Source organism: Pistacia vera, unplaced genomic scaffold (genome assembly GCF_008641045.1).
Source record: "Pistacia vera cultivar Batoury unplaced genomic scaffold, PisVer_v2 Contig552, whole genome shotgun sequence".
Lineage (NCBI taxonomy): Eukaryota > Viridiplantae > Streptophyta > Magnoliopsida > Sapindales > Anacardiaceae > Pistacia > Pistacia vera.
The window spans coordinates 196179-265370 of record NW_022196393.1 but is presented as its reverse complement, the minus strand read 5'-3'; the positions used below and the strand labels follow the sequence as shown (position 1 = coordinate 265370).

The 69192-nt window shown below is 35.7% G+C and overlaps 9 protein-coding genes across 13 annotated transcripts in view; 3 read left to right on the top strand and 6 right to left on the bottom strand.

The window, feature by feature from the left end:
• Nucleotides 1–7383: 7383 nt before the first annotated feature.
• LOC116108068 (formimidoyltransferase-cyclodeaminase-like) lies at nt 7384–8916 on the bottom strand. The gene is made up of 3 exons (XM_031394347.1): nt 8562–8916; nt 8044–8452; nt 7384–7956 (listed from the first exon to the last, which is right to left on the bottom strand). The coding sequence occupies exons 1-3, from the start codon at nt 8862–8864 to the stop codon at nt 7439–7441; spliced, it is 1230 nt and encodes a 409-aa protein (XP_031250207.1). The 5' UTR covers nt 8865–8916; the 3' UTR covers nt 7384–7438.
• A 2140-nt stretch (nt 8917–11056) lies between these two features.
• On the bottom strand, nt 11057–12677 carry LOC116108069 (formimidoyltransferase-cyclodeaminase-like). Its single transcript, XM_031394348.1, has 3 exons — nt 12210–12677; nt 11717–12125; nt 11057–11626 (listed from the first exon to the last, which is right to left on the bottom strand). The coding sequence occupies exons 1-3, from the start codon at nt 12510–12512 to the stop codon at nt 11109–11111; spliced, it is 1230 nt and encodes a 409-aa protein (XP_031250208.1). The 5' UTR covers nt 12513–12677; the 3' UTR covers nt 11057–11108.
• A 190-nt stretch (nt 12678–12867) lies between these two features.
• LOC116108070 (NADH dehydrogenase [ubiquinone] 1 alpha subcomplex subunit 9, mitochondrial) lies at nt 12868–17484 on the bottom strand. The gene is made up of 13 exons (XM_031394349.1): nt 17301–17484; nt 17109–17208; nt 16906–16970; nt 16652–16737; nt 16461–16545; nt 16296–16366; nt 15534–15665; nt 14561–14676; nt 14289–14412; nt 14148–14216; nt 13566–13686; nt 13225–13435; nt 12868–13048 (listed from the first exon to the last, which is right to left on the bottom strand). Exons 1-12 carry the CDS (start codon nt 17392–17394, stop codon nt 13296–13298), a joined length of 1203 nt encoding a protein of 400 aa, XP_031250209.1. The 5' UTR covers nt 17395–17484; the 3' UTR covers nt 12868–13048; nt 13225–13295.
• Nucleotides 17485–18725: 1241 nt separating this feature from the next.
• Nucleotides 18726–26955, bottom strand: LOC116108054 (ABC transporter C family member 5). The gene is made up of 12 exons (XM_031394333.1): nt 26717–26955; nt 24196–26421; nt 23740–24060; nt 23578–23664; nt 22087–22782; nt 21838–22002; nt 21399–21693; nt 20871–21085; nt 20187–20492; nt 19762–19825; nt 19425–19664; nt 18726–19299 (listed from the first exon to the last, which is right to left on the bottom strand). The coding sequence occupies exons 2-12, from the start codon at nt 26299–26301 to the stop codon at nt 19187–19189; spliced, it is 4608 nt and encodes a 1535-aa protein (XP_031250193.1). The 5' UTR covers nt 26302–26421; nt 26717–26955; the 3' UTR covers nt 18726–19186.
• A 9295-nt stretch (nt 26956–36250) lies between these two features.
• On the bottom strand, nt 36251–42285 carry LOC116108066 (tyrosine decarboxylase 1). Of its 2 annotated transcripts, XR_004124586.1 has the most exons (14): nt 41998–42285; nt 41777–41900; nt 41431–41503; nt 40980–41210; nt 40095–40258; nt 39502–39642; nt 39010–39069; nt 38605–38769; nt 38182–38238; nt 37763–37827; nt 37401–37524; nt 37101–37238; nt 36821–37009; nt 36251–36629 (listed from the first exon to the last, which is right to left on the bottom strand). XR_004124586.1 is itself a non-coding variant. In XM_031394344.1 (13 exons), coding segments are annotated over exons 1-13 (1473 nt in total). In that variant the 5' UTR covers nt 42000–42285; the 3' UTR covers nt 36688–36880. The 2 variants fall into 2 exon arrangements, 1 of the variants encoding a protein (XP_031250204.1); XM_031394344.1 differs by lacking the exon at nt 36251–36629 and having other exon boundaries at nt 36688–37009.
• Nucleotides 42286–42567: 282 nt separating this feature from the next.
• Nucleotides 42568–47059, top strand: LOC116108065 (WD repeat-containing protein 70). 2 transcript variants are annotated; one of them, XR_004124585.1, is made up of 10 exons: nt 42568–43092; nt 43223–43435; nt 43536–43736; nt 44325–44432; nt 44642–44779; nt 44890–45141; nt 45335–45655; nt 45760–45937; nt 46276–46365; nt 46762–47059. XR_004124585.1 is itself a non-coding variant. In XM_031394343.1 (9 exons), the coding sequence occupies exons 1-8, from the start codon at nt 42604–42606 to the stop codon at nt 45925–45927; spliced, it is 1890 nt and encodes a 629-aa protein (XP_031250203.1). In that variant the 5' UTR covers nt 42568–42603; the 3' UTR covers nt 45928–45937; nt 46762–47059. The 2 variants fall into 2 exon arrangements, 1 of the variants encoding a protein (XP_031250203.1); XM_031394343.1 differs by lacking the exon at nt 46276–46365.
• Nucleotides 47060–47220: 161 nt separating this feature from the next.
• On the bottom strand, nt 47221–56222 carry LOC116108064. 2 transcript variants are annotated; one of them, XM_031394340.1, is made up of 19 exons: nt 56085–56222; nt 55128–55826; nt 54375–54575; nt 53876–53959; nt 53446–53505; nt 52954–52998; nt 51911–52110; nt 51289–51789; nt 50973–51069; nt 50700–50879; nt 50531–50620; nt 50324–50386; nt 50117–50191; nt 49687–49737; nt 49291–49368; nt 48119–48253; nt 47935–48042; nt 47782–47847; nt 47221–47620 (listed from the first exon to the last, which is right to left on the bottom strand). In XM_031394340.1, the coding sequence occupies exons 2-19, from the start codon at nt 55485–55487 to the stop codon at nt 47546–47548; spliced, it is 2469 nt and encodes an 822-aa protein (XP_031250200.1). In that variant the 5' UTR covers nt 55488–55826; nt 56085–56222; the 3' UTR covers nt 47221–47545. The 2 variants fall into 2 exon arrangements, with proteins under 2 accessions (XP_031250200.1, XP_031250201.1); XM_031394341.1 differs by lacking the exons at nt 47221–47620; nt 47782–47847; nt 47935–48042; nt 48119–48253 and having other exon boundaries at nt 49296–49368; nt 49667–49737.
• An 8454-nt stretch (nt 56223–64676) lies between these two features.
• Nucleotides 64677–67211, top strand: LOC116108063. Its single transcript, XM_031394339.1, has 9 exons — nt 64677–64789; nt 64881–64983; nt 65061–65189; nt 65271–65386; nt 65695–65776; nt 65879–65938; nt 66011–66118; nt 66549–66594; nt 66979–67211. Exons 2-9 carry the CDS (start codon nt 64924–64926, stop codon nt 67209–67211), a joined length of 834 nt encoding a protein of 277 aa, XP_031250199.1. The 5' UTR covers nt 64677–64789; nt 64881–64923.
• Nucleotides 67212–68679: 1468 nt separating this feature from the next.
• LOC116108071 overlaps nt 68680–69192 on the top strand; it is a 3676-nt gene continuing 3163 nt past the window's right edge. For both annotated transcript variants that reach the window (XM_031394351.1, XM_031394352.1), the window contains exon 1: nt 68680–69192. This exon is cut by the window's right edge and continues 212 nt beyond it. In XM_031394351.1, coding sequence (XP_031250211.1) covers nt 69081–69192 — 112 coding nt within the window. In that variant the 5' untranslated portion in view covers nt 68680–69080.

The following is a 69192-nucleotide window of genomic DNA, read 5'->3' as shown; positions in this document are numbered from 1 at the left end:
TCCCAGTCGACTCGTTCATACGACCGCGGCACCCGGATATCAACCGAACCAGGAATGTGATACAAGGTCCGGATGCGCCACACATCACTATCCTTCAGCACAGACGGATAATCTCTGGTCAAGATCCCACTACCCTGTTGGCTCGGCTCTTCCTCAGAGCTACTACTGGATGAAGATGGACTACCTGCCCCTTCGGAGTCTTCCCCACTTCTCCCATGCCTGCCTAAGCCACTCGGGCCAACCTCACTCCAAGGGCAGCTATACTAACTCCAGTTGGTACGCCCATCGGAACGCCCCCCTTAGGCATCATCACTATGGTAGGGGCACGCTCATATTCATCCCCTGCGTCCCCCACAATCCCACTCGAGCTAGCTGATTCGGTGTCTAACATGCTGGCTCGATCGTCCAACCCGACGGAACGACTCTGGCCTTGCTCCAACTCAAAAATTCTAAGTGTCAAACAACTACTCGGCCTGAACTACCGACCGAACAAGGGTATAAAACCCAGCTGTGACTCGCCCCTACTACCGACCCAGCCAATCCCTGATCCAAGTCTCCCTTCGCTCTCCCCGGGTGACCGACTCATCTTCAAGCTTAACCTATAGTCTACTCGACCTGGCTCACCGACCTAGCAACTCAAAATCACCCATTCGGTCCGGACGACCGATCACCCTATTTAATCCACTCCGCACGCCCCTCTAGACCGGACGTCCCACCTAAGTTTCACCTCAGAATCAACCACTCGATTCGGTCGGACAGACCGATCGAGCCGAATCAAGATAATGCTTAACTTCGTTTTTGTCTTCTCGGTTCCATCCAAAACACTCGAAAAAACACCAAAAAACCAGCCAACTTGCCAAAAACTTACCAAAAATCCAAAAATTCACACCTATTCTAGAAACCAAAACTCCAACACTTATAAACTCCTCAAAGCTTCAGCAAACCAAACAAACGCAAAGAAATAGAAAGGCGTCACGAAATTAAAAGTTTACCGTAAAAAAAGCTGCTGTCCGTCGGAAGATCCCACCGTCGTTGAAGAAAAACTAGAATGAAGATGAAGAAAACAAGAGAAAATAGTTCTGTAGAAAATGCGAATGGGATACGAATAGTCCGCCCATTCGTTTTTTAAAAGGAAAATCTGTCAGACTGAGACACGTGACGGCCTGCGATTGGACGAAAGTCAGAGCGTCCTTTCACTTTCCCGCCTCAAAAACAAGGAGGCGATCCCCACCGAACACGTGGCAGCCATCCAGGACACTTAGGAATCTTCACGATCAGTTCCCAATCGCCCTACCTCCTTGACCGAGCCGACACGCAACCGCCAGATTAGGACCCAATAGGAGCCCATGATTCACGAGCCCTGGCAATCCTCCCGACCGATCGAATAGCCTAGGAACGGCCCAACCTGACCTTTCTGTAGGTAAAAAAGGTAGGGGGCCCAACCCATTCGTCCTTCCAGAGCGGACGAACTGACAACCAACGGTGAAAGCTTGCATATTTCTTTCATTCGATCGCCTGAACACCCTAACAGAGCAAGCATCCAGTTTAACACTCGTGTTCATTCGACCCAGCCCGCCGAACGGACACTGCGGCAATAGAAACACCTCACCTCTCCAGTCGGCAGGACGTACCAAACGAGCACATGAGCCCCCAAAGCCTCGTCGACCGTTCCTTCGGCCCTTCATATCGATCGGGCACACCACTCCAATGATGGCATACTCCGGATCGGCAATGGATACCGAACGACCCCGGGACAAAGATCACATGCAGGATCAGCTACACCAACAACCAGTCATCCCGAAAGGATGACCGAGCGCCCATCGATCGCTTCCTACTCTTTGACTTAAAAAACTATTAACTCTGAGAGTGGGGGGCAAACTACTAGAGCCAAAAATCATCGTTGGCCCAAATAGGAAAACAGGCTTGACAGTGAAGAAGCCAAGCCCAATCCCGATCCGGATTAGGTTTATTTGGGACAAAATACAGCTGGCCCAAACCACCTGGGTACGAGTCTCCCAATCCCGGCCCATTTCCTAGGTCCATGGGCAAATCCAAAGCCCACGGCCCTCAGAATATTTTCCTATTCCTGAGCAATCTCCTATTCTAGGTCACCTTCCTGTTCAGAACACTTTCCTACTCGAAGTTACTCTCCTAATCAGAATCACCTTCTTATCCAGACACTAGTAAGACAACTTACTGTAGCCCTAATTCTTCTAGGGTTTACATCAGAGTCACACTAGGACTCCTACTTCTACCAGGATGGGGAGACCAGACAACCATTATATAAGCAGAGGTCAGCCCTCTCACAAAGGACACATTACATTACACCTTCACACTGAAAGCTCTGACTTGAGAGCTCCACATCACCGCCGTAGTCATAGTCCCCGATTAGACTTTCGGTAACCTCTTTACTCCCTAACCCTCACTATACTAGCCTCTTTCAGCCTTGCTGACTTGAGCGTCGGAGTGCCTACGGCAAACACCACCCCGGTGTTTCTTGTTCGCTTCACGCGTTTGTTTCTCTATGTGTGTAGGTGCAGCGGATCGCTAGTGGCCTCAACCTCATGGGATCAAACCCCCCTTCCGTACAGGTAGATTTTTACGTCTACACTACACTCAAAGAAATTAAAAGCATACGCATTCCTTGATCAAAGCTGAAGTGGTATTTCTTACCAAGATACGAATAAATATTATCCAACGATAGCCAAATAAAGAATGAAAACCGCAAGTGTACATTGGTCATAGATCATACAGTTTATGTACCTTAATATAAGAATTGAGCATTTAAGTTATAAACAATGTCAGTATCTGTTTTCCGGCAAAGATTCTATGATTGTTTTGAGTCTGTGTACATTGTTTAAATATGACGGCAAACATCCTCTGGGAGGTGTTGTGTTTGGTTAAATTGGCAACCCATATTCTGTCAGACAAGTATCACAAAATCTGTTGTGAAATACTCGCATCATATTTAATAGGTTTCAGAGGCACATTGTTGGAATCTATATATTTATATAATGCTGAGGCAGACTGCTTCTTCTGACGCCACGTAGGATTGATATATGATCACCATGTAGGATGTTGTTAATTGGTCCACGTGTTTGCTGTTTATTGGGCTTGCTATAATAGGGATTATTCACATGTATTCGTATTCAATACAAATCTTTCACATTCCTCTTTTAATTTGAGTATTTCACATTCCTCTTTTAATTTGATAAATTACTAATGATTCGCTTGTGTGTTATTGATTTCCATGAATATTAAGAGATTGCTATAATAGAAATTATTCACATGCATTCAATTAATGTATTCAATACAAATCTTTCACATTACTCTTTTAATTTGAGATCTTTCACATTCCTCTTTTAATTTGATAGAGATACAACATATCTTTTCACATTCATGAAATTCAATAATACACTTTATTAATCCATTAATATTCAACGTTCATTAATGCATATTAATTATTATTATTAATTAATATTAATATTTTTGTACCCCTTCACATTCAATTAATTATTATTAATATTAATATATATTTACCCCTTCACATTGAATTAAACAAAAATATCAAACATAATAACGAAAAATGTTTTTTATAAAACGTATTATCATGTAACATTTAATATAAATCTGAAAATTTTAAACTCATCAAATAACAATAAAACATTTAAATCAAAATAACCATAACCAATAACATGCAAACACTTACTAAAAAATATCAAAAGTCATATTAATTAGCAATAATCCAATTACATTGAACATAACACGAACAGTTGTAATCATTAATTATCATATAATATTACTTAATGACATCTAAAGCTATATAAGAGTAGAGAATTCAACAATCCATACACCTTCAAATATTTCTTTCATTTCACATATATACCATTAACAAATGGAAGACAAAAGACCAACTATTGTCAATCCAAAATCCAAACAAACAGAAGCGTGCGGTAAATAACATCAACTGATTACTCTTATATTCTTTCTACATATCTACTTTTATATGTCCATTTTTTTAATTTTTAGCAGGTCAAGCAACAACGTCAGATGGTTCGCCTAAACTGGAAGGTATTCTACAAAACCTTAAAGTCACGCTAGACAAACTAAACACTGCCAAAGTGATGAACAGAGATATAATGAATGCTTTGTTAGAAATAACAGGCTCAACCATACATGTAATATTCGATTTACGGAAACGTGAATCCTTGATTATTGCCAAAGAAAAGGAACTTGGTATTCCTTAAGGAAAAAAATAGAACTATTTATATAAACAATTCTATTATAAATAAAATCGATAAAAGATTCACAATATATTGTTCCCACTGAATGATGATACCAGAAGCTAATATAAATACTATTTATTTTAAAGTTAACGCATAATTCTACATTACTATTTTACACATTTTAATCCATTTCTTAAAGATTTCATTTCATTGTATAACTTAATGGGTTGGATTTAAATTTTAAAAGTTTTTTAATTAAGTAGTGAATAAGTTTTTCAACAATTGAACTTAAACTTATTTTATATGTATTGAATGATTCATTTCTTTGTATAATTCAATGAAAATCTAAATATTGATTTTTTTTATATGTTCCTTAAAATGACATGAGAACTAAACATCTACAATTGTTTTCATTCTCAGAATGATCCAAAATTGTCTTTTTGTAGATTGGCTATATGGCGATATGTGGGATTGGTTCCACTCCGGGTTTGGAGGTGTTGCGAGATGGAGTTTAAGTGGGAATTTGTCAACAAGGCTGATTAGTAGGCAGTTTGTGGGAAGTCAAAGTCATGTGTGATGTTTCAGAGGAGAAGTTTTGGAGTTCAGTGTTCATCTTCGAGGAAGGTTGTTTTTCGAGTTGAATCTGAGGTTGTTTCTGTGGAGGAATAAGAGTCAGGGCATGTTATGAGGTTCAAGATGTCCGATTTCAAGATTCTTGATTGTGTTAGCCTTGTCTTTGCTAGGCGGGCATGTTTGTGTGAAGAATTCAAATGTTTATTGGAAATTTGATGGCGGTGTTTGATTGATTTTGTGATTTAATCGAATTGGGATTTCCTGTAGGTTGATGAGGTTGTTTTTTAAGCCATTGTGAATGATTGTAGCAGGTTTCATTTCTTTTTTGTTTCCTTCTCATTATTTTCTTATGATATGTTAGACTAAGACGTGAACTTATGATGTTTGTATTGTGAGATTGCAGCCCTTTGTATAACACAAGAGTTGTGCTAGAAAACTAAATGAAACGTAAGATCAATTGAGGAGTAACTTCTATTACTACTGGTAGTGCTTTTGGGAACCAACATGGTTATTGGTGATGGCATCTAACTCCGTCAATGTCTGATATTTTTCTTTCATACATTACACATATTTCCCCACTGAAATTATAGATTGATTATGGTACACAGCATAATGGTATGGTTTTGTCCATAGATCTCTATCAAATTGGAAATGATATGTTTTAGCTACTGCACAATGTATTAGCTTCCAAGAATTACACAACTTTCTCTTACTCTGTCACATTTAATGTATATACAGTATGTGTTCATGTGTGTGCATGTGCATGTGTGTGTGATGGGATAATGAGTAACATCCTGGTTAATTTTTTTTTTTTTTTTTTATCATAAATGAACTTGATTAGTTCTCAAACCCAGCAGCTAACATGATGGAAAGCAGAGACCATATTCGACAGGTAATTTTTTCTTTTATAGAGTAAAAATTTGATGATTTATGTGCCAACTTAGTGTAATCTTAAAAGCACTTATTCTTTAAGTTTTCTTAATATCTAAATGCAGTTGAAATTTTTTTTTTCTTGGTGCTTTTATGCAACCAGACTAAATTTAGTAACCCATTATTTTCTTTGAGTATAAACTCAAACTTCTTGCAGAAACAGTTTTTCAAATAGAAATTTTTAAGTTTTTAGTGAACTTTTGCATAGAACTTAAGTTTGGATTAAAACATATGCCGATGTTTGACAAATTCTTGGATATTCATATTCATATTTGGCTAATATGACCAACCTCTTGACTTGAGGGCGAACTAAGCTCAGCATCAAGCTCTTTGGAGAATCAATGATACCTGTTTCATTATCAGTTTTTGATATATTCATAGAGCTTGGAACTACAGTTCCCATCTTTCTCTCTATGCTTGACTAAGAGTTGTTCCACCTACAACAACAACCTATACACCACCTGTTGAGCAACCGGAATTGGTCATTCCAAGTGTAGCCAGCCATTGCCCCACTCACAGGTGCTTACTTTAAACTATTGTTTGTTTATGAAATTTCATATTATTACTGATTTATTTCTGAACGTTAATTGATTTAGTTTTGATTCTTTTATTATGCAGCCAACCTTTGGTAGTGATGGTCACAATGAGCATTGATAGGGGTGACATTCGGAATAATTTAATAAACACTTCTTTTTTGGCGCAGACACAGTATGTGCGCCACAGTATGAACCATTTATATATATATATATTGTCCATTTATTTTGTTTTTTTGTGTCTTATAAACAATGTTATATTACAAAGTGTTTATCAATGAAGCATATTTTATTATCAAAAAGTTGCAAACTTAAATTCTTAGATAGATTATACATGTTTTTGTTGTGGACTCTATAGCCAGTAATAGTTTGTGTTTTGTGGCGAATAGAATTTGTGTTGGATGATGAAGGATGACAAGTTTTATTTTATTTTATTTTTGCTCATTTCATAATGCTTGACAGCCTTTTAAAATGGTGAAAGATTAACTCTTGGACCTCAAAGCAATGGTTATATTCCATGCAGGAACTACTAATTTTAAGAAGGGCAAAATTGTCATTTCAATTATATTATTATGTACCAAATTATTGTAAGAAAAGTGTTGCAACTCTTCTTTTGCTTTGAAAAGGGAATATATTCCTATCACTAAAATGTTACAGTATTATTTCGTTCTTCAATTAATTAATTTATTTGTGTCAAAACCACTTTCATAAGTTGCGAGACTTTCAACTTCTATGTATAGAATTCAATTAATTCAATTCCTGCTGAATTCCAAACTGACCATTTCAATATTCCATCACTTGCATTTTATCAAATTAAAAAAGGAATGTGAAAGATCTGTACCGCATACATTAATTGAATGCATGTGAATCATCCCTATTTTATCAACACCAATAAGCAGCAAACATATGGACAAATTAACGACATCCTAAATGGCAATCATATAAGGATTCTCAACAATCTTTAAACATAAAAACCCGATTAAAAAAAAAAAAAAACAATAACAAAATATAATATTATAATCAATATTTGACATATTTTTTTGTGAAATAATAATCGTTTACAATTTCTTAAAATATAAAAATTCGATAATAAAATAAAAATAATATAATAAATAAACCCGTGCAACGTGCGGGCGTGCCATCTAGTTATGATCAAATTTTCAAACACTTGTTTGATTAGTCTCTGTTAGCAGATATCAAATTCAGGTATTTTTCAACAATCATTTCTGGTGAAAAATCAGTAAAATAGCCCTTCTTTACATCCAACCCTTCTTTAGCTGCGAGCATCTCAACCCGGCTTTGGACCCTATCAGCTCCAACCTGATTGGGCTCCAAGAGCATGCAAGCTATCTCGGTGGAATCCTCACCATGAGCCAAGCCCAGCGCTTGCACCGTTGGCAGCCCACCTCCGCGGGCACTCACCATTCGGGCTATCCGACGAGCAAGGGAGATGTCCGTGGACATAATGGGTACATTGTAAAATGCAACCCATGGACGAGCGCCAATCATCGCTATACCTCTGGCCCGAGACACCTGGTTGGGACCCTCATTGGGCCTTACAGGGAGAGTTTCAGCCGTTGTCCAACCTGCCCATTGGTTGCCCATGAAGTTGGGCCTGTAGTAATTAAGCTCCCGCCTGATGGTGTCTAGGGCCTTGCCTGTTGGGTGTGCTGCACCATACAAGAACACAGGCACTGCAACATCACATGGTGAAAGAAAATGTTAATGATTTTTATACGTATATTTATTAACATTTAATTAGTGTTGCTAGAAATGACTACCTTGAAATCTACTGCCAACATCTGCTGCAACTGCTTTGGCAAGCCAAGCAGCTTCATCCAAAGATGCCCGAGCGAGTGGATGGAAAACAATGTCATCAACAACACCAAGTCGAGGGTGGGCACCAGAGTGCAACTCCAGGTTTATGGCTGCATAAGCAGCCTCAACCATGGCTAACACACACTGATGCAATGGGCTGTAAATGGCAGTACCTGTGCTATCATGAACAACGTAAGATACAAGGGTGTAACGGACCCTGTTGTATGCTCGATCCTCAAATTTGTTCACAATCATTGTTTCTGTATCACGTCTGACGGATTTTTCTATCAAGTCAAGAGCTGAGAGGTTGCGTGATTCAGAAATAAACAACTTACAACACAATAGACTAGATTGATTTGTAATCTTTTTGTTCTGAAATAAATGAGATGATATATAGCGTAAGGAATTTATTGAGTTGGATTAAAAAAAAAAAAAAAAAAAAAGTGGCTTTGACTTTCTAATAATAAAAAAGTAGAATTACCATAGAACTATAGAAGCAATTGTGTTTTGGATTCCTACCAAACTTAATATCTCCAAAATACAAGCAAACTCCAGGATCTCTCATTTTTACCTCACTTCCAAGCAATACCGAATTGTTCACTCCCTGAACATTGTTGTTTACATAAATTTTGATGCGGCAACAATCTTGGGAATCAGCAGTAGTGCCACGGCGGGCGAACATTGCAGCCCCAATATTTTTTCCTTCCAAATTAACTCGGCTGAATGAGCCATAGCATCTCTCCGGAGGCATGAGATAGATGAACTGATGTTTGATAATAGACATGGAGATCTGTTTTTGTTTTTCTCGACTTGAGTCAATGAACTATCAATTTTAAAGATGTATCAATCTCCCAGTCAATTGAGAAGTGAGTAACTTCTATTGCTATTAGTAGTGCTTTTGGGAACCAGCATGGTTATTGGTGATGGCATTCTAACTCCGTCAATGTCTAGTATTATTTTTTTCATACATTTTCCATGTGAAGTTATAGATTGATTATAGTGCACAGCATAATGGTATGGTTTTGTCCATAGATCTCCATCAAATTGGATATGATATGTTTTAGTTATTGCACAATGTATTAGATTCCAAGAATTGCACAACTTTCTCTTACTTTGTCATATTTAATGCATATACAGTATGTGTTTATGTGTGCACATGTGCATGTGTGTGTGTGTGTGATTGGATAAATGAACATCCTGTTAATAGTTTTTTTTTTTTTTTTTTTTTTATATATTATAAATGAACTTGATTAGTTTTCAAACCCAGCAGCTAACATGATGGAAAGCAGAGACCATATTCGAAAGGTAATCTTTTCTTTTATAGAGTAAAAATTTGATGATTTATGTGCCAACTTAGTGTAATCTTAAAAGCACTTACTCTTTAAGTTTTCTTAATGTCTAAATGCAGTTGAATTTTTTTTTTTCTTGGTGCTTTTATGCAACCAGACTAAATTTAGTAACCCATTATTTTCTTTGAGTATAAACTCAAACTTCTTGCAGAAAGAGTTTTTCAAATAGAATTTTTTAAGTTTTTTAGTGAACTTTTGCATAGAACTTAAGTTTGGATTAAAACATATGTCGATGTTTGGCAAATTCTTGGATATTCATATTCATAGTTGGCTAATTTGACTAACCTCTTGACCTGAGGACGAACTAAGCTCCAGCATCAAGCTCTTTGGAGAATCAATGATGCATGTTTCATTATTAGTTTTTGATATATTCATGGAGCTTGGAACTACAGTTCTCATCTTTCTCTCTGTGCTTGACTAAGAGTTGTTCCACCTACAACAACAACCTATACACCACCTGTTGAGCAACCGGAAGCGGTCATTCCAAGTGTAGCCAGCCATAGCCCCACTCACAAGTGCTTACTTTAAACCATTGTTTGTTTATGAAATTTCATATTATTACTGATTTATTTCTGAACATAAATTGACTTAGTTTTGATTCATTTATTATGCAGCGAACCTTTGGCAGTGATGGTCACAGTAAGCATTGATGGGGGTAACATTCGGAATAATTTAATGAACACTTCTTTTTTGGCGTAGACACAGTATGAACCATTTAAAATATATATATATATTGTCCATTTATTTTGTTTTTCTGTGTCTTATAAACAATGTTATATTGCAAAGTGTTTATCAATGAGGCATATTTTATTATCAAAAAGTTGCAAACTTACATTCTTAGATAGGTTATACATGTTTTTGTTGTAGACTCTGTAGCCAGTAATAGTTTGTGTTTTGTGGCGAATAGAGTTTGTGTTGGATGACAAGTTTTATTTTATTTTATTTGTGCTCATTTCATGGTGCTTGGCAGCCTTTTAAAATGGTGAAAGATTAACTGTTGGACCTCAAAGCAATGTTTATATTCAATGCAGGAACTACTAATTTTAAGAAGGGCAAAATTGTCATTTCAATTATATTATTATGTACCAAATTATTGTAAGAAAAGTGTTGCAACTCTTCTTTCGCTTTGAAAGGGGAATATATTCCTATCACTAAAATGTTCCGGTATTATTTCGTTCTTCAATTAATTAATTTATTTGTGTCAAAACCACTTTCATAAGTTGCAGGACTTTCAACTTCTATGAATTGGATTCAATTAATTCAATTCCTGCTGAATTACAAACTGACCATTTCAATCTTCCATCACTTACATTTTATCAAATTAAAAGAGGAATGTGAAAGATCTGTACTGCATACATTAATTGAATACATGTGAATTATCCCTATGTTATCAACACCAATAAGTAGCAAACACGGGGACCAATTAACGACATCCTAAATGGCAATCATATAACGATTCTCAACAATCTTTAAACATAAAAACCCGATTAAAAAAAAAATAATAACAAATTATTCTATTATAATCAATATTTGACATATTTTTTTGTGAAACAGTAATCGTTTACAATTTCTTAAAATATAAAAATTCGATAATAAAATAAAAATAATATAATAAATAAACCCGCACAACGAGCGGACGTGCCATCTAGTTATGATCAAATTTTCAAACACTTGTTTGATTAGTCTCTGTTAGCAGATATCAAATTCAGGTATTTTTCAACAATCGTTTCTGGGGAAAAATCAGTAAAATAGCCCTTCTTTACATCCAAACCTTCTTCAGCTGCGAGCATCTCAACCCGGCTTTGGACCCTATCAGCTCCAACCTGATTGGGCTCCAAGAGTATGCAAGCTATCTCGGTGGAATCCTCACCATGAGCCAAGCCCAGCGCTTGGACCGTTGGCAGCCCACCTCCGCGGGCACTCACCATTCGGGCTATCCGACGAGCAGAGGAGATGTCCGTGGACATAATGGGTACATTGTAAGTTGCAGCCCATGGACGAGCTCCAATCAGCACTATACCTCTGGCCCGAGACACCTGGTTGGGACCCTCATCGGGCCTTACAGGGAGAGTTTCAGCCGTTGTCCAACCTGCCCATTGGTTGCCCATGAAGTTGGGCCTATAGTAATTAAGCTGTCGCCTGATGGTGTCTGGGGCCTTGCCTGTTGGGTGTGCTGCACCATACAAGAACACAGGCACTGCAACATCACATGGTGAAAGACAATGTTAATGATTTTTATACGTACATTTGTTAACATTTATAAATTAGTGTTGCTAGAAATGACTACCTTGAAATCTAATGCCAATATCTGCTGCAACTGCTTTGGCAAGCCAAGCAGCTTCATCCAAAGATGCCCGAGCGAGTGGATGGAAAACAATGTCATCAACAACACCAAGTCGAGGGTGGGCACCAGAGTGCAACTCCAGGTTTATGGCTGCATAAGCAGCCTCAACCATGGCTAACACACACTGATGTAATGGGCTGTAAATGGCAGTACCTATGCTATCATGAACAACGTAAGATACAAGAGTGTAAAAGACCCTGTTGTATGCTCGATCCTCAAATTTGTTCACAATCACTGTTTCTGTATCACGCCTGGCGGATTTTTCTATCGAGTCAAGAGCTGAGAGGTTACGCGATTCAGAAATAAACAGCTTACAACACAATAGACTAGATTGGTTTGTAATCTTTTTGTTCTGAAAACGCCAGGAATTTATCGAGTTGGATTAAAAAAAAAAAAAAGTGGCTTTGACTTTCTATTAATAAAAAAGAAGAATTACCATAGAACTATAGAAGCAATTGTGTTTTGGATTCCTACCAAACTTGATATCTCCAAAATACAAGCAAACTCCAGGATCTCTCATTTTTACCTCACTTCCAAGCAATACCGAATTGTTCACTCCCTGAACATTGTTGTTTACATAAATTTTGATGCGGCAACAATCTTGGGACTCAGCAGTAGTGCCACGGCGGGCGAACATTGCAGCCCCAGTATTTGTTCCTTCCAAATTAACTCGGCTGAATGAGCCATAGCATCTCTCCGGAGGCATGAGATAGATGAACTGATGTTTGATAATAGACATGGAGATCTGTTTTTGTTTTTCTCGACTTGAGTCAATGAACTATCAATTTTAAAGATGTATCAATCTCCATTATCAAGTAATGTGGCAACCTCAAATTCCTTATTTATGTTTGTGCTCTACTCAAAGAAATTATGCACAGTTAAAAGCATACGCATTCCTTGATCAAAGCTGAAGTGGTCTTTCTTACCAAGATACGAATAAATATTATCCAACGATAGCCAAATAAAGAATGCAAAGAGGAATTGTGAATCAACAACTAAAATGTTTTAGACCTGAAACAACAATATTGAAGGTACCCAAAGCAAAACTGATATTGAAAAATGATATGGGAACATATGCAAAAACAATTCCCTAACATGAACAAAAGCCCTCCAAAGCCAGCCAAAATAAATCATTCGTAAATTTTCTAAAGAATTACGAATGGCCAGAATTTATCGGTAATTATACATCCCAATTAGTGAAGAACCCTTCACAACGTTATTATTTCCTAGTTAGTCTCAAAGGAAATATGCTCCTCTCCAGAAACTTATTGGTAACTACATAAAATCCAAAAAAATAAAGTTGCAAAAGTTATTTTGTGATCAACAAGTATCAAACTTTATTAAATATAGTCGCTGAAATGATTATGAATTCTTTTTCATCAGTAAAATAAACAGAAGTTATGCACTTATACGTCTTTTTGTGGTAGTAAGGAAATGAAAGTACCACATACCATGTCCAGGTTCCAACTGGATCGCATTTTTTTACAGAAAAACATTTTTGAAACAAATGCTCTGAAGAACATCATGGATAAGAATCAGGCGATACTCTTTCACTGATTGTAGAACCGAATTGTGGGCCACCCTTTCTATATGAAATAAGATATTCAATCGGGTACCCCTTCAACTGATGTGGCACAATCCCAAGATCCTCAAAAGTTAAAGCTGCAAAGCCCACCATAAAAGTAAGAAAACTTATAGACTCTAACTCGGCAACAAGGGAACTTACTTTGAAACGAGAAAAAACATAAAAAGAAAGGCAAAAATATCATATTGCAAAAACTAATGAACTTGCCATTTTCTGAGACAATTGTATCTGAAGTAAGGGCATTGATTTGGTCAAGATTGAAGATATCAGGATTTGGTAACGGAAAAGGAACTTTCTTAAGTAATATCTCTCGGGGCATTCCAATTGCCTGAAACCATATACACCCCCAAATGCATAAAATAAAACATCAGAACAAAGTTACTGGGAACTATCTGAAAGAACACCAGCAACAAATACATGACAATAACACGAACACTGTGGCAGGTAAACACAATCCAAAAAGACAAATTCGTCTATTTACTGAATAATTAACAAGAAATAAGGGAATTTGCAGTCCGCTGGATATTACATAAAACATAATTTTGTGTTCTATTATAAGCATTTAATACTACATGTATATCATTTGTCAAGCTCTTCAACCTCTTACTCTAAATGCCAGGAATAAATTTAAAGACTATACTATAATAGCTTGTCTTGAGAACTTTTGAGAGTATTTTTCTCACACTTCAAAAAATTGCAATTGCTTAAACCACTGTATCAAATATTTTTCTCACCCTTCAAGAAAAGACAATTCCTCAAATCATTCAAATACAAAAGTTACATAAGTACCTTTGCAACACGGAAAGGAACTTTCACATAGCGAGGCCATTCACGGATCACATCATACATGATTTCTGCCTGCAAGGCAATGTGATTCAGTAATATCAACCAATCTATACTGCAAGAAATTTAGAAACAAGGATAGATTACCAATTCATGTTGAGTCAAGATCTCTGGTCCACCCAGCTCGTAAACTTTTCCCATGCTGGCGCCATCATCTTTTAAGGCCGCAACAATTGCAGCAGCAACATCTACAACATATACAGGTTGGATTCTGCAAAGAAGGTAATGTGGGGACAGTATCAACAAAAGGTTCAAAACAAATATTCTATGTCAGGCCTGCAACTTACTATTCAAGAAATAAAAACTCCCTAAAGTAAATTTTCTATCACCAGAATAACAGTTGATGTGTCAATACATACCTGGTAGATCCATCCCCAAGAAGTGGAAGAAAGCCATATTTTTTAGCAAACTGTGCCCACCTATTCAATAACCTATCCTCCGTTCCAACCATTGCAGCAGGTCTCAAAATTGTGGCCTACAGAAATAACATTCTATTTTAGAAACCTGCATTTGAAAGCAGCAAGGTAACATCTGAATTATAGACATATGAGGTGATCCACATTTTAGGTGGTGTATCCATCTGCCAAAACCTAAATTCAATTTATTAGCACTTTGCATGGAAATTGTCTGACACGATTTCTCAATCTTCTTTCCGGATTCTCTATATTGCTCTCCATTTCTAGTGTATTTAAATTGTGCCTCCCAGAAAATTTTAACAACTTCATATTCTCAAAGCAAAAGATCGTTTTGGCAACATTCAGAGAGTTTTCCCCAAGTGACATGCTAAAAAAAATCCAGGACCATTTACTACAAATTAATTACAATGACCTAACCTGTATTTGGTTGGGCCATGATCAATGTAAATATGCTATTACAGCAGTTCTCACCAGTATTATCAGTGGCGGATCCAGAAAATTTTTTTAGGGTGGGCCAAAATAAAAACTAATTACATATTAATATTTTTGTCCATTAATATTTTTGTTAGGGTGGGCCAAAATCCAAAAATTATATATATTAATATTTAAAAAAAAATTGAGGGTGGGCCAAAAGTGGGCTGGATCCGCCCCTGAGTATTATCTACTTGCATTTTTCTTTGATAATTTTTTCTTAATGTGTTAACCCTACCCGACTTTGAGACTGACTAGTGAGCAGGGAGATCTTACAAAATATCAGCATAATAAGAAAACAAGTTTTAGACTATGAACACAGGCTAAAGAATGATAAGTTGCTTTGCACTTAAGAGTGACCATGTTCTCCATACTGCTACTTAACAGAACTCATGAGCAACCGGCAGCATCGGCTCAGCTCTTAAGAAGAAAAGTTATAGTTTACCTCAGGTAATTCTCTCAGAACAGATTCCTCTGCAGCGGCTTTAGCAGTAAGCAATCTTGATGGAGATGATGGAGATGCCCCCAAGCAAGAAATTTGAATAAATCTCATGATACCACCATGTTCTTTTGCAATCTGGAGAAATTTGGCAGAACACAGGAAGATCCATCAAATTATATAACCAAAAGAAAGGAATAGCAAAATCAAGTACTAAACTTGGCCAACTGCAGCAGATGATAATGGGCACAGATTTCTCATAATATGACACACAAACCATGATTCAGCTAAGATTAGAACGAACTCAATGAAGGTTGCACACTGGATAATTTAGTCCACAAAGAAGATCACTGATTGACAGATCACAACTGCAGCCAACCACACTCGTAATTTGTAACAAACACACCAGAGATGAGCATCAAACTAACGCAATGTAGCAATACAATATAAATCTGCATGTTACCATTATTTTTCCCAGAAAGTTAAATTATTAAGTTAATATAACATTGTGTTAATAAACTAATAAATATAATAAAAAAAATCACCTTTTTATCATGTTAAATGGAGAAGGATAAAAAAGAACAACATAATCAATCACCCATGAGGATCCGTGAGAAGTCTAACGCAAATTAGTCTCCAATAAATACATGCATTTTTATTGTTCAATAATAGTTCTAGCTCAAACTCCTAAATTGAAGAGAAGTAGGCAAATTTACTAAAGTTGGAACATAAATTATACATTCTAAGAATGAATGTGCAGAAGCCTACCATGGCAAATCGTTCAGCCAAAGAATGGTTCACTTCCTCAAAGCTATAGTTTCTTGTCTCGTACTCTCTTCCTGCCAGTAAGCAAAGTTACTAAGCTTTAGTTAATTCACTGACTCTGAGATTATAAGGCTTTAATAGGTAAGATTACATAAGATGAATGTGTACCGATAAGATTGATAACAACATTAGCCTTTGCCATTACGGCCTTGATAGTGTTTTCATCCCTTGGGTCGAATTTCATTGGTACTATCTGGGTAAGATAAACATAAAAAAAATAAAAAAATCACATTTCACATATTTGATTGAATGAATATATATATAAGGGATAACATGACAAAGATATTATACTACTCCACCTGTCCCAAATCTCCCATCAACTTAAGATGACGATGACTATCCTCAGAACCCCGAAAAGGTACCAACACTTGAGATCCCATTTTGGCTGGAACAAAAAGTAGTGTATACATTCAAAAGAAAAAATAACTAACAAACTTGACGGTTAAAATAACAAATGTGCCAGCAAGAAATCAACACGATTGAACTTAATTTGTGCAAGCGTAAACCTACATTACAGCAAATAAAAGCAATAGCCAGTTCACATATAACTCACCAAGTTGTTGCACAACATAACGACCAAGGAACCCAGTAGCTCCAAACACTGTAGCTACAATGCCGCTGCAAAACAAAATATCTCATAAACCTAGAATAAAATTCTTCAACAAATTAATTAACCGATCACATTAAACTAACAATACCAAAAATTGATTTTCCAAATCTTGCAAGGAATGAGAAGATAAAAGAGAAAAAGAATACCTAACAGAGGATCTTCCACCAGTGCCCTTGCGAATAAGGTGGCCCACACCCTTGCCGGAGACCAAAGTGGATCCATACCTCGGATGATCAGCTCCATAATCTGAAATTTAAACAATAATTAAATTTGATTTAAGTTTTAGGATCTAACCTAACCCTAAATGGAAAAACAAGAAGAGGAAATGATGGAGTTACAGTAATCAGAGAGAGGGTAAATGGATTGGAAAGATGAAATCGATGGTGAGGGCTTTAGAGATTGTTGCCCTAATCGCCTAGCAACGGCCTGCATGTTTCCTTCCCAGCTGCCGGAGACTCACAGATACACAGAGTCTGCTTCGAGTACATGTACAATGGTTGGAGCTGGAGATGGGGTGCGCACTAATTTGGATTTGGGTCGGGTTTCACTTGGGCCCAGTTTTTGATATCCAACTAAGGAACTAAAAAATCTCATTTTTTAAGACAATTTATTTTAAAATTTTTAAACTAAATTTTTTTCTTATAGTATCCGATAACTTTCATAAATGCCCTCTATTTCTTTTTTCTTTCAATTTTAAAAGATTAATATTTCATTCCCTTCACTTATACTACGTTACNGAGTACATGTACAATGGTTGGAGCTGGAGATGGGGTGCGCACTAATTTGGATTTGGGTCGGGTTTCACTTGGGCCCAGTTTTTGATATCCAACTAAGGAACTAAAAAATCTCATTTTTTAAGACAATTTATTTTAAAATTTTTAAACTAAATTTTTTTCTTATAGTATCCTATAACTTTCATAAATGCCCTCTATTTCTTTTTTCTTTCAATTTTAAAAGATTAATATTTCATTCCCTTCACTTATACTACGTTATTTCTAAAATAAAATTTTAAACAATTAAATTTATAGTTCAGAAAAATTTATCTCAAAAACATTCAGTTAAACAACACAAAATGTATATAGAATAAAATAATTATTGATATTTAAAAAAAAAAAAAAATTTTATATGTGAAGGAATTTTAAACTTACAATTTTGTATTACTTATAACCTTATATATCCCATTTTAAATAAATTTGTTACTATAAAATTTATTAAAAAGTGAAGTTTCTTTAGTTCATACTTTATACGGTGAAATGGCTAACAGATTCACTCTTTTTTTTAAATACAAAATATTGTTTAGATATTTTTGTATAATGGATTATGGACTTTTTGAAATTATAATCTTTTTTTTTTTTTTGATAAGGTATAAAAAAATTCTTATAAAAACATGGTTTTTTATAAATCTTTAACTCTGAAAATAATTTTAAATATTGTAAAACAAGTGTTTAAATATTAAAAGTATTAAAGTAGATGGTAATTTTTGGATTGTCTCTTTATATTTTAGTATCATTTGAAACTAAATAGACAAAAATATTTCCATTTTAAAATTAAAATTTAATGTTACTCTTCATAATTCTTTATAAAAGAATCAATACATACTGTGAGGAAGTAGAATGAGCAGTGCTTGAAGTTGAAAAACCTAAAGAATTATGTGAAGTTGAAGCAGGTTTTACATTAATATTTTGAACACCATTTTAGAAGCACAGGAATTGCTTGTATGATATTTTGCATTCATCAAAGGAAAAGCAATGAAAGCTTAACATTAACAAAATTTATGGCCTCGTAGGCTTAAACTGAATTTTGCCACTAGAAACAGTGGAATTGACATTCACTAGTTCATCTCTGCAAATTTGCTAACAACATAGGAACCCTTCTTCATTCTAAAACCTACTTTACTTATTCAAGATTGATCTGATCAACAAGTATCACCAGCCGTTCTTCTTCCATGTCATTATTCTCAATCTCTACCCCACCAGACTTATTTTCTTCGTGTATGAATTCCTCAATTATGCTTTGAGGGAATGAATTAACGCATAATCAACTTGAACTACAAGAGACGATTTTCCTCCGATGGTACTCTGGTTCAATAGCATCACATCCGCCATTGTCCTCCGGTTTTGTTTTCGAGTGAGTCTAAAGCAAATAGTAGTAGCAGTTCATTCTAGGTACTCCCTCTTGCTCTTGCTGCCACTGACTTCAAGGTTTCTGAGGCATGCCCTCGAATTTAAAAATCTGGAATGCCACTTGACCTTGAGGAGTATTCCGTTACCAACTTTAGAAACATGGATGATTTATCCTCTAAAAGTCGTACTGGAGTATCAAACTCTGCAACTCGACCTGAACAAATTAGCAAAAACCATGATTACCGGGAACTGCATACATGCATGGGTCTGTCAGCACTAAACTAGTGTCAAACTGATAGAAAATTTTGACTTAATGAGATACAAATATAATGTACGTACCATCACTTAGTACCAAAACCAGATCACTGTCAATAACAGTTGGGATACGATGAGCAATGGTGCATACTGTGCAGTCCTTAAACTCTGTCCGGATAATCTTCTGGATGAGATTATCTGTTGCTGTATCAACTGATGCTGTTGCTTCATCAAGCACTAGTATTCTTGCTTGCTTAAGTAAAGCCCTACCAAGAGAAACAAGTTGACGCTGTCCCACACTCCAGTTATCTCCATTTTCCAGCACTGCAAATTTTAATTTGAAATGCAACCGATGAATTATCAGTCTCTAAACAAAAATGATGTATCAATAATGAGCAATATTGGATGGCTGTAAACCTACCCGGCGTATCAAGCTTTTGGTCTTTTGCACGAACTATCTCTCCAAGCTGAGACTTATCAAGAGCCTGTCCCATCAAAGACCAAAACTTAATTGGGGCAGAACATTATGCTTTGGAAATAAACTTATTTGAAAGCCAATGACTACTTTGATAGAATAAAAATCTGTCATTTGAGAATAAATAGGCAAAGAAGATGAAAAGGAACCTAATAAAAAAATTGAGGACAAGATTTCATATACAATATACATAATTTAGGGTATCAAAGTAAAACAAATTAGTTATTTTAGAGATTGAAGAAACATTAAGAACTTAATTATAATTCAAGAACTTTTATTCAAAACACCTACCTCTGATTTTATACAAACACAGCATTTATGCCTCATCAACCATAAGAATACAAAATACACATAGGATGTGTGATATATACCTCCCAAACTTCACAGTCTGAATGCTCTCCAAGGGGATCAAGATTGCATCTGATGGTCCCTTCAAATAAAGTAGGATCCTGCGGTATGATACCAAGACGGCTTCGGAGATCATGAAGGCCAATTGTTGAGATATCGATGTTGTCTATAATGATCTTCCCACCGGCTGGTTCAATCAATCTAAATAATGCCTGAATCAAAGTAGATTTTCCACTCCCAGTACGGCCAACAATGCCAATCTTCTTTCCACCAGGAAATGCACAGGTTACTCCATGAAGCACCACAGGAAGATTCTCAGCATAACGAACCTTCAAAATAGAAATGGGAATGTCAGCAATTTGTGAACCAACACAATCATTAAGAATACAAAAAAAAAAAAAAAAACACAATCATTAAGAATACAAAAAAAAAAAAAAAAACTTCTTTTCATCTCTTTTTTTTGTACCCCTTTCATATTCCTTTCTACCAATTGTCAGAGTTTACATATCACTGTTAGATCCTTAGCTATCCACTTCCCTTTCAGATTAATCAAGAAAACCAAAGCAGTCATACATTGCAATCAAAATTATCAAAATTTATCTAACAAATTGATTGGATCATGTAAGAACAAATTTCCAATGCCAAAAGATTACACTTTATCATCAAAACAGAAAGAAAAGTGCCTTTAGTGAGGTAGATCTGCAAACCTTTAAATCGATCAGTTGAATTGTTCCATTTTCTGGCCATGAGGATGGAGGTCGAGAGTCCTCAACAAATGATGGAGCTTCACCTGGGATTTGGCTGTATTGATAAATCCTCTCTATGGAAATAATTTTGTTTTCAAGCTTGCAAAAGCTAAGTATCCACCGTGATAGACGTGCATTTAAATTAAGGCCATATGTCACTGCAAGGCCTGCCATGCCTGTATAAAAGAAGTAGTGGGCTTAGCTGCATACTATCACAATTGACAAACTTACATCTCCATTATTATGGTTATTTAAAATCCATTAAAAAGAAAACCTGGAGGGCAACCGGAGCAATACAGTATATAAACAGCCATGCCAGAAGAAACCAAATGGCAGAATACAAAACCATGAGCTATCTAACTTAGCGTTTTTTCATCCACATGCACACATTATCTTTCAAATAGTCATTCCAAGATTACAAGTTACCCATACCAAACGACATATGATGACTAAGCAGATGATTCAATAATCAAGGATATGATTACTTACTTGGATCAATAGCTCCATGTGGAAAACTCACAAGTAAAACCATGCAAAAGGCAAACACAAAGGTTGAAAGCAATTCCATACGTAAGCAAAGCCATTCGATAGCTGCTATACTGCAGAAGAATGGACGAGCAAAACAATCAAGAAGATAAAGGTTTCTCTTCATGAACCTTTTTTCTTGCCCAAAACCTCTTATTGTAGCAGCTCCAGCAATGGATTCACCAAAAAGGTGGATAATTGGAGATTTCTGGATGCTAACGATACGGACCAGCTCCCTTGATGAAGCCATGTAGTATTTCTGCATTCAAATACAATGATATTTAATGTCTTTTTCTTCTATTTCTGATGAGTAAATAAGTAAAATAAAAAGGCAAAAACAGAAGTCCACAGAAGGAGAACCAAGAATGACACCACAAACTCAGAGAGAAATATAATCAGTCACCTGCATCCACAAGCATGCAACAGCCATTGGAATGACAAGCAACAATACTTGCCAAGTAACCTTTGTCATTACACCAACAATGCCAAGAAGCTGTATAGTTGTTGAAGCAAACCCACCAAGTCTAAAAGGAATATCAAGATCCACGACACTTTGATCAATAGACACCTATAAGGTTACAAATGATTACGACATCATATGGTGAGAGAGAATAAAATAGTCATACCATAAAGCAAAAAGAAAAAAACTTACACGATTCAATATCCTTCCTGCTGGAGTAGAGTCAAAGAATGACATAGGAGCTCGGAACACACTTCTAAGCATCTTTGAAAACAATTTCTGTGCAGCTTCTAAACCAAATGTAGCTACCAGAACAGCCCTGACAAATATAAACCAGGAGCTTCCAAAAGCAAGGGCAATATAAACAACCAGAAGGACCATAGGATTAACTTTAGTTTGATCTCCTTCGGTTTGGGGATTTGCCCAAGCCATCCACCAGCTACTAGCTATTTGAAGGAATTGGAACAATCCTTGTGCAAGGATTATCGGTGGGATCAATAAGCCTCTATAAGCTGCAACCATATATGACAAGTAAACCTTCATGCTAACCCTTCCTCTTACCCTTTCCTCTTCCTGAACAAGCTGCTTTTTCCTTGAGCGTTTGGCTTTCTTTTTTTCTTTTATTGCTTTCTGCTCTGACGCTGATGCACCATCTTGCACTTCCTTTGCCAAACTGTCAATATCATTCTCAGCTGTATCACATTTTTTACTAGGTATAGAACACCCATCCAGATTCCCATTTTCATCTGAATCTTCTGATGAGTGATTTGGAATATCCATGGCTTCAATTGCTTCTTGGTGAGCTGAGACCAAAGTATTAAAATCTGTCCCTGCTTGTAAAAGATCGTCATATTTTCCTGCCTGTATGATCTGGCCTTCCTTAAGAACCTGCAGAGATGAGAGATGAAAATTGTAGTTTTAATTTACCAAAATCAAAAAATCAAATTCTCAGTGCAATCAGCAATGCACTTATTTAAGACAAAGATGTAGGATTTCATAAGAGCCCACCAAAATCATGAGGACAGGTCTTAGATTGCATGAAGCACCTAGAAGAAATGACCAGATGCGAATAGTTCCACAAATTACTTATACAACCATAATGCACCTGATGAAAATTTTAAAGGAAAAAAAATGATAATGATAATAGTAAATTAATTAAAATTTTAAAAACAAAAATCCTGTCAACATAATATTCAGCCACTTCACTAGCAACCTTGTAAAAATAAAATCTCTCTCAATACTTTTTTTCCTTTTTCCTTTTTGTTTAAGGATATTTCACTTACCAATTTCAGATGCTGAAGATAAGGTAAGATTATCGCAGAACTAAACTGGTAATTATGTGTCTTTTTTTTTACTGTTGATTTTCGCGGTTAATTAGTTTAGGAGCTACAGTAATTTTCTTTCGGCATGGTTTAATAAAGCCCACATTTATTAGAAACTGTTTTGTTTATAATACCATCCTGGTCTAGAATTTGCTCCACCTTATAACCTCTGAAAACATGGCCTGCTAACATTACAAAGAAAAATATGACAAAGAACATTGAAGAATGGTAACACAAGCAATAAATACTTCCCATTAAAAGTAAAAAATATAAGCTGATACTAACAAGAAGCCTTTTACAAATTCTAACAACTTTACTATTCTAAAGCATGAAATAAAGCCTGAATTCCACATTTTCATACCAGTATCAAATCAGCAGTAGGCAGAAATTCAACTTGATGGGTCACAAATATCACAGTCTTACTTGCTAATGCTGTCAATATATATTCCTGCATTTCCACAACAAATGTTAGCCAAATTCCCTTCACTAAATTGCATCATTTAATACATTGAGGAAGTCTAACCTTGAACAATTCTGACCCAGTGTGAGCATCAACAGCACTGAAGGGATCATCAAGTAAATAAACATCTGCATCTTGATAAAGTGCCCGTGCAAGCTGCACTCGTTGCTTCTGGCCACCACTCAGATTTATACCTCTATCCCCAATAATAGTCTGATCTCCATGTGAGAAAAGTTCAAAATCCTTTTTCAGTGAACAAGCATGGATAACTTTTTTGTACTTTACTTTATCCATTGGACTGCCAAAAAGAATATTTTCTTCGATATTTCCAGACTGTATCCATGCTGATTGAGAAACATAAGCAGCAGTACCACATACTTTTACCTGAAAAGTATTGAACAGAGACAAATAACTTGCCAGCTCTTAACAATAACAGAAAAATATATATAGCAAACAAGGGTAAAATTAAAGAAGAAAATTTAATATCGACAATAGGATGGAAGTTCCAGAATGACTTACTTCACCAGAGATCTTTGGTATCTCCCCAAGTATGCAAGAGAGCAAGCTCGATTTACCAGAACCAACCATGCCACAAACAGCCACACGCATCCCTCTCTCCACTTTCATTGATATTCCAGACAATGTTGACCTTGAAGAACATTGGTCCCAACAAAACTCGCCATTTTCAATCTCTATGGCAATGTTCGTCATTCCTCGTGGCAGAACAATGGTTGCATCTTCCTGCAAGTCCTCTTCCTGCAGGAATCCAGAAATTCGGTCAAGAGAAACCTTTGTCTGGGCCATCATTGATACCAAGTCAGGAAAATTCCTGAGTGGTTCTTGGAGGATTCTGAAAGTTGCCAGAGCAGAAAGAACACTTCCTGCTGTGAGTTGAGCTCCCAACAATATAGAAGTACCAAAAGTTACAGCAGCAACAAATATGGGGGAGCTCCAGAAAATGAATGTAATAAAAGCTTGAGAATAAAGAGCTTTCCGGAGCCACTTGAACTCTACATCCCGCATCTCCTCCAATGTCTTTCGATACCTCTCCTCCCAAGCCTGCAACTTGAGAATTCTCATATTCCTAAGGCACTCCGAAGTTTTCCTCATCCTTTCATCCTTGGCAGCCATTAAATTGTCTTGAAATTCTTCTTGGACCTTTGCTAGAGGGACAGTAACAACAATGGAGATGATGGTGGCAATCAATGTTGCAACAGAAGCAATTCCAACATTTTTATACAAGATTGCTAGAGCAAGAATTATTTGCAGAGGAAGCATCCATATGTCATGGAGATACCAAGAATAATCCCCTATTCTCTGGACATCAACGGCCATGTAATTAACAATCTCTCCACTGGTGTGACTTTGCTTAGCCAAGCTTGAGAGCTTGAGTCCCTTTCGGTACACCATTGCTGTAAGAGCTGATCTCACATGCATACCCAAAATGTCTACTCCAAGATACCACTGCCGGGTTGTTAAGGTCTCAACCAGCTTGGCAGCAAAGAATATCCCAGCAAGAACATAACCCTCATGAGGGAAAGTTTCCTTTCCCCCTAAATAATCAACAAAGTAGCTAAGCATGAATGGACCAACATAGGAGACAACGGTGTTCAACCCAGCAAAGATAGCATTCCAAGCTGCTTCCTTCCAGAATGACTTCAGAATTGCCCAAGCTAAAGAGGGCTGCTTGGAAGGATTCTCAGCCTTCACTTTCTCCCAATTTGAATTCAAAATCTTATAATTAGTCTTGGCTCGATTTTTTGGTGCAAGAAGGGGAATATCCTTAAGCTCAAGTGGTCTCTTTGCACCAATCGAGAGAAGTGGATTCAACCAAGAAAGTGTGGCCAAGCTAAAGAGGCCAGCATCCCCATAAGGAGTGACCTTAAGACATCCTGTTTCTTCTTCAAGAAGCAGTGGTTCCTGAAGTTCAGAGTTTCTACACACTTGTATACCAGTAACACCCCTAATGGCAACAAAACATAGGAATGTAAGAGCGGGGGTTGCTGCAAAGTTTGCCACAGCATGAGAACATAAGTATCTCGCACCTTCTACTAACAGTCCTCTGCCGTCAACATACAGAGTACACAAGCAGAGGAGAAATGACACAACCCACCATACCCTCAACAAAAATGGGAATTTCTCAGCCACCTTAAATTTACAATGAAGAGCTGAAAAACTCAACACGAACCAAGCTAAGCCTTGAGCAGCAGGCAAGCAAAGAGCAGACCAGTTCACTACCTTGCCATCAACAGCCTTTCTTATCAAACCAAACCCATCAAACCCCAAAACTAAGACTTGCAGAAACAACACATAGAAACAACAAAACAACGCCATTTTGAACCAGGTACTAATCTTGACATCTCTAATTTCTCCATCAACACTGCTTCGCCTAAGTGGGCTTGAACTGGCAACAGAATCATCTTTAAGAATCCTAATTCTACCCACGCATACAAAAATTTGCCTAGCGGATATTATGAAGAGAAACACGAGAAAAAGTATCAAGTTGATGCAAATTGAGGATATTTCCAAAATTTGCAAGCCTTCAATAGCCTTCAAAAGGGCATAATGCGATTGCCTTGTTGAATAAGAAGCTGAGATTATATTCAACAAAATAGTGATACCCATTATTGAATAAGCTGAGTTGTTGAAGAAAAAGATTTTTGAGATTGAAAAGATAATTCAGTCGGTGTCGAGTTAAGCTAAAGAAGAGATCAAATCGTCTACATATGAAGGGCATCTCACCATCTGTTCAATGAGAGGCAAAACAAAACCAACAACATGTAAGTTCTATTGACACATTGCATATAACAACAAAAAAGTAAACAGATTATTATCAACAACACAAAAAACGAAGACAAACAAATCCAGCGGAAATTCTAAAAATGAAAGAAAGAAAAAAGAGAATCATTTTATTTTCTTTCCGTATTGCACTTCTCTCTCTCACACTCTCCATCGCTTGGGGACAAATAGAGAGAGAAGGCAAGTGCTAAATATCAACAAAAACTAAACCAAACCCATTGTAGAAAATACAAAAACTGACCTGGGTTTTTTCTTGAAAATTGTTTTGGTGTCGATTGTCGAGGCACAAACAAACCCACCCTGTGATTGATAAAAACTATATAGCTCTCTGTTTCTTCAATTCAACATATATAACAGAGCATAACCATAACCATAAGCCCCCCCGAATCTAGCTTTCTCGTCTCCCAAACAACTATTATAACACGTAGAAATGAAACGAGAGAGAGAGAGAGAGAGAGAGAAAAGCTAAGAGGGAACAAAAACACACAACACCACACTGTCTCTCTCTCTTCTACTCTTTGTATTGTAATTTTTTTTTTTTTCTTTTTTCTTTTTTAATTTTCGCTACTTCGTTGTAGCACTTGCCGTGTTAGAGTACGAGACTCAAAGCAAAACAATAGGATGTGTTTTATGGCTTGACTGGTCGGTTACTCGGTTTGCCAAAATACATCTACCGCTCTAGCAAATGTTTAGTTTCTATTTATTTTATATGTTATCTCTATTGTTTATATAGAGATATTTGAGAGAATTTGCGAGTTGTGAATAAAGAGGATGGAATATTATTCTCATGATTTAATCGATGAGATCATGATTGGGATCTCAGAATGTGTTTCAGAGAGGATTTTTTGTCTTTGGGTTAAAAAGTAAAATATTATGTACCCAAAACTTGATGGTTATCATATAATAAAGTTTGAACGGATGTTGGTAATGGAGATGGAGAGTGATGCGATTGGCAATAGCATGAGCCATGATGGCAAGCTTTTAAGGTGATGACATAAGGGAGAGTTTGGTGGTAAGGGGTTAAGCATGCCAAGGCCAAGGGCAATCCAAGTCATTTAGCATTTTGTTTTTACTTTGAATATCATATCAGCTACCCCACTTATCACACTTTCTTTGGATGTTTATGTGAAAAGATGAAAATTATGACCTGAAACTGCGGTGGCGGGCTGGGTGGTTTGAGGTGGGGATGATTGTTTCTCCATCTCTCTAACATGTACTATGTTGGGGACCTTTATATTTTTCTTTTTTAACATCATTATAGTTAGTGTTGCCATTCAGTAAGTGTTGGCTGCATAAATGGCAACACTAACTTTGAGCACAATCCCAATCATCATTTTTATTTTTTTTTATTTTTTTATTTTTTTAGAGATTTGGAGTTTCAAGTTGTGTTTTAAAACCCGACCGATTTAACTGGGAATTGGTAGTTAAGCCGAGTAGGTCAAGGTAAAAAACCAGAAATAAGAGTTAACTCGGTTTCACCTGCGATTGGATCGACATTACTACAGAGAACCACCGATCCAATTGATTTTCTGCCAAAACCAGGTTAACTCAAGATGTGGCTCTCGACCGATGTTTGGTGGGCAAACAAGAATCTAGATTAGGAGGGGTTTCAAAGGTGGATCACTGTGAATCAGGAGGTGGTGTCGGAATCGTCGGAATTTGGCCAAGAAATGGCAAAACCCTAGCTTATGATTGTTGGTGATTGGTGAGTGAAATGACTTCGAAACTTTGGGGGTTTTGTAAGGAGTAGCCGGTAAGTCTAAGGGTGGTGGTGATTGGGGTTGTCGTCACTCAAAACGGCCAAAAACCACCAAAGGACAGTCATTTGATACGGTTGTCATGACCGACGATCAACAAGTGATGAGAGGGGATAAAATGTATGGTTTTGAATAGGAGATGGCGGAGTTTCCAGTCGTGGTGACGAGGGTGATTTTAGGTGAGAAAACAGCCAGAATTTTTTTTTTTTTTGGGGGGGGGGGGGGGGGGGGGGGGGAGGCCAGAGGCAATACGTGCTAATGTGCGCCTAAAACAGTAACCATGCTAACATGCGTTGCAATAGTAATTTAAAAAAAATTCATGTTGATGTCGGTATGATGATATCATGTTGACGTTAGCATGATGACATCACCAGTCTGACCTGCTGGTCAGACTGGTTAAACCGATCAACCTAAGACCCGATCACCTAATCGGACTAGTTATTAAAACATTTGTTTCAAGTAAGTTGGATTATATTCATTGTTATTATTGTTTATCATTTCTTGTACAAATTTGAGATGACATTAGAATAATTTGTTTAGGTTGTAATTGTCTTGTAGTTGATTGATGATCAACTTGTTCGATATGGAAATAAAATATATTTAATTAGTGATCATTGGATCGCAATTAAATTTGGTACAGCCAGGATTGTGTTGGAAGCCATTATTGATTTGGCCTTCATCAAAAGCAATAATTCCTAATAGAGAAGATTACTTCCCAAAGAGTTAATTAAACAATACCAACGTGTCTTCCTTTAATTCGCTGAACTATTTGCTTTAAAAAACACTATCTAATAACTCTGTCAAGGTCATTGCCATTGCTAGAATACTCGTTCAATCTTTGTGGAAAAATCTTTATAACAGAATCATAATAAATAAGAGCTTTTAATTAATAATAATATAAATACACGTTTAGAAATTGAATGCCTAAACGAGCATGAGATTAAGATAATAATTTCCAAGATGAACAAGTATTTATTCATCTTAGTACATAGTTTTATCTTCGGGTGTTAATCAATTTATTGTTGTCGTATAAATTAAAATAAGACGAATCGTTTACATAATTAAACTTATAAGTTATAACAACTAATTAAAAATAATAATAATATATTAATTTTTTTTTTTACAAAATTCTATCTTAAAAATTTGTAATTGATCAATTTATAATTAATTAATAAAATTTATATTTATAATTAATTAATGAAATTTATATGAACCCATATAAAATCTGTCAAGAGCCGATAGAAAATAATTAAAGTAATACGAAAATCTGCTGATGACGTATCGCAAATTTTGTTACCTTGCGTTAAAGGACAGCAGTCACACTCAGTCGGTCAGTGAGGCTGGACCAACGTGCCCCACCGTTTGGACCGCCCAATCTTGCCCGCTCAGTCTCAGCCTCAGCCTCAGCCTCAGCCTAACGTCACATGTCGGCTCGGCGTTACTAGAAACTTCCTCCATTTTTCAAAATGTGGAATAAGGGAATTTCGGGGGTTAAATTTGTAATTAGATTTGACCCTGCCAATTTTAGATAAAACGTGACTCGCGACCAGCATTAGTCAATAGTTACCAGTAACACGATGTTTGTTCAAACTTTTGACTAAGATTTTAATTTAAGCCACGGTTTAGTATACGTTATGACTTTTTTTAACAAAAAAAAATTCTGGATTGGCGGCTGCTTCATCATAATCATATAATAAGGTTTTAATCAAAATCTTTACCAAATTACTATATACATTACTACCTTAAAGTCCAAATTCTATCATTTTTTTTTTTTGTTTTATAATAAAAAAGTATTCAGATCACGATCTATTAAATACCTTACAAATCCAATAAGTCAAACAAGTCACAAATGTGATAACTGACCACTTTATAAGATTCGAATACAAAATCTTTACGTAACATACCCAGATGGTTAAAGTTTTGTCATCCAACCATAAACCAAGAGGTTAATCCTACAAAAATTAGTTCACTATTTATAGCTTAGAACAATAATTGAAGTATGGCACATAATGATTTTTCTGATTATCTGTATAGACATAGCAATCCTATATGAATATTATCAAGGGAAAAGAGAAATAAAGAGATGTCCATATCCTGTAAGATATACCCGTATGATATGATCTTCATAAAAATTGTTACAAAGGAAAAATATATCGGATTAAGATGCCTATCTCAAACGAATTTCGAATCAAACTCTTAGATATTATTTACAAGGAATCAGAATCATTATGTAATACATCACAAATATTTACAAGAAAACAATCTACATAACAATTATTCTAATTGTATTAATCAAATGGAACCAGAAGGGATGAAATTGAAAACAGTATTATGAAGTTTGGTGAGTTATGAAATCTTGTTGATGAAGCAAAACCCATAGCATATAATATGAATATAACCTTTTTTTTGCTTTTAAACTTTCGTGACCTAACAAAACACAAACATTATGATCATAAAAGTCGTATTTAAGTGCATCCAGTTAATTTCTTGAACCAAAAAGAACCCACAACTTTTGCTTTTTGGACTTTTAATTAATCATATTATAAAATTAAGATGGATGTGGGATATTCCTGGATGAATTGAAGCACCAATCCATGTGTTTAGAATTTTATTAAAGTGCCTTTGGTTCATGGTTTCTTACTATTAGTTCACTAAAATATTAAACCCCTTTTCGTCGGCAGCTGTCTCCTGCCTTTCACTGAAAGCAAAGCAGGATTTGAATTCTAAAATCAGCTCATTTTAAAAACCAAAAGGCACTTGGACCATAGCTGATGAGGTAGCTAGGATTGAATTAATTCAATTTATTTTAAAGGACGATCGAGTTGACTTACTTACGACAACCTGATTTAGCATTGTCTAATTTAACGGTCGGCAAATTTTATGAAATAGAATTGCCGACATTTACGACATGCATATATACAAATAGTCAAAGGAGCTGACTTATGATGCACGTTTTTAAGGAAAGATAAGAGACTTCAGGCTTAAGGTTAAGGGACCTCTTGCCTTAAATAGCCTCACCAGCCAATGACAGGCCTTCATAATTTTCCTTAAACATATATGTTGGATTGTCGAAGCTCACTAATTATCTTCAATATTTAACTCTCAAACAAAAGTTGATAGAATTTGGAGTGGGTTTGACTCCTCATTTAATAAGATCTTATTAAATTGAAGGATTATCTCTTCTTATAAACCAGTTGGTTTAAACGTGTTTAGTCTATGTGAAACTCTACCATATTCAGAACAATGTTGATAGATTATATTTAAAAGTTTGATAGGCAAAACCTGATAGTTTATTAAACAGCCAGCGCATGGAACGACCATTCTTCACCTGATACCTGCTCCGAAATTCAACATATTTGGAGGTATGTGTCACAGTGTAACGTGTCAGGAAATGAACCCCGCAAAAACGAACGTGTTTTAATTTGCATGCAAACGTCTTTATTAATGTTATGATCATCTTCCAGCCATGCATGCACCTAAAGTACTATTCACAGAATTAATTAGCATCTTGTCATCAGAAAATTCAGTCTGATCGATCAGACCAGTGAGAATTGTGGATGAGATGGACGCAGCACACAGACAACTCCATCAGAACCGTATGAGCTCTAGGGTCCAATTTGAATTTTGAACGTTAGATGCATATAACGCAAACATCCGAGAACTAATCATATATAGACTGGTGGCAAGGAAAATGAATTTAGAGAATTGATTTTTTGGTATTTAACATCCAACTAAATATCAAACCAATAAAGATTGAAGAGAAAGTTTGGCATATGGTATAAAATAGGGGCCCTGGAGACTGATTCTTGCTGGGCCTGTACAAGGACTTATTTGTCCTGCACGTACAATTGTGTTAAATCAAATGAAGATGAAAATACAGGCACCGCCATGTGAAGAAACTGACATTGATGGACAAATACCATGAGAATGATAATGACCAAGTTGACTGCTAGAAAGCTGATAATTAAGTTNTCATTAAGCAAAGAGATAAACACTCAATCATGAAATTAAAACTCAAAGTAAATCAATTCATATAAATTTGAATCATTGTATCAAGGTTACATCAAACATCAACTAAACAACTCAGTTCATACTCAAAAACAAAATAAAATAACAAAAACAAACTGAATCAAGATTCATCATTGAAAAACAAGCAAAAGATGGAGAAATCTTCTCTAATTTGAAGCCCAAATCTTCAATAATCTTCTCCTTCTAAAAGTTGCCTTCCAAATGAAGAACCAAGGCCCTTTTTCTTTCGTTTTCGTGCTAATTTATACCTCTTTTACTTAAGGATCAAGTCCTAGCAAGCTAAAACGCGTCGTTTTATTTTTCACATCTGACGCAGTTTTGCCGTAGCGAAGCTTTTTCCCTGCCGTGGAGAGAATCTTTTGAGCCACATTTGAGCATGAAAGAGTCTTAATATGGAAAAGTGTTAAACATATGAATTGTAGCCCTTTAAATTATGTTTATACTCGTTCAAGAATCAGAACAATCCAAGGTCTACAGCTCAAGTTATGGAAGAAATACTGAAGCACATTCAAAGACGTTTTACTTCGGTTTCCAACGTACTGTTCACGACTTCAAGCCAAGTTTTCACCCTTGTCCAGTCAGAATTAGGAAACACCCACAACATGAAAGTTGTAGCTCTGCTTCTTAGCTTTCCAAAGCTTCTAAAATCAGGTCATTCTGAATTTCCAAGCTCAAGTTACATAATTTAAGCTCAAAACTGTCATCTATACTCAAAATCATCGTTTAGGCCTACAAAAACAAATTAATAGAATTAGGTAGCAATTATGGCCGAATTTGTATGAGAAGTATCATAAATCCTATCGAAATTCAATACAAAATCATAGGAAAAAATATGATTATCATTTACAATAACCACAAATTCACCAAAAATATTCTACATAAATTTATAATTCAATCACAACTCTAATAAAAGTAAAATACACAAAGGTTTACAAAAATATGGATTACAATCACTCCAAATCCAGATACGCATGTAAAAGGGAAGGGAAGTTGGGAATTAGGAAAGAAAAACTTGAATATAAAAAAGGCAAAACGTAACTTTTTTCTTTTTTTTTACCTTTTAAAAAAACTTCTCAAATTTTTTTTAAAAGTTGAGGGCAGGCCTGGGCCTACCCTCAAAGGGCCTGGGTCCGCCCCTGAATGACAAGCCTTCATAATTATCCTTAAACATATATGTTGGATTGTAAAACCTCGCTAGTTATCTTCTAACTCTTAAGAAAAAACTAATAGAATTTGAGGTGGTTTTGACTCCTTACTCAATAAGATCTTATTAAATAAGAGGATTATCTCCTCTTATAAACCAGTTGATTTAAATGTGTTTAGTCTGTGTGAAACTCTAACACACCCAGTGTTCTGATCAATATATGTTTTTAACCTAATAAATTAATTTTCTGCTGGGGAAGATAGATTATATTTAAAAGTTTTATAGGCAAAACTTGATAGTTTATTAAACAGCTAGCTTCACCTGATGCCTGCTCCGAAATTCAACATATTTGGAGGTATGTGTCACAGTGTAACGTGTCCGGAAATGAACCCTGCAAAAACGAACGTGTTTTAATTTGCATGCAAACTTCTTTATTCTTATCATCATCTTCCAGCCATGCATGCACCTAAAATACTATTCACAGAATTAATTAGCATCTTGTCATCAGAAAACTCAGTCTGATCGATCAGACTAGTGAGAATTGTGGATGAGATGGACGCAGCACACAGACAACTCCATCAGAACCGTATGAGCTCTAGGGTCCAATTTGAATTTTTAACGTTAGATGCATATAACGCAAACATCCGAGAACTAATCATATATAGACTGGTGGCAAGGAAAATTAATTTAGAGAATTGATTTTTTGGTATTTAACATCCAACTAAATATCAAACCAATAAAGATTGAAGAGAAAGTTTGGCATATGGTATAAAATAGGGGCCCTGGAGACTGATTCTTGCTGGGCCTGTACAAGGACTTATTTGTCCTGCACGTACAATTGTGTTAAATCAAATGAAGATGAAAATACAGGCACCGCCATGTGAAGAAACTGACATTGATGGACAAATACCATGAGAATGATAATGACCAAGTTGACTGCTAGAAAGCTGATAATTAAGTTGCAACTCTCCAGTCCTGTCCACTCAACATCGGTGGACGAGCTTTGTGTTATTCGTAAGGGTGATGTGCTTCTGATACAGGAACCAAAATCGAAAATAAAATCAAAATTAGTTAATTCTTAAGATTTAGAACTAGAATTAGAATCGATCGGTTCCTAAAATTCTGGAATCAGAACTTAAAACATAGGTTTTAGTTCCTAGTACCTAGGTAAACTTTAATTACCCCTTATTTTTTGACAACTGACAATACGCTGCCAAAAAATTATAATACACCCCCAATAGTTTAAAAAAATTACAATTTAGTCTTGAGTACTTGGACCTCGGTTTCGATTCCACGTTCCAGCACTATAGGAACCAAAACTGGACCCGAGAATTTCCAATTCCAATTTTCTATAACTGGATCAGCCAGTTTCAGTTCTATCCTTATAAATGTTCACACTTATTCTTACTTTAAAAAAAAAAGAAAAAAAAAGAAAAAGAAAGGAAACGTTTATTTTGTCGTAGTTGGGGTTTGAAAATATCTTATCAGAGAATCCAACATTCAAATTGTCACTCATGGGCAACATGACAGAAAAACCTTATCAAGATAATTTAGTAATCACTGTAAATTTGAAATTAATTGGGTAATTAATCGATGTGATTTTTCTTTTTTTAAAATTGCAAGTAGTTGGAATAAAGCCATTGTGAAATTTGAGTAATATATCCTCCTTGGACCAATTTATATTAGTGCTTAAGTTTTTTCTCAAACACTCGAAAAGGAGAATTAGATTCGTGTAAAATTGTACATGTTGCACTCGAAAAACCATGTTTCCAAGGGGCAAAGGGCTTGCTATATTAACCACCCTCCTTCCCCTGTTCATGCTTTACGAAAACGACATGAAGATTTAGTGGATTTTACCAGTCTCGATGAAGAATTTGAATCCAATTCTCCCCTTTTCTGAAACATTCAAGAAAAGGTTCCAATCCAACCCATTAGTTAGAAGTTAAAAATAAGAGCTGACTAAAATTTTTGATCACTCAGGAGTCAAGAAAAAATGATTCCCATTTCCCACATTTACTGCTCATTTTGATTAAGTGGACAAATATTAACCATCAACTTTTGATGGATGACTTCCTCTGTTCAATTTTTTTTAAGTAACATTGCTTGTGATCAATCAAGGACAAAAGATTTGACTTGTTTCAGTACCTTGTTCTGATTCCTGGGCTCGAAACTTTTTCCTTTTTTTCTTGACAAAAAACAGAGCAAAAGAGAACTTTTAGGCCTAGAAAGAATAGATGCAATCACAAATCTTATGATACAGCCAGAATTTCTTGGTGGATCGAATAGTTTACACTTGGCTTCTTTTCAGCCCACGAAACTTCTGCAATACGAATGATAGCAAAAACATATCAGGTTTTTGGCATATGCTTCCATGTACATATAGATTCTATCATCATGGCAATGAAAGCATCCAAAAGTATCTATTCCTATGAAATAATAGAAGTAGATACTTCGTTTGGTCCATTGTAGATAGAGTGAAGCCTTTCTTAAAGATAAATGGATGTGGATATGCTATTAAGAAAGCTCTGGTTTATGAATATGCCAAAAACAATCCTGAATGCTCGCAGGCAGGACCTGTATTTTCAGTGGCAAGTACAGATCAGAAGGATTTGAAAAGAATTATCTGGATGCATCATTTATTTTCAGATATGTTGGACCATTATGATTGCATATCAGCATATATCACCACTTTCACATATTTTGATTTGTGCCTTCCCTTGTTCCAACCAAAAGTTTGGAAAAGCATAAAAAATCAGGCAACAAAAAGGAATCAGAGTATTATTACCAGAATAGAATAGTACATCCCAAATTATGTGACATTGTTTAGATGCGAAATTTTATATAAAAATCTGAGATGTATAGTATTATTCTTATTTTAGTGTCTCTTTCTTGCAATTTGCATCACGATTCGCAAATTGAGAGGATGGAATAAAACCCAGTAACAAGAATGATGCTTATTTGTATACACAGCCTGCTTAGCTCATCAGGTGAAGCCATTTTTAAATGCAGCACCCAGACCCAACACCTCCAACTAATCCCTCCAGTGTTAAAAGGCCCAAACTTAGTTCAGCCCAACATATGGTTATGGTTATAGATTCCACTTTGGCCCGCTCTAGATCAACTGGGCTGTATCCATATCACTTATCTATCTGAGCCCAAAACAAAATTTTATTTTCCTTTCTATTATCTAAAAAAATAAAATCTTGGTATTTATATATGGAAATGAGCAATGTTAGTTTTACAAAGACACATACAAAAAAGATATACAAAGATAATCCTCACCCTTGATTTTCATGATTTCTCTCTCTCTCTCTTTCTCTTTTTCCGTTTTTTCTTTGTTTTTTCTTCTGGATGATGTCACTTTGTAACCCTCTTTGTATAGGTCTTTGTAAGGATAGCATTTTTCTATGGAAATAATGTTACGAGGAGGTAATGACATAAATCAAGGGGATCAAAGAAAGCCGCTGAACATTGGTTATCCTGAGACTTTCTCTAGCAAGGCAGAGGCTTCATCTTGCAAAACTTTCCAGGCTGCATTCACGTGCCTCTCTTCAGTCAATGGCGCCCCTACCGCAAATCGTAATATGTATGTACCTGATAGAACCTGTATAAAATGGTTGTAAGCAACGAGCTTGTTTCATTTTGCAGAAAAATAGAACAAACCAAAGAGAGGACAAAAAGAGTAATAAGCATACTGTGTGAGATATGAAGATTTTCCCGGTTGAGTTTACAATATCTAGTAGGTCGTGGTTCAGTTTATAGCCACCATCTTCATCATTGTGGGGTGGCAGAAGGCGGAAACAAACTAATGCAAAAATTCTTGGGGTAACAACCTGCCCATATCAATTATTAACCATGAACCATAATAATATATGATTCAAAAGTTTAAGAGTGATAAATGTTGAACTTAAAAATATGAACATGAAAAAAAAGATGATGCAAAAAATAGGAAGTGAAACCAAATATGAAAAAAAAAAAAAAAAGGCACCAACTACCTCAAATCTCGGGTCTTGAGCAACAAGCCCTTCGAAATGTCTAGCCAGCTGGATATGATTTCTTATATAGCACTGTAGATTTTCCAAACCATAAAGTCGTAACACCATCCACAGTTTCAATGATCTGAGAGCCAGCACTGGATTAGTGAAGGTAATAATGTTCTATAAATGATTTTAAAGCACGTGGAGTTTATTTCTTCAGTTGGAAAAGACAAAAATACATGTGCACTTCAAAGAGAGAGTTTATATTTGAAGTGACTGTAGACAACAGATACATGTGCACACATTAATAGTATTTATCTATGTAGAACAACATCAAGGAAATCATAAGCTTCTTTCAGAAAAAATGTTCAAAGGCATACCTAAATCGACGTCCAAGAGGAATTTGCCAATCTTTGTAATCCACAACCAGGTTTGCTTGAGAGGCCTAAAATATCAGCCACATTACAAGAACTTTAGCAGTTAAATATACAACAAAAAGAAAAAAGGAAGGTCACTTTTTTATCAACAAATATGCCACCTTTAGGCATGGCAACACCAGCATGTGGTGTTGTTTGCATCTTAAACCTTCAACCAAAACATTGCACAAGTATAAATGAAGAAGAATAATACTACACATACATCATTCTCATACAACATTTCTCATACAACATTATGTGGTAAGATATGATTGACTAATTTAAAGTTAAAATTAGTCAATCATATCTTGCCATATAATGTTGTATGAAAATGATGTATGTATAGTATTACTCAATGAAGAACATGTTGGAAGAAACTTTACTTTGTTTTTCAGAAACTCTGGATTTGTAGAGAGGGACTGAATCAAAGCATTTCTATCCTGTTGCCATGAAAACAATGTCAACATTAAAGATATATTAATGTTTTACATTTTAGAAGTAGAATTCTACTAAAAGGAAGCAGCAGCAAAAAAAAAAAAAAAAAAACTAGATTAGCTATGAATTTTTAAAGCTTTTAAGGAACTACATCGCATGCCTGAGTTTATATATTATATGCATGTCTATTATTTGTGTGATAGGTGACAAAACAAGATAAAGGATATTTTCCCACTGAACTATGATAACAATTATTCAAAATCAAACATACAGATCCTCTGAAAATATACAGAGAGCATGGAGGACACATAAAAGCATGAAGTATATGTTTCATTTTGTGATGGCAACATGCAAAACAAGTAAACAAATACCTTTATCCAAAGTGCTGAACAATCAAAGTTTGTTAGAAGCCACTTGTGTGCATTCATGTTGAAAGAGTCAGCTTCTTCAACACCATCAATATATTGTCGATATTCTGGACATATACATGCACTTCCAGCATATGCAGCATCCACATGAAACCACATTCCATTACTCTGCAATGAAACCGTGTATACAGAAATTGTTAATTGTCTCAGTCTTCAATGATGCATTAATTGAATAAATATAATAAAATATGAAAATTTTCAATCTTTCACATGACAAGTTTTCTCCATATGCTAGTTGTACAAAAAGTATCCAGTTATAATCATCCTTGGCACTTAGCTTGTATTTTGGTTCAGACCTTGGCAAAAACTCATTATAATAATACCCTAAGCAATTCAACTAAATGTCACCTTGGCAATCTTTCCCAGTTCAAGCAAAGGATCAACAGCTGTAGACGATGTAGTGCCGACCTGCAAGTATAAATGTTAATCGAAATTCTTATCATGAATCCATGTTACACAAGCATGTAAAAGACTAAGTCACAAAATGACTAATCAACATGGCAACATTCTTTTTATCATTTACAAAAATAGGACAAAATATATTATAGTCCAAAATCCACACTCGATTTCAAAGAAAAAATGTTGCATGATTCAGAACACCCAGATCCTGTTTCCATTGTGGTAGGCATCCTTCTTACTAAACATTGTCTCCTCTCACATAAATTAACCCCATTGTGTTGAGCATGAACAGTGAATCTACTCACAACTTGTGGAACAAAACTGGGACATTAATATTTCTGAGTATCTTATAGTATTCCTACCAATTAGTAGTTCAGGTGAAATATCCAATGAAAAGATAAGACTAAAAAAACAAAGAGGTGAAAACAAACTATCACCTACTGTAGCACATAAAAAGAAAGGTATCAATCCGATAGCAAGGTCACGAGAAATAGCTTCAGCAAGTAAACCCGGAGAAAGGGAATAATTAGTTGAAGAGTCTGTTTTAAGCACCCTGCAATTCTCTGGATGAATTCCTCCAATCTGCATTAAAACATCAACATCACAATGCAATATACAGGCATTAGATATCAGTAAGCAATATACATGGTCAAGCAGTGCATATTTCTTTGGGACTTGATTGTTTAGTCGTAATATAAATTCATTGTTTTATTGTTATAAAATATGATACGGAGGGCAAAAACAAATGTCATCAGAGGCTCTAGCCTACTGCCAGAAAAAAAAAAAAAAAAAAAAAAACAAATACTGTCGGCACCATATATAATATGTTCAAATTCTACTTTGACTTAAATAAAAAAAAAGGGCAAAGCCAAATCACTAAAGAATAAAACTTGCCTTCTGAACCCACACTTAGTAATTGGTTTAACACATTCTAGATTCTATCAACTGAATTTTGTTAATCGCCCAGTTCAGAAAACATCATTTCAGGATAACATTTGATTGGTTTTGAAAAGAATAATTCTTTTATAAGATACCTGGCAAGCTTTTTGTAAAGCAGAATGTGTTTGATCAGAGGCATATACCACAAGCTTTTCAAGAGCATTTTTACCAACCCTCCTCAAAGCCTTATCACGAGCAGCCAGTAGTACAACTAAAACAGCTTCACTTGCGGTACCTTGTATAACTCCACCACCTTGTCCTGTAACATAAATCATTAGCTTCAAAGACTTGCTTCACTGACTAACATTTATTAAGTTTCAAAACAAGCTGAGTTTTGAGGTTTAAATTTTCAAAACCAGTCAACTTTTTCAGAATCAATGACTTGGAACATCCTAAATTAACCTTATCAATCTTAAGATAAAGTTCAGAACCTTCTCCCCATAGGAGCAGGCAGGGGTGGTTAGATATTCTGAGTATCATTTGCCAAAGCAAAAAAAGTAAAAGGAAAATTAACTCATTATGGATTTCCTTTATTGCATTTAGATTTAGTAGACACGAAAAAAAAAAAAAAACATTCATCACTCCTAATAAAACCTCACATTTTGCAGTGTCCGCCCTCTTTGACTTAGGTCAATAAATATTCTTATCAATGAGAATTTATTTAAAAATTGACCTAAGATACATCAAGACGTTCCAGCATTTAACAAAAACATCCTGAACAACTTAGCCACTAAATGGCGTAAGACTTTAACTCGTTTAACTTGGTAAAAACCATAGACCCCTCAAATGCACAGACTATTTGCAGATCCCGAGAATCACATTGGCAGAATTAGTGGATTTCTTCTCAATATAAACTGTTAGTTTGAAACAAAAATATTAATAGATCTTCAAACTGTCAAACTGATAAATCAAGAGAAAAAGAAAAGGAGAAAAAAGATAAAAAAGAAAAAGAAAGCCCAATACAATCAACACATGGTTACCTGTTGAAAGAAAGTCCTCAGGTAGCTTAAGCATTTTACCAAGCCAGTCTAGAACAATCATCTCAAGCTCTGTTGCAGCAGGAGACGTTATCCAACTGAAACCCACAATGTTTAGAGCACCGCTAAGCATTTCTCCCAAAAATCCAGCAACACTGCTATTAGAAGGATAATATGCAAAGTAATTTGGGCTTTGCCAATGAGTTACCCCTGGCAATATCTTTGCCTGAATATCTGCACTCATGCACATATTTTGTCCGTAAGACTTCAGAAAAAATAAAAGAATAACTGAATTTTAAACCATAAAATTTAACCAAGTAAGACAGTAATTTGATGAAGATAATAAAAGAATCATAAGAAGTTGTCATAATTGAGCTAGAAACTATCTTCCTCAAATAATTAACATTCACCGAGCAATTAAAAAATGTTTGAGAATCCAAATGAGTAACTTCACCATCAAGAACGTTTTGCAGTGACTCTGGATGATTTGGAGCAGAATCCGGCACAAGTTCACGTAGATACCCAGGCTGCAAAGAATAACCACAGAAATGCAACTAATGAAGAAAACTATATTTATCACCTAACGGAGTTACCCAAAAAAATGAAAAAAGAATTCAAATTGATGCATTTCAATCAAATACAGAAAACACATTCAAGAGCTTATTGATTTTATTTACACATGTGCACACACATACAATATAATACATAAACACGAGTAGATGTAATGATCAATGGAGCTCTTCAAAAACTTAAAAGAAACTAGACCATATAAATATAAGGATGAGAGAGAAATTCGTAACCTGAACTTGGCTGAGAACTGGGAAATTCTCGATAGTTTTGTAGTAATCTGCAATGAAATCCACCATTCTGTGAGCATTCTCCCTCAGTTGCTCTGCATCCATTGGCTTCAAGCCACCATTTTCCCTATAAAGAACAACCACAACGACAGAAAACCATGTTAGCCTCAACTGATATCCATGATAAAAGTAAAAAGTTATCATAAAAGTTTGTAGTGACTTACATTTTGGTGAAAAGGAGTTAAGACTGTTGAGAGTTTAACGGAGAAAACAATGTTTAATGATATGTTTTGCTATCTCTCTTTCGCAGTCTCTTCACTGTTTATAAAAAAAGCAGGAGCTTAGCAGGAAGGTGTTTTGAACTTAACGTTGGTGGACAAAATCTAAAGGACAAACATCAGGCACACATGCTCTCCAACAGAGACTTAAACACATGCACATTATGGTTTGCGGCTTCTCCTGAAATTTTGGATATTTTGGGGTTAGGCTTTTGCATTTGCCAAATGTGTGGTTGATACTTACATTCATCCTACCATCAAATTATGATCCTATTATCTGAGAATTTTGATTAAAATTATATAAATATACCTTTGATTGAAAATAATTTCCTCGTTTAAAATTAATCTGTTACTTAGACCATTTAATCTTATGGGCCTTTACGACTAAAAGCCCAAACTTGTAAACGGGTCATTCGGGTACCAACCCAACCCATGGGTCATTTCACCATCGCTCCTTCCAGTGAAGTAACTCCAACGGTGGCCAAGCATGGCGTATAAATTGTCCACAAATTGAAAAATAACCCACTCATAAATATCACAACATAGCCAAGAATGGAAGACGAGGCAGAGATATACGACGGAATCAGAGCTCAGTTCCCGCTCGCGTTTGGCAAACAATCAAAACCCCAAACCTCTCTCGAAAAAGTCCACGACGCCACTCGCCGATCGGAACAACCGCCTTCCACCACCACCACCAGCACAGCTGCCTCCAAGACTAATGACCTACCGTCTCTCTCATCCTCCCCCAGAGCTTGGCTTGACTCTCTCCGAAAACCTAAAGCTTCGGAGGCGCCAAAAGTTGGGCCCCCACCGCCTCCTGAGCCGCCGAAAGCGGAGGAAGATGACGATGACGTGATGATTGGGCCCCCACGGCCTCCTCAGCCTGTGGAAACGGAGGATGATGATGGAGTTGTGATGATTGGGCCACCGCGGCCTCCCGTGGCATCGGAGACGGACGATGAAGAGGAGGAGGAAGAGGAAGGGGAGAATCGGTATCGGATTCCGATGAGTAACGAGATTGTACTGAAGGGTCATACTAAGGTACTATTTTTGTATCCTAATCCGTGTTTAAATTGTTTGTTGTGTTTTAATTTTGTAAGTTCATTTCTCTTGAAGTGTAATTAGGGTTTAGATTTTAAAGGGATTAATTTAATGTTCGGTGTTTTGTCAGGTTGTTTCAGCTCTTGCAGTTGATCACTCTGGGTCTAGAGTTCTCTCCGGTAGTTATGACTATACGGTGCGAATGTATGACTTTCAAGGAATGAATTCCCGTTTACAATCCTTTAGGCAACTTGAGCCATTTGAAGGTCATCAAGTTCGTAACTTAAGCTGGAGTCCTACGTCGGACCGTTTCCTCTGTGTAACTGGCTCTGCTCAAGCTAAGGTACTTGTGCATAACTGTGCTCTTTTTTCTTTTGTTATTATTTGATTGTTATTTGTGGGTGTATGTGGTCATCATTCACTGGTCTTTCTTTTTATTTCAGATTTATGACCGAGATGGGCTCACCCTAGGTGAGTTTGTGAAGGGTGATATGTATATTCGTGATCTGAAAAACACCAAGGGACACATTTGCGGATTAACGTCTGGAGAGTGGCATCCTAAAAATAAAGAGACGATTTTGACGTCATCCGAGGATGGATCTCTTCGTCTATGGGATGTGAATGATTTCAAAAGTCAGAAGCAGGTAGGTCGTGTTCTGTAGTTATTTAATTGCTGCATTTGGTCAAGATATGCTAAGTGGAATTTCGCCAAGCATTCCTTTATTCTGATGATGCAAAACTCAAAGAATTTGCTTGCTATGCTTGATCAATTAGTCTATATTTTTCTTTTTTCAATTTTTATTCTTCAAATGCTTTAAATTAGTTTTGAGTTTATGAATTTCAAACATATTTGGTAGAGCATGCCACATGCTTCCAATGATGTTTTAGTGGAACTAACTGGGTTTTGCTTGGTCCAGTTCTAAGCTTTCTTAAAAAGGTTTCATTGAGAATGATTTGGAATATAAGGCCTTGAAAATATATATATTATATTATGTTTGTGTGTGAATGTTGATGGAGGTTTTTGGAATTTTTTATTTTTATTTTAAGCTGGAGTATGTGGTGATGCTGTATGTTAAAAATGTCTTTAAATGCTCTTGAATTTCATTTCATTTTTATTGTTTTGCATGCTCAGTCTTATGAAAGTGCCTATACTGTTGACAAGATTCTCGTTAATTTTAGTAACCAAAGAAATGGCTGCAAACTAACGTGGAAATTTTATCATGATTGGATAGGTTATCAAACCAAAGCTTTCAAGGCCTGGAAGAGTTCCGGTTACCACATGTGCTTGGAACCGTGAAGGAAAATGCATTGCAGGTGGTGTTGGAGATGGTTCTATACAGGTAATTGCTTGTTATATCGGATATCATTTTGTTGTTGATAGACAGTAGTCTAAGCTAGATAAGCTCTAGGCTTTCTTTGATATTTTTGGTGTTAGAATTTCTGATTATTTTTTACTGCTTTCAACTTCTTGCACTTTGCATTGTTATCTTCTCATTTTCTTTGCATCAATTTTCTTCTTACGTATGCTTTGGCTGTTTTACTCTTGCAGCTATGGAACCTTAAGCCTGGATGGGGAAGCAGGCCAGATATATATGTTGAGAAAGCCCATTCTGATGATATAACTGGGCTTAAGTTTTCTAGTGATGGGCGAATTCTGCTGTCCAGAAGCTTTGATGGTTCATTGAAGGTAGTGATAGATATGCGTTCAGAACATTAGTGTTCATTTTCCTCATACATCTGTTCATGCTGTGCTGTGTGTCAAACTTTTTGTAATAAAATTTATGAAATCTGAGTTAGGTTTGGGATTTGCGCCAAATGAAAAAGCCTTTGAAGGTGTTTGAGGATCTTCCGAATCACTATGCCCAAACAAATATTGCATTTAGTCCTGACGAACAACTTATATTGACTGGTACATCTGTTGAAAGGGAGAGCACAACTGGAGGATTGCTATGTTTCTTTGATCGAGCAAAACTTGAACTTGTTTCAAGAGTTGGAATATCACCGACTTGTAGTGTAGTGCAATGTATTTGGCACCCAAAGCTGAATCAGGTAATATTATACAATATTTTGCTTTCATATCTTTTCTGTTTTTCCATTTTCTTTTTATTTTACCCTTGAATTCAAGCTTCTTTGTGTGAAGAATCCCTCTATGAATCGTCTTTGAAACACACACTCATAGAATTGTGCAGTGTGCAAAATGAGAATTTATACTTATAATGCAACTGCCTTTCTTTGCTTAAAGGTCTTTGCAACAGCTGGAGATAAGAGCCAAGGAGGAACTCACATATTATATGACCCCACCCTCAGTGAGCGAGGAGCTCTTGTCTGTGTTGCACGAGCACCAAGGAAAAAATCTGTTGATGATTTTGAGATACAACCTGTGATTCACAATCCACATGCATTGCCCTTATTCAGAGATCAGCCAAGTCGTAAGCGTCAGCGAGAGAAAACATTGAAGGACCCTATTAAGTCCCATAAGCCTGAGCTTCCCATTACAGGACCTGGTTATGGTGGAAGAGTTGGTGCAAGTAAGGGAAGCTTATTGACCCAGTACCTTATGAAGGTATGATGTTTTCCTCATTGGTGCTCTTGTATCTTTTTCTTTGATCTTTTATGTTATGAAAGTGAAGCAAGTGGGAGTTGCTAACGTATGGAGTTCCCTTGCAGCAAGGGGGAATGATCAAGGAGACATGGATGGAGGAGGATCCTAGAGAAGCTATACTAAAGTATGCTGATGCTGCAGCGAAAGAACCTAAATTCATTGCTCCAGCATATGCAGCAACCCAGCCTGAAACAGTTTTTGCAAAGTCTGATTCTGAGGACGAAGAGAAATGATCCCATTGTGGTAGTGTACTTGTGCTACTTTTTCTCCCTGTCTTTTGGTTTCCTGGGTTCATTTGCTATTCAGTGATGGGATATTAGTTAGGATCTTCATTTTACATATATATATATGTGGGATATTAGTTAGGATCTTCATTTTATATATATATATTTTCTAAGCATTTTTTCATTTTTTCTTTCATTTTATTTAATGCCTTGTATTTATGTTATTACACTTATATGCAGCTGGTTTTAAGTATATATATATATATATATATATTTTTTTTTTTTCCTAAGCATTTTGTCATTTTTTCTTTCATTTTATTTAATGCCTTGTATTTATGTTATTACACTTATATGCAGCTGGTTTTAAGTATATGCTACCTTAAAATCACCTCGAGTTTAATTTGAGCACCCAAGGAATACATTGAACTAAGCGTGGTTATGCTGAAGGTATCATTACGCTGTCAATATGATTTGTTGTTGTGGATATAAGTGAACTTTGTACTCCAAATCTGATATACATGTTTAGTTCCCTTGGCCCACTTAATTTAGGGTTTTCAATGGTAATATATTCTGAAAGAAATTTCGTTTATCTGTAAATTTGATGGTAATACTTGAACTAAGATGGGCGAAAATTCACCAGAGCTGCATGCACTCTTGTTTGTTATGATCTGCCATACCAATCAGATATTTTAATCATAAGAGAAATTGAGTGGTGATGAGATGAATCAATTCAATTCTTCAAGTAGATTGTACGTTTGCCTTTTTTTTTTTTTTTTTTCTCCTCTTCACAATTAAATGAATTGATGCATTTTGAATTTACTACTGAAGTGGTTTCTTTGACAGTAATGAGGAAGCTTGCATAGGATTGCTCTTAGTGGGTGCCATTTGCAGTCGGAATATCTGTGCATCTAAAGCCATAAACAATTTCAACTTCTCCTTGTCCAAGATTTTATTGTTCTATTTAGTAGTGAATTGATGTTCGATAATATATTGTATAATGTCTGAGATTAGATATTGTAAGAAATTGCGTTCAGGTTTGAAACCCCAATTAATGGGATCATAGGTTGTCTGAAAACTAAACAGTGGGTTTCAATGCATTTTCATTTACAACACTTGATGTTAAATTCAAGCTAAAACGGTTTGTTCAAAGAATCTTTTGCCTTTTTTCCTTTCAAATAATAAGCCTCCTTATGGCACTGAGTTGACTCTTTACACTTAAAACAACGTGAAGAAAAGAGAAACTACTTAAAACAAAAATAAGAGCCTACAAAAGCTCAAATGCATATATAAACAAAAGCAACAATTAGATTAAAAAGGAAGTCAATCTACAAATAAAATATAACTTTCACATTTACAAGAATTTGATGTGAGACAGATTTGAGTAACCCCATCATCATATCCTGAAAAAAAAGGGATGATTTGTGGTAGGTTGTACAACAGACATAATTGGTATTGGTGAATTGGTGGGAGGCATTTTCGATTATTACTACAATAACATTATGTTACAAAAATCACTAACACAAAATCTTCAGGCTGCAAATCAATTCACAATTGATGGCTTCAAATTTGCTGTTAGTTAATTATCTGATATCCTTACCCAACACATGAACTTGTTAAAGAGATACCGTTAGCAGTAGCCATTTTCAAATCTTGATAAACGCGAGTCAGATAGAACACTAAACAGTTGCGTCTCTAGGAATAGCTGCATCAACCAGAATAAGCAAGCAATGCATAAGTAATATAAAACTGGGGATTACACGCTGAAGCTGTAATGGTGATCAGAGAAAACCTATTAATTCTAATGCTTATAAGTTGAATGAGTAAAAAAAACTGAACAAATTAACAGTTAAAATGCAAAATTACCTTGATAAATGGCCGGTCCCTACCAGGAAAGGAATCGATAAAACTATCTTTAAGAAGTAAAGAAACCTGGAAAGTTAAAACCCCAAAAGTTCATGAGTTAAAAAGAAGAACATGATAGAATTTAGGCCAAGTTAGATAGTAGATTTTTCTAACCCTGTCATTGTTTGATTGTACACTAGTTATTGTATGAGATCTAAAATCGGAACAAAGAGACTCCATATAGCGCCCCATGACATTCAAAAATTGGGTTGCAGCTTCAGCCTGAAAAAACACTTTCAAATATTATTATTCATATCAACAAACAAGCTGAATCTGAGTGGCAGAAATCTGTAAACACCTGCACTTCGCTGCATTTATATACGGGATGCCTTCTCGCAATTGAACTTTCAAAGGACAATCTAGCATGGATTGGTCTGAGTTCAGAGACAAGCTCTCTTTGTCGAGGAAGTGACGGTAAGTGACACATCTTCACCTGAAAACACAAAAAGTTAACAAGAATTGGGACACATCAAATCCTCTTAACCATTTCATACACAATTATAAACTTTTGCATAAAAAAATTTATAATCAATCAAACAGCTTCAGGAATTTATGACACTTCCCCACTAGGCTTTCATAAGATATAATTCTATTATTAAGGGGTAGTGGATTTAGAACTATTTCAAAAATGAATAAAGAAAAGGGTTTATTGCAGTTTCCTTAATTACCAATTCCCCTCAAATTTCTGAAATAACAAGTATTTTCAATGTCAGTTTGCCGTTCCATTTAAGGCGGCGGGGAAGAAAGAAGGGGATTTTGTTAATTTGGTTTCAAAAAATGAGGGCAAGGATAGATTAGTCATTTTGCTAGTCTGATAGGAAATTTTATCAAACCTTAAAAAGAAAAAATTAAAACAGTAGTCTGTAATTGTTGAATGAAGAAAAATAAGTACTATACTAGAATGCTTCCAATCCATATATAATCTGTAATTCCAGAAAAGATTAAAAATGAAAAATAAAAAACATTACATACCTGGTCCCTGAGAACATTAACAAGCACAAGGTTTGATGTTTTAATCTTCAAATCAGCAGGTTTTTTTTGTATCCCAATCTGTGAAATAATATCAAAATAAAAATATCAGTATTTTCTAATAAAGCTTCAAACAAAGTCTTGAAGAATCTAAATGATCAATCTTTTTCAGTGGCACAGGTTTCAACAATTCGACCTATCTAGTCTGGGAGGATGCTTAAGATTTTGAATCTAAAGATTTGAAACAAACATTCAACTAGCAGGCGAATCAACGGAAATCATTTGGTCGGGAAATTCATACACTGTACATAATAAGGTTCACTCTTTNCATTTTGCTAGTCTGATAGGAAATTTTATCAAACCTTAAAAAGAAAAAATTAAAACAGTAGTCTGTAATTGTTGAAAGAAGAAAAATAAGTACTATACTAGAATGCTTCCAATCCATATATAATCTGTAATTCCAGAAAAGATTAAAAATAAAAAATAAAAAACATTACATACCTGGTCCCTGAGAACATTAACAAGCACAAGGTTTGATGTTTTAATCTTCAAATCAGCAGGTTTTTTTTGTATCCCAATCTGTGAAATAATATCAAAATAAAAATATCAGTATTTTCTAATAAAACTTCATACAAAGTCTTGAAGAATCTAAATGATCAATCTTTTTCAGTGACACAGGTTTCAACAATTCGACCTATCTAGTCTGGGAGGATGCTTAAGATTTTGAATCTAAAGATTTGAAACAAACATTCAACTAGCAGGCGAATCAACGGAAATCATTTGGTCGGGAAATTCATACACTGTACATAATAAGGTTCACTCTTTAAGATGTACCAATTTTTAAATTGTATGATATTCATGTTATAAGCATGCAAACCTTAGGGATATGGAACTCACAATGAAGGGAACAGGTGCATCAAGAAACTCAAGCATCTTCCCTGGTAAAACCTGTAAAAGATCAATGATGCAAAAAGAAAATCAGTTATTACTGATTTACATGTATCAACACCAGCATCAAAGGCATCAAAACTACACTCAATATAATAACGTATATGAATGAGATTTTGCCTCCAATCATATATGGAAGTTACAATAAAAATTTCCAACTCGATTATGAAGTGGCCATTGGAAAACCACCTGGCCCGGTGTTTTGTGATTGCTTTATTCCAGGATTTATTTTGGGCAGACAGGTTTAAGGAAGTGAAGTTTATTGAAATTTTCATAGTTTTGGCTTCCAAAGGCATCAATTGAGCCAATTATTTCTGTTTTTTTCTTTTTTAATAAAATTAAATAAAGCTGAGTGCTGGCTGAATTCTATCTAACTTACTGGAAGAAGCAAACTCTGCCATTGAAACGGACGAATCATTGGACCAAGAGATAACACTACAGCTGATAAAATACCCTGCAATTTTTGAAACTGATATTAACTCAAAATAATTGCTTACTCATTCTGGGTTCCTATAAAATATAAACTATATTCACAAGAAAACTAGTGATGACACATAATTATTTTAAAAAATAAAGACCAACTCACCAGATTAGGACACACTACTACCACTTGTTTCTCCAGTAATACTCCTGCAACCAGTGCCAAAACCTGGAAGTTGTATAATAGCAAATTCAAATCTCAGTATGAAAATGTTTCCCATTGCTTCTGAATAGGGATGCAACACATCAGTCTCAAAATATAAAGAAAAAGGGCAACTAAAGCCAAAATGATTGTGATTAGATATGTCTTTACACTTTCAATTGAGAGAACTCGACAAATGGTTGCGGTTGTCCATAATGAGAGTGCAACAGCTTCTTCTGCAACAGTCAACTTTCCATTGACCTTTTTATGAATAAAAATAATATCAGGTACATATGCATATAGACCATAGATTAAGAAAAATCATACACCAAAGGAATACCTCAGCAGCTTCAACTGTATCTAAATCTTTTTCCGAAATGCCAAGGGCAGAAACTGGATGTCGGCTGTATTCAATAGACTGCAAATGCTTGAGCGGCTGGAAAACTATTCCACTTCCTCTAGGTGGAATTGGGAGAGCATGATAACCACAAACTATTTGTAGCAAATCATTCTTATGATCCTATAAAACGAAAAATCTATGATAGTCAAAGGGTAGTCAAAATATCACCTCAACTCAATAACTCTGTAAAATGGGCAATAACAATAAACTTACCCTAGCCCATTCCATCATCAAATCATCCACAAATTCTTTTTCATGATTTGGGAAAAGATCATCATCTTCATCCTCTGATGCCATGCTTCTAGCTGGACTGCCAAAAATAAGAATATATTACTGATATTGTCACAGAGGAAATGAAGCAGGTTAAAGAATAAAGAAACATTCAGAATAAAGGAGAGCAGGAAATTAAAAAAGAAGATGATTAAATTACTGATGTGAAGTGTCTACAGATATAACAGATTAAATTATATAATTTAGTTTGTCAATATTTAAATAGCAGCTAATCACGGAATAATAATAAATCTACCACCTGAATAGGTATTCAGAACTTGCAAGACGCTCTAATGTGCTGGTCCTGGAACTAGCAAGTGCCCCAATCTCTGGAGAAGCTCGGCCGTTCTCTAAGCTTCCGTATATTCTTTCCAAATAATCAGATCGATTTTCTGAGGCCTCGGATGCACAATCATCAAAATATTGCAAATTCTTCTTGTCATCCTTATCTATTTCTCTTAATTGACTAATATCTGAAGCGTCACTAGCAGTGACACTTTCAGGAGAATGAGGTTCCCATATCTTTTGTGAAGATGGGATCTCATCATCTGATATAATTCCAGCAGCAGCAGCAGTAAGGGCAACTGCATTGTCAACAGGTATTGCAGAGGCCATCCACTCATTAATATACTCCCCATTCGGCGAGTCAACACTGCCATTTATTGGATCATGTAGTTTGGACGGTGAAGGGGTGCACTCAGTGAGAGTCATTTCATTAATAAACTGTGTTATCCGATTCAGGCGCTCCTGTGCAATTATACTGCATCCAACAAAAGATATGGGGAATTGCATTAATTGATACACAATATTGATTTTTCTCCCTTAAAACAGACATCAATAAAACAAATGCTCACAGAAGGGAGAATAAAAATAATTTTAACCTGTTCAACATCTCATAGTGTAGCTCAAAGAAAGGAACCCTTGTTAGCACACAATAGCAGCGAGGTGCAGAAATCAAAAAACGGCTACATCTTCCAGAAGACTGAGAAAGCAGTGGTGAGGTTCCTAAGATACCAGGTGGCCTCTGAACAATTTCTGATACTTGTAAACAAACACCATAAAGTGTAGCATTGTTGGCAACCTGACAGGAAATAAAAATTTTCAGCATCCCGCCACTCATCTTCCTTAGACCATTAATCTATGGGAACTAAAAATTGGTTAATTGTACTACCACTAAAAATTACAAACATTTCCAAATTAATATAAGTGAACTTCATGGACACATATTAAAGCAATAAATAGAGTGATTTTTTCAGGAACAATTTGACATATATGGAACTCACTAGATCTCCGATAAGAAACTATGAATATTACTGCAAAAAGGAGGAGGGACAGGAAGGAGGAAATAATTCCTTCAAAAGACTTGCTATAACCAAAGTCAAAGAAAGGGACAGGAAAAAAAAAAAAAAAAAAAAAAAAAAAAAAAACCTAGAATCATAACAGTGCAGAAGTTAGACATACAGAAACACACCTGAAAAACATGAAAACAAGGATTTCAACCAGTGAACCCAAGAAACAATTATAAATGGATTCACCTGAAATAAGAGACCAAATAAAATTTTTCTGAGAGAGAAAAAAGCTTACAACATTGATCTGAGAGAGTAAAAAGCTTACAGTATATTTCATCAGTAATTAACAATTTATAAGCATGACGCTAATCCACTAGTCAAACAAATAACATGATAAACGTTAAAAAGAACAGAGTAATACAGATATTTGGGACAATCAATCAGAGGGAAGGTAACTCATATCTTAGAAAAATTGATTTCATTATCCAAATCTTAAGTTCCATTTCTAAGTCGATGATACCACAAATGAAAATTCAATTAAAGCAACAGAAGTTCATCTAGATAGAGCTTTCTTTAAGCAATAAGGTACCAAAAGTAATCAAATGTGACAAAGAAGATACAAAGAAAGAAATTACCTTAAGTGAAAAAATAAATGATGAATCATCTCTGCTTAGATGCTCCTGTCAAGATTGTAGAGAAATGAAATGTTGTTTCTTTGGTGAAAGGTGCTAATACTTTGAAGAGAACAAGTTTAATTCACAATAAAATAATATCAGGTGGCAACAGTTCTACATGGAGATGACTTTTGACAAATTATTAGGAATGCCATGCAACCATATATGCAGTATATAATACATTTTATAAAACTGCAATCCAATTTTAGTCTATTTAAACACATATAGGTTTGAGTCAATGAAACCCACATTCTCAAGCTGTAGCACCACGAAAAGGAACATCAGCATTGAGTAATCTATAGGTAAAATTAAATCACTGCAATATATAAGATCTAACTTTAAGAATAATATCAAAGAAATAACAGAACATATTTCCACATACAAATTCATTTAGATCACTTAAGAACAATATCATTATTATAGCAGACATAACAGAAACAGTGGTTGGCATACCTGTCCATATACAAGTTCATTTAGATCACTTAGTGACGGAGTCCTCTCCACTAGCCGTGCCTGTATAATACAATGTTGTAGATAAAACAATCGATAGACCAGCATTTGCCCAATGCTGAATAAAACAGATGATATTAACTAATCAAAGTAAATATCAATAATATAGGAAAACCAATCATACACCATTTTGAAACAACTACATATTATATGATATGCAACTAGAAGTGTACTACTTCTAGCATATGGGGCTACATACAAGATTACATTTTGGCCTAGTAGGACAACGATTATCGATCACATTTATTTACAAAAACTCCATCAGAAACTCTTTTTCTTCTTGTCAATTGTCATATAGTTGGAAATATCTCTTCTATAAGTAAACAATTGGGCAAGTAAACAAAGTTTCAGCAAGATAACAATAAAATCAAACCTTAACACCCCCAGGAAAACAGAAGGCGGCTAAATCCTTTAAGCGCATAGGTAACTTCTTCCCAGGAGGATATTTAAAAAGAATCTGCAAATGCCAAAAAGAAAAAAAAGACCAAACAAGTGATTATCAGCCCATATATCAATAGGACCGCAAAAACAATTGATCAAGAAACATAAACTACTGACCAAAATGAAAGACACGTAAACTAAGTCATCATCATAGAAACAGAACAACCAAATTAATGTTGGTCAAACAGGCCGACAATTTTAATGATGCATTGGGTATAACAACTGCATTCCAGTTGTAGCAAACACATAGGTCCCGGTCAAAATGCCACAAATAGAAAGATCTCAGAAAAAATCCTATAGCACAATACACAGTAGCCTTTATTTTAATACAGCAGATTGCTTAAATTAAGGAAAACACAGCAATCACACAGTACATAAAGATCATGTTGTTAAAAGAAGAAAAAATTAATCAATTTAGTCAGTAAATAAACCTGAGATTCCAATGATGGAAGTGAAGGTGCCCGTGGTTGTATCATTCCGAAGTCGAACATTTCAGATTTTTCCATCTCGAACGCCCACTTTTTCCTTCTCATAAATGCATCCTCCACACACTCAAGATTAGAATCTGGGTGAAGCCCCGCAACAATAAAATGTTCAAATATTGAGGTGGGTTCCTTATATTTTGTTTGATCCTACAATAAAATCCTTTCGTTTATTATTTAAAGAAACAAGCATGTAATTTTTTTCATGTGATTATCAATATTATGTGCTTCAGAACATTAAACAGCAAGCAGCACTGCCAAATTTGAAACTAAAATGTATTTTAAAAAATAAATGCGTATAGCATAACTTATTATAACTAAAATGCAAGGGCCTATGGATCACAGTCCAATCTCTGTTTACTTAGTTCTGACTGCCTGGCATTCTCTAAACCAGATGGATAGAACTTTTCAGCTCAAAGGCACCGTCTAGCTTATATCCCTATAGCCAGTATTCTCTTCGCACAATAAAATTATTGAATATGAAACAAGAAAGAAGACAATAAATTGATTCTCCTGAAGGATAGAAAAATTTAGAAGTGAAATATCCCAAAATAAAAGTATAACAAGAAACTGTTAGGAAAGATGTGCAACAAACTAGATTATGTTGTGCACTTTACTGTAAACAGCTTCCTAAACCAAGAACAATGTAGCCAGCACAAAATGAAATAGAACGAAGAGAAAGAAAAGAGAGAGATTAAATACCATGGTTTTTGACTTTGAGTGAAGCTGATACCACTGGCGTTTTTGGTTTGCCAAGACCTCCGGATTGAAACTATACTGGTAATCATCTTCCCGCGACAAGCCACCCCATCGCCAAGCCCTCTGCATGTGACTTTTCAGTCTCTGAAAACTATTACTACGCCCATGTGCCCCCATCAAAATCTCACTCTGACTGCGCCTGTGTCGTGGCTCCAATAAATGGGCACTTGAGCTGCTACGGGAGTAAGCACCTTGCAGTGCTTCCCCTGCCACCCTAACTGCCTCCTCAGATATCTGCTGTAATACCCGAATCGGCGAAGAGGGCGTATCTTCTTGTGCATCATAATTTTCTTTAGTTTCCATTTAGAAATACTTAACTCGTCTTGTAATGCTCATTTCACAAATTAAAGTCACCTCCTCCTCCAAATTGTAAAGCGCAAGCCCTTAAACCAGCATTACATCAACACCTTTAAACTTAATCACGTAGATTCCACCAAATATAAATGTAATTAATCTTATTTCCAACACCCCATTTCAAACAACAATCAAAATGAAATAACCATAACCTCCCCTCAATTGTTTTTGATCCTTGATTTTATGGTCAACTAAATCTTGCACACATAAAATTTGATCACAAATGTTCTCACATAAACTTCAAAATCTGAAAAACTTTTGGCCTTGCTGGTGCTTTCACTAAACACCCTGGTAGCCAAAAAAACATCCAAAACAATTCAGATACTACAAACTTTAGAAAACGAGCATAACAATGTACATAATAAAGTACCCAAATCAAGAATTTAAACGTACAAACGGCTACATATTCTTCAAAATATGAAACTGTAACCGAAAGCTAGCTTGTAGCGCATGAAATAAAACCCAGTAAATGCCTGAACAAAATTTAAAGCTGATGAGAGAAAAGAAAAGAAAAGAAAAAAGCAAAAAGAAAATCGTCATGCGTACCTCAATGAATGTAGGTTGTGTTTGGTTCGGTTTCGTGTGAAAGAGAATGAAAGAGATTGAAATAGTTGCTAAATATAGAAGGGAGTTAAAAGTAGAATGAAGAGAGGAGGTTACTCTTACACATGCCATGAGAGAAGGAGATTCTAGAAGGGAAAAAGACAGCTTTAAATAATATCATATAGATCCCTTATAGTCTGATAAATGACATCTTAGTGAGCCATTGAGAATACCCTGTGGCTGTTACAACTTGCAAATTACAATGTTAGAACTCTTCAATTGCAACATTGAATTTAAATCAATCTTGAGGTACTAATCTGTTATTGTTTAAGTTTTATTTAAATTTTTCCTTAATATTTCATTAGCAGATATTTGTTAAACTGATTTATACAATCTATGACTTGTAGAATAATAATTAAGTAAAAGTAAAATTTAATTTTTTAAAAGCCAAAGCAATTTCTTAAAAAATAAAGGACCATATAAAAATTATATAAATTCAAATTGAGAAAATGAACGTTATTCAAATAGGAATGAATACCTTTGATAACTTTTTTAACTGATTCTGAATAGTGCAATTGGGATGGGATAAGGTGTTGAGTGAAAACAGATATTCTCACGGGAGGCATTCTGATATTGACCTAATTAATTATTTTATAATAATAAAAAAAGGCTAATAACTTCCATTAACGATAAAGTGTTTTTGACTTTTCAAAATTCAACGTGTCTCGTGCTGATAAAATGTCGTTAAATGCAGTGGGCTCTACTCTTCCCTTCGACCGCCAGTATCACTGTGCCCTCTTTCGATCAAAGCTGTCCATCAAACTTTGTGGTTAGGGTTTAATAGAAAAACCGATTAAATACCACTTCCCATCCATGTGAGTCTTGTACACGCGTTGGTGCATGGATCATTTTTACTAAATTTGCGAGACAATGGCTACGATTAACTTAGCATAGGAACTTTGTGTAATATTAAATTATTCACATGGTTATCATTTAAATGAGAGGAAAAAAGGGCAAAATAATAATAATAAATAATAATTTTTTTTATATATAATAAAGAATTTAAATAGGATAAATATATCATTTTATTTGTACATCCCTTTAATATAAATATATGAAAACTCTTAATTTTATCTTGCATTGATATTATTTTGAATGCTAACATAACATATTACTATCATAATGTTGTTTAAATAAGATGTTAAAATTGTTTCAATTAATGTTGTTATAATTCAAAAAATAAATAATTTCATCTTCAGGTAACTCAGTGATAGAACAAGTATTGGGATGTGTGGTCAAGATGCACAACTTTAAATTCAAATCCCTCAGATCCTAAGATAAATTTAAGCAGATGATCATGATGATAGGAATTAAAATGTTGTGTTAATCACCTATGGAGACTATTTTAGGTGTGTGTAAACTGGTTCAGATAACAGATACCCTGTCTAAAAAAAATGTATATAATTTAATTGTATTTAGAAAAAAAAAAAAAAAAGTTCATCCATGTGACGTGAACTTAGATTAAGTAAGCATATATTAATCAAAATTATCTAAAATGAAAATTTGATTGAATAGTTTGGAATCCACATAATATCCAACTTTTGTGTAGTCTATATTGATGATGTTCTGATTTTTAGTAAAACTATGGAAGAACATGTAAATCATCTTAGACTTGTGTGCAAAAGGTTCCTTGATAATGGAATGAATCTATCTGAAAGAAAGGTAGAATGGTTTAAGAACAATGTGAAGTTCTTAGGCGTTGAGATAGGTGAAGGAGGTATTCAACTCCAAGAACATATCTCAAAGAAGTTGCTGGAATTTCCAGATGTGCTGGAAGATAAGCACATGTTACAGCAATTTCTTGGGTTAGCCAATTACATGCGCGAGTATGTTCCTAATCTCGCTAATGTAATTAATGGCTTGACGCTTAAAGTTAGTGATAAAGTGCCTTGGGATTGGACACTTGAAGACACTAATTGTGTTAAGCGGACCAAGGCCTTGACAAAGCAATTAAAACCTTTGAAACTCCCAGAAGATAGGATAAACATCATTATAGAAAGTGATGCATCTCACTTGTATGGGGAGGTGTGCTTAAGGCTAAGGGTACTGATAATATTGAACGGATTTGTTCGATATGCGTCAGGAAAATTCTCTCCTGTTGAATAAACTCCTGTTCATGAGAAGGGTTTAGCATGAAAGAATGTATTGACCGATTTTGATTGTTCGTAATCAGTCAGGAATTTACTTAAGGCAGACTTTAAATATTTAAAAACTTTTATGAAACTGTCTTTAAATGATGCAAGCTAAACTAATCAGATGCAATTGGGTTTGCAAATTATAGAATCAAATTTGATATATTTCTGGTAAATCTAACTTTGTTGCTGACTTTTGTCCAGATATTTGCAGAAGAATTGTAGGATAATGGCGGACAAGAGGAAACTGGAAATCACTTCTCATGTTCCAAGTGTAAGCAACGAGACACTTGAGAAGGAATTGTCCTTTGAAGGTTACTTCTACTTCAAAGTTACTGTTAAAAAGGAGAAAACTGCAGATAAACAGGTGGCTCTTCTTCTAAGCAGGTTACTGCGGTAAAGCAGGTTGAAGGGAGGAATCGTGACTATGATTCGATACTTCGGATAGAAGAAACCCGAAATTTCAACGATTGCAGGGTGAAACTTCTACGAAAGAAAATACTTCTGAAAAGAGAGTTACTCTTAAGAAGGACACAACTCAAAAAAAGCAAGGTTTGCTGGTCTTTAAACAGGAAGGACATGAACGGGCTAATTGTCCACTGTCAAAGATAAAAATTTCTGAGGAATCGTCAGCGCTAGCGTGGTGACTCCACTACTCCACAAACAAAGCGGTTGATTGACGCAGATATTTGTGAAGGTTTAGCTTTCCAGAAGGCTTAAGATTAACTCAGCTAGTCAAAAACTCTGGAGGATCTGGAAACCCAAATTAGGATCGCGATGGCGACAGGACAAGGGGAAGTACAGCTGAGAATGTTTTAGAGAAGCTAGCAGAAGGTTAGCATGCTGAAGCTGATAACTGTTTTATGAGATGAGGTTCAAGGGAACGTTTTGCTTATTCTATGAAGCAGGAATTTAAAACTTGAGGTAATGAGAAAATGTCATTTGTTTGACATGTCAAAACTCAAACTCGAGAATTTGAATGAATTAGATGAAATTGAGAAAAACTGACTTGACGTGTGGTTCAAGGATTAGCAGTTTATCCTAATGGAGCTATGGAATTGTCGTTCCATGGAAATCTTTAGAAAGTTTTTGTAGAGATCTTTTGACTAAAGGATGGATCGTCAATCAAATTGACGTACAGGAAGCGATGGTGGATCCGAATATACCAATGCGGTTAGCGAACGCTCTAAGTGGATATTTAAACTGAAGGCTTGGAAGATGTACACGAAAAACCGTTCGTGTAGCTTTGTCTCAGTCTCATTCTCAAGAGGAGAATTGGTACTCTTGAATGACGAGTGGCTACGGAAAGTTCGAATCTTGCCAAACGGGCAATGGCAAGTATAATTATGTACAACTTGGTGTTGTACAGATTCGTGTGCAGGAACTATCCGTGAGGAATGAATGTACCTGTTCAGGTTGCTTACTGGACAGACGATGGCTTACGTTTGGTAAAGCTCTCGTTGGCAGTTTTCACGCTAACTTAGCTTTGGGAGATGCCTACGGACTGTTAAACCAGGATACATGGTTAGTCTCCAGGATCCAAATCTCAAACGGATTGTGGTTCTTCGAATCATACTTCAGGACTAGAAAACTTGATGCTTCTAGTATGGAATAGCAATTCAGTAAGGTTAATTATCGTTGATAATTCGGTTAATCCTATACTATGAACTCCAGTGCAGATACTGAGGTTTATGGCCCGGGACAGGATTCTGTAATTCGATTCGACCTACGATAGTCAATGCAAAGGCTCTTACGTGGCCGAAATGATGGGTTTTGGAATATTCTACACAGCCCAGCGTGGTGGAATTAAACCCAAATCGGGATTCAAATCCAGGAACTTGATAATGAGGTTGAAGTTACTCTACCTACGCCTAGAAATTCGGTGTCTCTAAGCGGAAATAGGAATTCAACCTATTATATCAAGGAAAAATATACTGGAAACAGATGAAACTGCTACGAGGCTGAGTAGCGATAGCAGAAATAGTTGGGTATAAATCTGTGCAAATCCCAGTATATGAAGACGACTCCAAGCACGAAAATGAATGAGTCATGAAATGCATTGTCATGCGATAGTTCAGGGACTATTGACACATGCATTCGTGCTAAACTGTGTTTTCCAGAATATGAGGAATATGCTCTGGATATTCTGTAGACACGGGAGCAACAATGATTGCAAGGAAGCAATGTTTTCCACAGGAGCTTTGAACCATTGGAAAAACCTATCTTAAATACGTTGCAGATGGAGGTCAAAGTATGATCACGGATGTGGTAGAAAACGTGGTTGTACTGTTAAACGAGAAAAAATTCACTCTAAGGGAAGTCCTAGTAGTGGATTACTTGGAGGTAGATTTTATTCTCGGAAATACTTTCTGCGAGGTCAGGCAGAGGTTAGACATTTACTCAGGATAACACCACTTATCCTAGGAGGTCTAAAATCCCTACTCTTGCTAAGCCTGAAGTTTCGAAAGTGAGAAACGTTTTTAGACGCGGTGAAACTAAGGCAGGAAATAGATCACATTGTTTTCCAAGCTTTGAAACAAGGAATTGGTGGTTGCAATCTTCTGATGCAGAAGAAGTGGATGAGGCTTTGTAATGTTTTCTTCAAAGGTGTATCCTAGTTATCATACAAACCGGATCGCACGAGGTATATCGGAGGGATGATCCCTCTGGTGCATGCCTTGAGAGCACGGATAAATTCATACATAAGGAAAAAATCTTAAGGTTGAAAACAAGCCAAAAGAACTCTTTAAGGATTGAGGAACTTGTAAAACCTTTAAGAGGAACTTTCCCATGCTTTGATGATCAACCATTAAAGTTATGGGAAAGGAACGGTATATGCTTCACTTGAATTAAAAAGGAAGGATGATAAATTATGACCAAATCTTTTCCTTATACTCTTGATGCGAGGAGGAATTCATTAAGCAATTACCAGAATTGCTGGAAAAGCAATTGATACGCGCCAGTAAAAGTCCACACTCTTCGCTAGCATTCATGGTTATGAATAGAGCTGAGCAGTTTAAGAGGTAAAGCGCGGATGGTTATCGATTATAGGCAGTTAAATGAAAAAAACCATTGACGATGCTTATAAGATACCAAACAAATCAGCTTTTTTGAATAAAGCTAGATTTGGAAAAATCTTCTCCAAATTTGATCTGAAGTCAGGATTCTGGCAGATCGGATGGCGGAGTCAAGCATTCCTTTGACGGCTTTCACCTGTCCGAAAGGATTGTTTGAATGGATGGTTCTACCTTTTGGGCTTAACGCGCACCATCAATATTCCAGAGGAAAATGGATAAAGTCTTTGGAGATTTTCTAACTTTTTTGTAGTCTATATTGATGATGTTCTGGTTTTTAGTAAAACTTGGAAAAACATGTAAATCATCTTAGACTTGTGTTCATAAGGTTCCTTGATCATGGAATGATTCTATCTAAAGAAAGGTAGAATGGTTTAGAACAAGGTGAAGTTCTTAGGCGTGAGATAGGGAGAGGAGGTATTCAACTCCAAGACATATCTCAAAGAAGTTGCTGTTTCCAGATGTGCTGGAAGATAAGCACCATGTTACAGCAATTTCTTGGTTAGCCAATTACATGCGCGATTATGTTCCTAATCTCGCTAATGTAATTAATGGCTTGACGTTTAAGTTAGTTAGAAAGTGCCCTGGGATTGGACACTTGAAGACACTAATTGTGTTAAGCGGACCAAGGCCTTGACAAAGCAATTAAACCTTTGAAACTCCCGAAGATGAGGATAAACTCATTATAGAAAGTGATCACTCTCACTTGTATAGGGAGTGTGCTTAGGCTAAGGGTACTGATAATATTGACGGATTGTTCGATATGCGTCAGAAAATTCTCTCTGCTGAAATAAACTATCCTGTTCATGAGAAGGAAGTTTTAGCAGCGAAAGAATGTATTGACCGATTTCGATTGTTCGTAATCAGTCAGGAATTTACTTTAAGGACAGACTCTAAATATTTAAAAACTTTTTTATGAAACTATCTTTAAATGATGACAAAGCTAGACTAATCAGATGGCAATTTGGTTTGCAAATTATAGAACAAATTTGAATATATTTCTGGTAAATCTACTTTGTTGCTGACTTTTTGTCCAGATATTTTGCAGAAGAATTGCAGGATAATGCGGACAAGAAAAACTGAAATCACTTCTCATGTTCTAAGTGTAAGCAACGGGACACTTGAGAAGGAATTGTCCTTTGAAGGTTACTTCTACTTCAAAGGTTACTGCTAAAGGAGAAACTGCAGATAAGCAAGTGGCTTCTTCTTCTCTAAGCAGGTTATTGCAGTAAAGCAGGTGAAGGAGGAATCGTGACTATGATTCGATACTTCATAGAAGAAACCCGAAATTTCAACGATTGCAGGGTGAAACTTCTACGAAGAAAATACTTCTGAAAAGAGGTTACTCTTAAGAAGGACACAACTCAAAAAAGCAAGGTTTGCTGGTCTTGTAAACAGGAAGGACATGAACGGGCTAATTGTCCACTGTCAAAGATAAAAATTTCTGAGGAAGTCAGGCGCTACAAGCGTGGTGACTCCACATACTCCATAAACAAAGCGTTGATTGACGCAGATATTTGTGGAGGTTTACTTTCCAAAGGCTTAAGATTAACTTCAGCTAGTCAAACACTCTGGGGATATCTGGAAACCCAAATTAGGATCGCGATGGCAACAGGACAAGGGGAAGTACAGCTGCAGAAGTGTTTAGAGAGCTAGCAAGAAGGTTAGCATGGCTGGAACTGATAACCTGTTTTATGAGGATGAGGAGTTCAAGGAAACTGCTTTACTCTATGAAGCAGGAATTCAAAACTTAGGTAATGAAAATATCATTTGTTTGACATGTCAAAACTCAAACTTGAGAATTTGAATGAATTAATAGTGAAATTGGGAAAAACTGACTTGACAGATGTGGTTCAAGGATTAGCTGTTATCCTAATGGAGTTATGGAATTGTTCGTTCATAGAAAATCTTTAGAAAAGGTTTTTGGATAATCTTTTGACTAAAGATGGATCGATACAATGCAAATTGACGGGAAGCGATGGTGGATCCGAATAACCAGATGCGGTTAAGCAAACGCTCTGTATATGAATTGGAAGAGTAACACTTTCACTTGCATGATTACTTCCTCATTGCAAGAGAATTGTGATGTTCAGCCTGTACAGATATGAGAATTTCTTGTAGGAGAACCGTGTACCGAATTTGCTCGATGCGAGGTAAAAATGGGTTCTTTCGCACTAAAAGAAATTCAGAAGAAGAAGAGGAAGATTGGACCAGGTTACACATTGCTAAAATGTTACTGGTTAAATCCAAACTGGAAGAGCTCGTGAGATGTAATGCTCTGTCCATATTCAGGATGGAATTGTGGTAGTTATACCAGACATGATGCATTGATCCAAGATACTCTCTTTCAACATATCAGGCTCAGTTGAAAACGTTTTTAGAAGGGTTCGATTTAGCCATCTACGCGCAGGCCTTAATGAATTACTATTGATCTTCTAAGGTTGGTCTTACCCACGACCAGGAAGCCCAAGAAGAACTTCTCTAAAAGATTTTATTGATCTTATCGAAGTAGAAACTTCAAAGATTGATAAAAATCTGGAGTGGGATTTGGACAACCGGAAACGTCCAACATATAATACGCTGACGTGTACCCAATAAGCGAATAATACGTGGAGCGTCAAGATTTGCCGACAGAAAATTGCGCAGAAGATTTAAAGAAATCTTGACTACTTTATCATTGTCATAACAATATGTAAAATGTAAAACATTGTGTTAACATGGGAAACACATGGGATCCATGTCATATTTTCTTATGTTTTTTATTTCTTTTAAGTTACGTGTTATTTGTTTTAGATAAAGTCAAGTCACATATGTTGGTGATTGCATATGTTTGTGCAATATTTTATCTTATTTACGATTCAAATATTTTGAAATCCGACTTCTCTATAAGAGAAGCTTTGTACATTTGTATTCAGAGAAAGTTATAATATTTTCAGTTTTGAAAAAATTCTGTCGATCTCTTGTTTACTTTTGATTGTATACTCGAAATAAGAAAAATGATCCATTCAAGACGATCGATATCCGTATGAATTAATCTGTTAAACTAATCTGAATTTTCTCTCTAATTAATTTACTAGGGTGTTTAGTAATTAATTGTAAATTTGTAAGACTGGGTATTACAAATATATGTGGTGTATGAATGAAACGGAGTAGGTAAGCACGACAAAGAAAGCAAAAGCAAACAAAAGAGCGGGATAGAGACGCAAATGAAAGGCGATGGTGGCATACATCTGAATCCAGGTTGGCACTGGTCGCTGCCGTCCTTTAATCTCGGAAGCGTATTTTTAAATTTAAATATAATTGGGTTTATTTATGGAATTTTCAGAAACTTAATGAGCAAGATTCTCGGACCTAAAGTTAAGTTGATTACTCCTCTCATTCTCCAATCACACCACTCATTTGCACACCAAAACTTCCTCAATTCCAAAAGAATGAATTAACGGTGAGGATAACGTTCCCGTCATGGTAACTTACACATAAACATACCCGCCTAGTAATACGGTTTTAACCGGGTTAGACCCGATTTTGCTCAGCTCGTTACCACTCAGGTCAGTCGCTCACAAACAAATTTTCAGAATGTTCACCCTAAAATCCGCCACTCTCCGTCTTCTACAATTCAATCAACTGCACCAACAGGTAAGCCATTTCCGCCTTCTCAATCTCCCTTCATTTTACCAACCAATTTAATAGGTTCTTGTGGGATTACTTTACAGAGATGGCTACACAGCAGAAACAAGAAGGCCATGGAGTTCATAGCTAAAGGATGGAGTGCTTTGAAAGAAGTCGATAGAGTCATCGATTACTGTGAACTCAATGATCGACGCCTCATCCCTCTCCTCAAGGTATCGTTAGCTTCTTCTTTGTAAAAAAATTTTTTTCCTGTTTTTTAATTTTTATTTATTTTTTTTAACTTTCGATTCCAGACGGCAAAGGAGAATTTTGAGTTGGCTCTGGAGGCTGACAACTCAAATACGCATGCCCGGTATTGGTTATCGAAACTGCATATGAAGTATCATGTTCCTGGGGCATGTAAAGCCATGTAAGTGAATGTAAAACCTTTACTTTTCTCAAGTAATCCAATTTTTTATATTCTGTGTGTTAAATGGTCTACAATTAGAATTCACTACGATTCAAACTTTATTTTGATCAGCGGTTCCTTTTTTCCTCAATAATTTGTTGAGAAATTTGTTGAGAAATTTGGACATTCCTTTTCGAAATGTACCCTTAAATGCCATAACGCAATATTATTCAGATAATGTCTTTTAAAAGACTTCCATCTTTTTTTGTAAACTATAAAGTCATGCACGCTCACATGATTGATATCGTTTCTTCTTTTTCCTTTGATAGAGGAGCTGCATTATTGGTAGAAGCTGCTAATATGGGTGACCCAGATGCCCAATATGAATTAGGTTGTCGTTTGAGGGTTGAGGTTAGATTCTTCATTCCGCATCTTGATACTAATATATTTTCTGATGCATGAATATGATATGAGAAAGTAATAATTTTTGGCTTTTTTCTATTTTTTTTATAGAATGATTATGTCCAATCAGATCAACAAGCTTTCTATTATATAGAGAAGGCTGTTGACCAGGTATGCCCCTGTTGCTGATGCATATTAACATTTCAGAATGTCTCAAAATCTTATGGAGCTGTTATATTTTAGTTGCATCCAGGTGCTCTTTACCTTCTAGGCGCTGTATATTTGACAGGGGACTGTGTGAAGAAAGATATTGCCTCAGCATTATGGTGTTTCCATAGGGCATCAGAGAAGGTAAAGTTATTCTTAATGCTTAACATATCACAGTTATTGATTGAAATGGAAGGGTGCTTGTTGTTGGCAATTGTTCTCCAGTAATGGCGATCAGAAACTTACTGTTAGACTGTTAGTTGACAAATTGGCTGTTAGATTGCTTTTGGGTGAAACTGTTGAAGTTTGAAATGGGTGGATAAAATAAATAATTCTTTGGATGCTGTCAAACTATTTGATAGTCTATGCTTGATACACTTTGTTTACATGCCCTGGCCGGGGTGTGGCACTGCACTGTGCCATACATTTGTTCTGATGTGCAAGTTCTACCGCAGCATTGCCAAAACATGGAGCGTGCCTGGTGCAAAATGTTGAAGAATTTTCAATGGTATTTGAGAATTTTCAACTGGCATGTTCTGTACAAATCTCATTTCTTGTCTTCAAATATATGCAGGGACATGCTGGTGCTGCTATAGCATATGGATCTCTCCTTCTTAGAGGTGAGGTTTTTCTCAGCTTCTTAGCATATGGAAATCCAGCTTCTTATGCTTGCCCAAGATTTCTTTAAGCTTACTAGTAATTAGAAGTTATGGATTATAGTTGACATTGGATATCCTAGATTTTTTTATCACTCATTGAAAATACAAATATGATATGTAAATAGCACATAATTATTCTATGTGCACCAGATCTTTCATCACCATTATTAATTGATTGTCTGTGTCAATTTATGGATGTGACCTGTGTTGTAGGTTTCAGTTCCTTCCCAGAAGATCATTTATATTAAAAAAATAACTTCATTTTTCTAGGAAATTGTAGAATGTAACTGATCTGTATGGTTTGTTCCCTTTTTGGGCTTCCCTCATTGATTATTGGCACATCAGGAGTACAAGTTCCAGAATCCTTGACAAAATTCAATTCAAAGAGGAGTTCTGCTGCAAAAAGAACCAGGATTAATGCGCAAAGCCCCTTGATGAATCCGGTAGAGATGGCAAAAGAACAGTTTGAGGTTGCAGCAAGAGCAGGATGTGATCTTGGATTAAAGTGGTTGCAAAGACTTGAGGAGGAAGAGAAGCGATTACTAACTGAAAATAGTTCCCCAGCCACAGTCTCTTGAAGCTAAGTTGATATGCATATCATATACCAGGAAATTGAAAAATATATTTCTAAATCCTTGGTCCAGTGAAGTATAATTGAAACTATGCTGCAAGGGTTTAATTGTTTTGAATAATCTACCCATGTGATTTAAGAGATTGATTGATTAGTGGGCAGATAATGAATTATGCTGAACGCAGAAACAAGAGTCTTTAGAAGTTGGTGCGTTTGTTTTTCTATTTCTTTAGTGGCAGAAGGTTTTCCTTTGAATATAGAGTAGTATAGAGTTGAAGGGTTGAAGCCTACACCTAACAAGCGTGTAAGGTTGAAGAATATTAGAGATTTGATATGTAGAATACCCTTCTGTAAATGTATTATGTACCTGTTTGCAATTCTATATGTATATGTTGATTCTTGGAATATGCAGTGTTTAAATTAGTGATTGCTGGTGGTTCTAGGTGCCAACCATTACCAATGCCATCATCTTTATGTACTTGTTTTGGGCCACTCGAAATTTAATGATACAGGACCAGAGGAATGTTGGATACTTTAATACGTTGTTTATGAATTGGAGACTGGCCAGAGCAGGAAAGGTTGTGATTAGAAGGAATTATCATGATCACGGGAAGGGGAGACTTTGGAAGTCGTTCAATAAAATTTCAATATATGGGGAAATGGGTATCCAAAGAGTGGTGGCCCTTACAACTTTGTGGTGTTGGTGATGCTGCGGTAGTTGGGTCTGATGCATCTGGACTGCTTGGTCCTCATTCCCAGTCAAGACTCAAGATGAAAGTAACACTAGTCCATCTTTGAACGAGCATTTTTCAACTAACGTTTGGGGCTGATTGTTTGGTGGTCTAAATTTGTATTTGCTTTCATCAGATTTTCTACTTAATGTTCACAAGCCCATTACTAGTTTTTGTATTCAGCCCTATACGATCCTTGTCATTAAACTTGACGTTATAAAACAAATAAAAAAAGTTGACTTGACTAAAACAATAAAATAAACGAAATTTCATCATAAAACGGCTGCATTTGACTTTGGGAACGTATAAGAATTAACGACTTACTAAACAAAACTAACGCGTATTTCTCGTTTTAATCAAAGAAGCCAAAACTTGTTCGTACAAATTAAAAAGATTATTTCATTTTAATAATTCTATTAACCATCTATTTTTTTTTTGTGAACATTTTAACCATTTATTTTGTTACTTGTACAAAGGATGATATTATTTCACTTACCCTTTATGGGATTATGTAAAATAAATAAAATATTCATTAAAATATTTTATATTAAAATAGTTATAGAATCTTACATATAATAATTATGTCAATCGTAATGGGTGGTTTGTTTCAGTGGAATATGTAACGTGTCCACGTCCACTCATATTACATCACCATCCGTACCCTTTTCTCATTCCTAAACTACCTCTTTATTTTTTTCTTATTTCCAATTATACCCTTCATTGTTTACTTCGCTTTCACTTCTCTTCTCTCTCCTCTACACTCTTACAACACGAAACTCGAAACAGGAACACTCTCTCTACCCTTCTTTCTTTTCTGAAAACCCCTCATTTTTTTTCTCAATCCGTAAACCCTCTAATTACGATTTTCCCACCTTAAAGCCCTAATCTTTATGAAATTTACCGGGAAATTTTCTTCCATTTTTCCCTTCTAATTTAGCTTTGTGAAAAAATCTCTTTTTTATTTCTTCTTTTTGTAATTTTTTTAAATGGATTCCCACACTTATTGGCTCTTTTATTTTCCTTGTTTTTTATTTCTCTGCCGAAATTTTGATCAATCCAATAAAACGAATCGGAGGTTTTGATTTTTTTGATGAGAAAACAGAAAGTGGAACCCTAGTTTCTTGATTTTATTTCTTTTCTAAATTATGGGCGAGAGTCACGTGGTATTTGATATAAGTTCCGATGAAGAGAAGGGCTTTGACGAGCCAGAAGGCGACGACTACAGCTGGTTATCCAAGCTTCTTCGTGATGAAGTGG

Coding starts and splice junctions, on each gene's coding strand:
- LOC116108068 (XM_031394347.1), bottom strand. CDS start 8,864: ATGTCTATTATCAAACATCAGTTCATCTATCTCATGCCTCCGGAGAGA. Junction 8,453..8,561: donor ATTGCTTCTATAGTTCTATG/GTAATTCTACTT, acceptor CATTTATTTCAG/AACAAAAAGATTACAAATCA. Junction 7,957..8,043: donor TGTTGGCAGTAGATTTCAAG/GTAGTCATTTCT, acceptor GTGATGTTGCAG/TGCCTGTGTTCTTGTATGGT.
- LOC116108069 (XM_031394348.1), bottom strand. CDS start 12,512: ATGTCTATTATCAAACATCAGTTCATCTATCTCATGCCTCCGGAGAGA. Junction 12,126..12,209: donor ATTGCTTCTATAGTTCTATG/GTAATTCTTCTT, acceptor TGGCGTTTTCAG/AACAAAAAGATTACAAACCA. Junction 11,627..11,716: donor TATTGGCATTAGATTTCAAG/GTAGTCATTTCT, acceptor GTGATGTTGCAG/TGCCTGTGTTCTTGTATGGT.
- LOC116108070 (XM_031394349.1), bottom strand. CDS start 17,394: ATGCAGGCCGTTGCTAGGCGATTAGGGCAACAATCTCTAAAGCCCTCA. Junction 16,546..16,651: donor TGATGGGAGATTTGGGACAG/GTGGAGTAGTAT, acceptor TATCTTACCCAG/ATAGTACCAATGAAATTCGA. Junction 14,413..14,560: donor CTTGGGGATGGATCTACCAG/GTATGTATTGAC, acceptor CCTTCTTTGCAG/AATCCAACCTGTATATGTTG.
- LOC116108054 (XM_031394333.1), bottom strand. CDS start 26,301: ATGGGTATCACTATTTTGTTGAATATAATCTCAGCTTCTTATTCAACA. Junction 22,003..22,086: donor CAGGAAGGATATTGAATCGT/GTAAGTTTTTTT, acceptor GTAACCTTATAG/GTGTCTATTGATCAAAGTGT. Junction 19,300..19,424: donor GGTTTTGGTACTAAGTGATG/GTACGTACATTA, acceptor TAATTTGTTCAG/GTCGAGTTGCAGAGTTTGAT.
- LOC116108066 (XM_031394344.1), bottom strand. Junction 39,643..40,094: donor CTTTACAAAAAGCTTGCCAG/GTATCTTATAAA, acceptor GTTTTAATGCAG/ATTGGAGGAATTCATCCAGA. Junction 37,010..37,100: donor AAATCTTCATATCTCACACA/GTATGCTTATTA, acceptor CATTTTATACAG/GTTCTATCAGGTACATACAT.
- LOC116108065 (XM_031394343.1), top strand. CDS start 42,604: ATGGAAGACGAGGCAGAGATATACGACGGAATCAGAGCTCAGTTCCCG. Junction 43,436..43,535: donor CTGGCTCTGCTCAAGCTAAG/GTACTTGTGCAT, acceptor TTTTTATTTCAG/ATTTATGACCGAGATGGGCT. Junction 45,656..45,759: donor TGACCCAGTACCTTATGAAG/GTATGATGTTTT, acceptor GTTCCCTTGCAG/CAAGGGGGAATGATCAAGGA.
- LOC116108064 (XM_031394340.1), bottom strand. CDS start 55,487: ATGGAAACTAAAGAAAATTATGATGCACAAGAAGATACGCCCTCTTCG. Junction 52,111..52,953: donor CATTTATTTTTTCACTTAAG/GTAATTTCTTTC, acceptor ATTTCCTGTCAG/GTTGCCAACAATGCTACACT. Junction 50,387..50,530: donor GAGTTCTCTCAATTGAAAGT/GTAAAGACATAT, acceptor TACAACTTCCAG/GTTTTGGCACTGGTTGCAGG.
- LOC116108063 (XM_031394339.1), top strand. CDS start 64,924: ATGTTCACCCTAAAATCCGCCACTCTCCGTCTTCTACAATTCAATCAA. Junction 65,190..65,270: donor GCCTCATCCCTCTCCTCAAG/GTATCGTTAGCT, acceptor TTTCGATTCCAG/ACGGCAAAGGAGAATTTTGA. Junction 66,595..66,978: donor TGGATCTCTCCTTCTTAGAG/GTGAGGTTTTTC, acceptor TTGGCACATCAG/GAGTACAAGTTCCAGAATCC.